Source organism: Tiliqua scincoides, chromosome 6 (genome assembly GCF_035046505.1).
Source record: "Tiliqua scincoides isolate rTilSci1 chromosome 6, rTilSci1.hap2, whole genome shotgun sequence".
Lineage (NCBI taxonomy): Eukaryota > Metazoa > Chordata > Lepidosauria > Squamata > Scincidae > Tiliqua > Tiliqua scincoides.
Genome location: NC_089826.1, coordinates 71,084,587 through 71,156,675, shown reverse-complemented (window position 1 = coordinate 71,156,675; position 72,089 = coordinate 71,084,587). Strand labels below are relative to the sequence as shown.

The 72,089-nt window shown below is 42.8% G+C and overlaps 1 protein-coding gene and 1 pseudogene across 2 annotated transcripts; both read right to left on the bottom strand.

The window, feature by feature from the left end:
- Window positions 1-27,921: 27,921 nt before the first annotated feature.
- LOC136656337 (5S ribosomal RNA) lies at window positions 27,922-28,040 on the bottom strand (annotated as a pseudogene).
- Window positions 28,041-37,866: 9,826 nt separating this feature from the next.
- Window positions 37,867-48,945, bottom strand: RBM47 (RNA binding motif protein 47). Of its 2 annotated transcripts, XM_066632086.1 has the most exons (4): window positions 47,823-48,945; window positions 44,525-44,731; window positions 42,045-42,220; window positions 37,867-38,121 (listed from the first exon to the last, which is right to left on the bottom strand). In XM_066632086.1, the coding sequence occupies exons 1-4, from the start codon at window positions 48,943-48,945 to the stop codon at window positions 37,867-37,869; spliced, it is 1,761 nt and encodes a 586-aa protein (XP_066488183.1). The 2 variants fall into 2 exon arrangements, with proteins under 2 accessions (XP_066488183.1, XP_066488184.1); XM_066632087.1 differs by lacking the exon at window positions 44,525-44,731.
- Between the last annotated feature and the right edge of the window lie 23,144 nt (window positions 48,946-72,089).

The following is a 72,089-nucleotide window of genomic DNA, read 5'->3' as shown; positions in this document are numbered from 1 at the left end:
TCCAGCTGAGCCACTTTGGGGTCCTATCTTGCACTGGATACAGCACAGGCCTCCTGGTCTGCCTGCTCAAGTGCAAGATTGGACTGTGCTGCATGAAGCCTAAGAATCAACTCTGTCAGGTAGCTATCTTGATATACAAGTTTATAAAAGCTGAGGCTTTTATACAGCTTAAACAGTATTCCCCATTCTTGCACAGACAAAGGAAGGAATGCTTTCTTTTAAAATGATGCATGTTGAACTACATGTACATCTAAAAATAGGAAGGCTTCCCCCCCAGGGCACTCACTTTGTGATGTTAATATGCAGGTGTATGTACTTCAGTCAACTAAAAGTTCTTGTATGATATGGTATAAAGAGGAAAATGGATAGTATTTCCTGAGAATATATGGGGGAGATATGGAAGATGAGCATGCAGGCTATGCTTCTAAGCGGCAGTAGGAGAAGAGAAGAAGGATTATAGTTACTTTTAGGGGAGGCCAGAAGGGCAAGAATAGGTGAAGTTTTATACTGTATACACTTCTCATAAGCCAATGCAGTTGTGCAAATCTGCAAGCTACTCTTAAACTTGTACCTCAGGAGTTCAAAGAAAATGCACATAAAACATTCCTGAAAAGCAAGAAGAGGCTCCTGTATTGAACAAGAAGCCCAACACAAGTTGTCCATATAAAGCTAAACAGAGTAGCGCATAGCCTAGCCTGGAAGCTATTGCTGAACACTGTGCAATATGAAAAACAAAAATTACTAGAATTATAAGGAATCTACCCTCCTACCCTGTTCTTCTGCACAGTGCACGCTGCTGAGAACAAACTCAATCTATTTTACCACCCTCTTTCCAATAGGGGTGGCCACATGCGACTAGGAAACCTACAAATGACATGGCATGAAGGTGAAAGCCCTTCTACTATTAGGTGGGGGAGAAAAATGCTCCTTGTTTATAAAATAATGCAAGGTGTGGAGAAAGTGGACATCTACCATACCCCTCCATTTTGTTTTCTAAACTAAAAAGCCCAAGGCACTTCAGGCTTTCCTCATTCAAAAAGTGCTCCAAAGCCTTGATCATTTGGGGTGTCCTTTTTTGGTACACTTCTTCCCCTGTTTTTTGCAATGTTAGCTATCCACCATGACCCACCCACAACTCTAGATCTCTTGCCAAGTTAGTCTCACTGGCAAATGAAACCCCTTGACTACTTTTTAATCCATTAGGAAGGAGATTCATTTTAGTGACCCACTAAACTTGCCCATTTCTACTGGAAGATCAGGTATTTCACATTTTAGTTCTGCAAGAGCTCTTGGTTGGAGTGGGCCCTCCTATTCCTTATCTACCCTCCCACCCTGTTCTTATGCACAGTGCATGCCGCTGAGAACAAAAGCATAGAGGCAAAGAAGTACAGTCCTCCTTTCTAAAATGAAGAGCTATTTGTAAGTACAGAGACAAATAAGTACAGTTGTACCTCCTTTCTAAAATGAAAAGCTATTTACAAACAGTCAGTAAGAGAGGCTGATTCATGCATATGTTGAAAGAAAGAAGAAATATTTATGTGTGGTCTTGGTGGAGGCTGGACAGGAAATACATGCTCCAGTTTCCTCTCAATTGGATGTGGGAGAGCACTTTTGTCTTTCCATCAAGTCTGCCACTGTGAGAGATGCTGCCTAACTGAAGCAAACAAGTGAATTTGTAGTGCGCCTTCATAGAGTCTCCATTTCTTACAGGGAGAAGCTTTTCAAAAGTACAATGCTATGCATGTTAACCCAGAAATCAAGTACCACCATGTCCAATGGGACTTACTTCAGGGTTAGTGTGCACAGGTTTGCATCCTAAGGCTGCAATGGCTCCAAGTAATACAGCCATTCTATATGTTTCAACTTAATACAAGTTGTAATGCACCCATTTATCCCAGCAAGAATAAAGCTGAAAGAACTTTTTAACATTAAGTTTCATTAAGTGAACTACAGAAGAACTGGGGGAAGGGAAATCAGAAGTTGATGCTTTTGAATTCCTGGTACCATTTCCACAAGTTCATGGGGCAATAATTCCTCTTCCCCCCCCCCCCCCAGATAGTGGCAGAGATAGATGGGGCAGTAGGTCAGCACAATCCTAGTGTGTCAATTCCCACTGCTTTCTTGGATCAGAAGAGCTCCCCCCCCCCATCACACTGGCTAGTTTGATTCACAAGGAACAGGAAGCAGCTATCTTGATTTTAAAAAGAGGTAGCAGAAGATTTCACTGCAGGTTTGGGGTTATCACTCAAGGGTAAGAAAGCAAAGGTTCAACAGCAGTGCAAAACTCTTATGCATTTTGCAGCCCTGCCTGGTGCTAGAGGAAGACAACTGGGGCTCCAATCCCCTCTGCACTTACCCAAGAGGAAGTCCCACTTAATTCGATGGGACTTACTTCCGAGTAGACGTGCATAGGATTGTGCTGTGTCAAGTGGTTCCAGTTCTCCCAGTTCATTGGGACTTACTCCTGGGTGAAGGTGCATGCAAGATTGCAGATTTGGGGAACCGAAACCACACAGCACACTGGTCTTCCTCCTGGGGCTGCAGGCCACCCACTTCCCTGCGAGGAAGCCCAGTGAGCACAGCGGGACCTACTCCCGAGGAGATGGGCAGGGACCGGGTCTAAGGCTGCCACCCACCCACTTCCTGCGAGGAAGCCCATCGATCACAGTGGGACCTACTCGCGAGGAAGTGGGCAGAGCGCAGCCTGCAGGCGCCGCTTCCGAAGGGCAGGCGCAACAGGCGGCTGGAGCCCCTCGAAGCAGCGGGGCGCGCATGCGCACAGGCTCCCCGAAAGGCGAACGTTCCCCGCATGCGCCCAGATCCCGCCGGACTCACCTGTGGCGCGGCTCTCCCCTCGCCCTTCGCCGCCACGTGGCGCTCCGGCGTCGCGGTCTCCTCCGGCGGCGGCCTCCGGGTATGCCTCGCCCGCTCCCGCCGGTCCTCGACGGAGACCCGGCCCGGCTCCCGGAGGGCTCGCTGCCGCCGCGCGGGACTGTCCGGAGCCGGGCCGAGCGAAGGGCACCTCCCGCAGCCAGGCAAAGGCGGGCTCGTCGGAGAGCAGCGCCAGCAGCGCCCAGAAGGGGCCGTGGGGAGCGAAGGGGCTGCTGCGGGCCATCGCGAGCGTGGCTGAAGGCAATATGGCGGCGGAGGCGGCGGCGTGGCGAATCTGGCGCCAAGAGGATAGTGGTGGCCCTTAACGGCCGAGGCCGCCTCTAAATACCCCGGCGGGGACCTGGCCGGCCAATCAGGGCCGCCCGCCCTCGCTCCCGCCTTCTTATTGGCCGCCTCAGTGGGTTTGAATGGAGCTAGCTCCTGATTGGCCCTTTCAAAGCACCCGCCCTTGGGATTGGCCAGTGGCCTCAGTTCAGAGCCCGCCCTTGGCACAGGCCCCCTGTCCTGTGACCTCCCCTCAGTGGGTGGCAGGAGCAGTGGATGCCCAGGCGGTGGGCGGAGGCCTTAGGGCCTTTTCCCACTGACTTGGCATCCATTGCTCTTTCCATCCATGGAAGGGACCATCAGTGGACAAAGGAACCAGTATGGACAAGATCTTGCATTCAGCCACCAAATGGGGTGAATAATGGAGTCAAATGAAATGGTAATTACTTGCCTAGGTACTTACTAGACACTCACCTATAGTAAGTAAAATTTTTGCCAAGTAATCAAGCTCCAATTATCACTTAGCCTTATGTCCCAGTCAATCAAAAGTTTTGTTTCTTGGGTCATTAGAAGCAATGCAGTGATTCATTTCTATAGAAACTTTCCTGGGAAATTCCAGCCAAAGTTAACCTTTTATTCTCCTCCATCCCTTTTGCAAATGCTTTTGCAGCCTGGTTCTGTTTTGCATTTAGCAGAGATCTGTTTTTTTCAATGCCAGGATAGGATCCTCCTTTCCATTGGAAGCATTGTCCCAGGCTACAATTCAGTGCACCATTACTTTAAGAATAACACCCATGGAAAGCAGTGGGTCTACTTCTGAATAAAAAGGGCTGCAAATATATCTCTCTGCTGTGAATTGAATTGCACTCTCAGTTATGTGTTATGTGTTGTATGCTGTATGTAGAGCTTCTGGCTTAACACACCAGACACCTTAAAGGTGGATTTGATTCATGGATCTCCTGCAGTGGTTCCCAACCTTTTTCACTTGCATATCCCTTGGCAGCCCATTTCCATAAATTGTACCCTTCATATTAGCAAAATGTTTGTAATTAATACATAATACAGGCCCTCATCTCCTCTATATTAAAACCCAGGCTTCATGTATTCATCACAGTGTTTTCTCTTTCTATCTGTTTGAAGAACAGAAGACTCTGCCTTTGCAGGTTTTGCACCAGAAGTGTGCTGAAAAATTCTGGGTGATTGATCACTTTCCATATTATGTTTCAGCTTTTTTTACTGTTTCAGCTTTTTTTATGTTTCAGCTTTTTTTTCAGTCACTGGTTCATAGATGAATTGATGACCAAAAAATAGCTATTGCAAAAATTTCACAGCCAACTAGCTACCTTCCTTCCTGCAAAGGGCCTTGCTGGCCCTGCAAAGCATTCTGGAGCATGACCTGCCTTTGTCTGCCATTATGCCATTCTTTTTCAAGTACAGGTTGAGCCTCATTATTTGCTTGGGTTCCATTCCAAGCACTCACCTGGATGGCAAAAGCACACTATAGCAAATCAATTTAAAAAACAAAGTTTCTTTGCTCAGGTGATTTAAAAACAGCCTTGCTGACCTTTGTGATGTAAGATAAGAGTCATTAAGAAGACAATCCATCAATCAGTCCTCCAAGAGCTTATAGAGGTGCTTCACTCAGCCCCTCCCTTCACCAATGCAAAGTGATCACCTTTCTTTCAAGTGCTCAGGGGGAAGGGAGGGGTCCACTGGAGAGAGAAGGATTGATGGATTGTCAGCCAGCTGCCCTCTCTCTCTCATTAACAAGGCTTTTGTTAAAGGACTGTTCAGTTTTTTAAACTGATTTTAAAGGGATGCATTTTTCCCCTTCTTCAGGGATTAGCACAAGCCTTCTCATTTGCAGGGCCATTCCTATTGAGTCAAATCAGTGTATAAATAGGCTGGACCTGTACCCCTAAAGGTCCTGTTGAGTGCCCCTGGGAGTATAAGAATCCCAGGTTGGGAACCACTGTTCTACTGGTATGTTGTTTACAGTGCACTGATAGTGTTTACAAAAGGTGATCAAGACAGGAATTTAAAAAGAATAAAAATGTATCTTATGATCTTTTACTGTTTTTAATAAATTAGAGACTGTACAGTTGTTAGGTAACAATTAGTGGTAAGTTATTTTTCAAGATCTGGCCTCAGGTAAAATCAGTCAAAACTATAGTCAGGCAGCCACCTAAGTTTAACCCCTGCCTTATCCAAAGGTCATAGAAAAGTCTATGATTTTTTGCTCAAAACCTTCCCTAAACTCATCTGTGAGATTGACTTATAGATGAGTATCTGCGGTATTTAACAGCAGGAAGGTGGAAAATTGGATTTTGGTGCTTTTTTCCTTGTAACAAGCTGTTTAAAGGTGGACCCCCCCCAATCAGTGGTGATGTAAATCAGTGGATACCAAATCAATGAGGTCCCAACTGTATACAGGTTTTTTTTTTCCTTTTTCTCTTTTTTCTTTTTAGTCAATAGTATTTTTTATCCTTTGCTAATAAAGGGTGAGCAAAAACAACAACAAAAATGGTTCCTAAATGGTTAACAAACACTGCAGTATGGGCCAGTGAATCTCAAGCCTTTTAACATGGGGACCCACTTTTTTAGATGACTCAGTACTGGAACCCATCTAGCTTTATGAGATTTATGAGCTTCATGAGGTTACCTTACCTTGGAGCTGCATTTGGCTGCATTGGTACTAGAAGTTGGATTTACAATATTTTTTAGTTTATCCGTGTGAAATCAATTATGAAATTATTCTTCTATAAAAATCCTTATTTTCTATATTACTCCATTGTTTACTCTGTGTCCTTTGTTCAGCTCTCTGGCTCTCTGGCTCCCTGTCCCTTAGTTTCCCTATATCCCATAAATTCTTCCAAATCTTCATCTTAGCTCTTTTTTCCAATTTTAATCCCATCCAGAACCGAATCTGCACTGCACACTATTCAGTTCCCTAAGCAGGTGACTGTTCCATGCCACCACACCTGCTCTCTATTCCAGAGCTATCCAGAGGGCTCACTGCCAGGAATGGAATAACTAAATACTGACAAATTGGCTGTTTCAGCTATGTGCAGACTGATTGTGAGCAGCCAATGGTCCCCCTTCCGAAAAACATATGTATATGGTTGATTGAGATACAAGTTATTTTTCTGCGGATAATGTCTTTATGACTGAACTGTGTGAACTTTATGTCACAAAGAAAACAGGGAAGCAGCAAAGTGTTTTCTTACTCAGCCAATGGATGTCATGCCCTTGGAAATACTTGGTTTATTTCAGTAATACATTATGAGTCGTTTAAAGATTTGTAGGATAACAGCTCTGTTCTTCAGTTTAGTACACATGTTCTAACTATGAGTGACCACTAGGGGGTGAGTGTACACCATATTCTCTGAATAACAATTAAAATGGGTACAGTACTTGACTCATTGAAATTAATATAGAAGATTGTGCGACCGCAGTACTGTACATGATAGATTATGTTATTAGTTGGGGCTGCTTTTGGAGTATCCTAATATCCCAGTATTGGAAAAATGTTGACACTGCCAATGTATGAAGTGTTCACTTTATTGTGAATTGGGAAGCCACCTTAAACCTGTTACAGATGCTCCCAGGCTTTTTGCATTTACAGATAAATGAGTTCATGTCCCCTTAACCTGCTCCAGAGTTGCAACACCTTGCCATTGGCAAAAGTTAAGCATTGGATCCTGGGTTTTTGGAATGTTCCCCTGTCTTCTGTTCATCTGGCCTTTTGCATTCTCTCTGTGGCACCTCTGAATTAGTGAATTTGATTCATTTGTTCTTGTACTATATCAGGCAGTTCTTTGATGGCCCAGTCCTGACTTCTATAGACCACTTATAGTAGCAGATCTGGCAATCTGAGTCACCTTACAGTGGAACAAATGTTGTGCTGCTGTCGCATGCTACAGAGCTGCTGGCACGTGTGCACCAGAAGCTCCTGGACGATCTGCTGGTTCAGGTAAAATGGAGGGGGCAATTTGGAGGATTATTGGGGCAGGGAATAGGCTGGACTGAGGAAGCGGATCTCAGCCACAGGATTGCACACATTAGATCCTATCCTTCTTTCCTGACTCAGACTCACCCTCTTGCTCTCCTTAAACCTGCGGTTTTCAAACTCGCAAGAGTTTGAATCCCATAGTTAGTCTTTGCAGGGGCGGGGGAGAGGCAGCGGAAAGTGCCTCAGGGAAAGGTCAGGGAAAGTGAGAGTGGGGCGATCATGCTGTGCTTCGGAGGCAGAGCGTGATCACCCCACTCTCACTTTCCCTGACCAGAGGAGCCCTGCAGGCGTTCGCGACCGTCTCTCCGCAGCTAGGGATGGCTGCTGCAGGGACTGGAGGGTGCACCCCAGTCCCTGCAGCCTGGTCAAAAGGGGAAGTGGGGCGATCACGCACAGCTTCCGGTTTAGCGGAACGGGGTGCGGTCGCTCCGCTGTCACGTTCCCTGACCCAGGAAGCCCTGTTGAAGTTCGCGCAGGGCTCCCTGCACCCCCAGGGGGGGCTGCAGGGGGCTTGGGCAAGTGCACCAAGCCCCTGCAGCCCCCCTGAGCTGTGCAATCCTGGGGATCGCGCCGCTGCCTCCTCCCTGCCTCCTGGTTGCCCCCACCCCTTAAGGGGAAAGGAACTAGGGCCCTCCGCCCGGGACGGCACGATGCCCCCATTTGAATACCACTGCCTTAAACTTACACTTTCAAAATTGTTGGTTTATGTGTGAGGAGACCTGTTGGTAACCAGGTGGCCTACCAGATGGTAAGTAAAATATATTTTTACTTACTTCTCACTGGCCATTGATTGCTGCTCCCCACCATAGCATGCAGTATGTGCTCCATTGGTGGCACTGCATGCTATGGACTAGCAAGGGATAGGATTCAGCTGTAAGTGTAGTATTTTTTGCTGTCTATGGGATTTCTGCTCCTCAGAGGTTCCAGTTAAAAGCAAGTACTCATGGGGCCCTAAAGCAAAGATTAACTTTCTGATCAGCAAGTTTTTATTTTTTTAAGGGTTAATGTCTTCTTGTCCCCCTCCCAAGAAGCAACTTGTGAACTTTGGTTCAAAAGAACAGTTACCCAAAATAGATACAATTCTTGTTCTTCTTTTAATTATTAAAGTATTTAGGGTCATTTTTTTACTTTGGGAAGTGTAATGGAAGATCAGAAGATCATCAGGTGGATGATGTGGTGTTGACAGTGATCCCATGTTTTGACAGCTGTTTGATAGCTCTGGGAAGGGCAGGGCTGGCTCAACAGCTGTAATCAATCAAGGCCAATGGAGACCTGGTTGGACACCTGAGCTTCATTTGACCTTGATGGGGCTTTGAATGAGCTAAGGAGGTAGCTCACAGCTGAGCTGCATTTGCACTTAATGGGACACAAAGAATAAAAAGCAGCTTCAGAAGGACTAAAGGAGCCAGAAGCAGGATGCTGACCCATAGGGAGAGCTGGAAGCGGGACGCTGACCCAGAGGGAAATCTGGACCCTGTCCTAGAGGGAGATGCTACCTGACCCAGAGGGAACCAGACCAAGAGAGTTACCTGACCCAGACCTACAGGAGAAGAGGACTTCTAGCACTCTGCTGGAGGACACAGAAGACTGGGAAGACTGGACTGTGCTGTGGAGACTAGATTGGACTTGAATTGGAGGTTTCAGATCTTTACCCACTGAGTTAAGTGGAGTTTTGGGGAGGGAAAGCCTCTGGACAAGAGGACTTGCAGGGTGTGTTCATAGCAATAAATTTGGGTAGTTGCTATAGATAAGGAGTTCTGTGTTCATTCCTTTGCACACCACAGTGGTTGTTCTAGAGATAAAGAGGGTGTTAATTAGCCAAAAAGCGGGCATTAGAAGGGAGTTGAGATATTTGGATGGGACAGGAGGCTGAAGTTTTCAACACTAACAGCCCAGTCCTAATCTATTCTCCAGGGCTGATGCAGCTGCAATGCAGCCCCAGGGGAGGAACAAACTTTTCCTTATATTGAAGAGGCTTATATGATCTCTTCCCCCCCCCCCCCCCCCGTAGAATGCAGCACATGCCCTTTTGGCATGGCTACATCGGCGCAGGAAAGTTGGTTAGGATTGGGCTATAAAAATATTTGATTTCAGACCAGTTCCAAAACATCCCTTTGTGGTTTCATCACTATGAAGACAGTATAACCTTGCTATTTCACATGTATCATTATGACTTGGGTCATTATCTAGGCTTGGATCCTATGCCTAGGTTTATTATGCTGCTTGCTACATCCTTACCTGAGAGTACCTCAGCCAGCTTTAAAATCTTATTTTATGTTTAATTGTCAAAATTTACTCAAGAATAAAAGACACCTAGGGAAAGGGAAAAAAGAGTGAAAGATAAGACAAAAACTCATTGTCACATACCCTAATACAGTGGTTCCAGAACTGTGGGTCAGGACCCACTGGTGGGTTGTAACCCAATTTTTGGTGGATCCTTAGCAGCCTATTCAAAAATCATATAGTTACATATAGTTTCCTTAATGGAACCTGGCTGGCCTGGGCATCCTTGGGTGGGCTCCAAACCTCAAGCTGCACCATGGTTGCCCACCTACCTCACCCTACCCCTCACTCCCTCTGGTGGACTGCAGGGCTGCCTTCCACCCAGGTGGTAAGTCCTGCTTTTAAAAAGAAAATGCTCTTGTCATGGCTCTCATCATCTGTTTTTAATGGACTAATTTTATCTTTATATTGTTCTGTCAAACCTAGGTGAAAGAAAAACCCAGCTGGGATTGGAAAGTCGGAACTCAACTGCCTAAAATCCAGTCGTTGTAATAACTGGCTTATGTATTAGTGTGTTTTAATGCCATGCAGATCAGCTGGTGCACTGGTGACTTGTGAATAAAATTTAATAGTCTGGATAAGGAGTGAAGGGGAAAAAAAACAGGAACATTATAGTGTTATTTTCTTTTCCTAGTTATACTTCTTTGCTCCTTTAAGTTAGTTTGCTGATTGCAGCTGGGAAGAAACCTTTCCTCTGGTGGGGAGAGGCAGAGCGAGTCACGAGGCCTGGCAGCCAAGAACCCACGTCAGCAGAAAGGTGAACTTGGAAACAGGTTGATTGCGGTTGTTAGAAGAATCAAGGCTGTGAAAAGCCTGCCCAGAGTCAGCCCCACACAGTAGAGGCTGCCAAAACAAACAGAGCATTGTACAACGTACAACAGGCTGCCCTTGCTCTTGGGTTGTTCCTCTCACAGAAATGTGCTTTCTTTGAACCTTCCTCATGGTGTCAGACCAGATCTTCACCCTAGAACTGTCAGAAACATATTGAGCTGAATGAGGGCCCAATGGGGGAATGTAACCTGGGGGATTCAGCTGGATGTGATTGTAACTGGTTTCTGCTTCTGTAGAATCCTTTCTTTCCTTCATTAACCTTGTAATGTAAAAAAACAAAACAGTTTTTTCTCTTGTGATGGTGCAGTTAAAAGCATAAAAAAGCACGGCGGGTCACTACGACTAATGTTTGTTTCATGAGGAAGGAAAAGCACTTACAACCCAATCCAGTGTAAATCCCAACACAGCGATATAGTTACGCTGGTGCAAGCTACGCTACATCCAGTAGGGGATTTTTGCTGGTAGACATCTTGAAGTAATGGGACATTTGTCCCCTTGCCCCTGGGTAAGCCCCAGTTGCCATAACAGGTCAACTTGGACGTGTGCCAGTGTTATTGCTGGCACAATTCCACATTGATCAATGCAGGTGAATCAGGCCTGGAAAGTGGACCTGGATATGTTGTACACTGGCACTCCCAATCCCACCCCTTCCTGGGCCTGAAGGGCCCATCTGCCCCTGTCATCACCTGGTTCTGCCTTCTGCCCTGTTCAACCCCTTCTCCAGCCTTGCAATGGACTCCTGCTCTGACGGGCGTCCTGATGACCACCAGCGCCACCAGCTCGCCTGGGACTTGCACTGTCACGAAGTGCTTTATGGTCCTTATGCAACATTAGTTCCACCAGCTCAGGCCCTTGTTAGGATTGGATCATTAGTTAATAAAGATCAATAAACTGGTGCTATTTTATGCATAGATTGTTACAGTATTGTGTCAATAAATCCCTCGGTTAATAAAAAAGAAAAATATTTCATGATACAAACCAAAACATGGAAAACTTGCTATCTTTGTTTGATCTATGCTGGGGACTGGACAGGGGAGTGTGTTTCTGTCCTATTGGACCTCTCAGCGGCTTTCAACATCATCAACTGTGGCATCCTTCTGGGCTGATTGGCTGACTTGGGAGTGGGGCGCACCATTTTGCAGGGATTCCACTCCTAATTAGCAGATACATCTCAAATGGTGGTGTGGGGGGATGCCTGTTTGACACCCTGGCTCTTGAGGTGTGGCATGCAACAGGGTTCAGTCCTGTCCCCCATGCTATTTAACATCTACATGAAACTCTTGGGAGTAGTTCTTTGGGGATTTGGAGTGGGCTGCCACCTAGCTGTATCTCTCTGCGAGATTCCAGGATGGCTGTTGAGGTCCTGGAGTGCTGCCTGGAGGTGGTCAGCATCTGGATGAGGACCAATAGGCTGAGATTAAATCCAGACAAGACAGAGGTTCTCATGGTTCGGAAATCAACGATGCAGGTGCTTGAGTATTGTCTAGCGCTGAATGGGGCTGCACTCCCCCTGAAGGAGCAGGTTCGCAGCTTGGACGTGTGCCTGGATTTGTAACTGCTTGATTTCCAGGTGGGGGGGGCTCTGCTGAGCATCAGCTGGTGTGCCAGCTGTGCCTATGCTTGGTTCGTGCAGACCTGGCCAGTGATCCATGTCATGGTGACATTGAGGCTAGACTATTGTAACAGTTTAATTGTGGCTACCCTTGAAGTTTTTAGATTTTTTTAGATTGTGAGCCCTTTGGGGACAGGGAGCCATTAGATATTTGATTTTCTCTGTAAACCGCTTTGTGAACTTTTTGTTGAATAGCGGTATATAAATACTGTTGTTGTTGTTGAAGATAGGAAACTACAATTAGTGCAGAATGTGGTGGCCTGTGTAGTCACTGGAGGCAAGTGGTTTGACTCAGATGGGCCACTTCTCTGATGGCTGCAGTGGCTTCATTTCTGGACCCAATTCAATGTGTTGGCTTTGACCTTTAATGTCCTATATAGCTCAAGGCCAGGATATCTGAGAGACCACCTACTTCCATACAGTCCAGCTCATCCCCTTGGATCATCAGAGAGGGCCCTTTTATGAGTATCGCTGCCCAGATCTGCTTTCTCCTAGGAGACTTTCTGGTGAGGGCGGAAGTCATTTCTTTTCAGACAAGCTTCTGAGTTCTTAACTTTAATAACAAGGTCAGGCTTTTACAGACTGGGTTTTTTTTTAATCAGTTGGTTGCTGCTGCTTTTATGTATTACTGTACAGTCGTCCGCCACCCTTTGGGGAGAAAGGCAGGTAGAAACAGTAAATAAATTTACTTAGAGCCATTTAGTTATTTGATTTTTCTCTGTAAACCGCTTTGTGAACATTTAGTTGAAAAGCGGTATATAAATACTGTTGTTGTTGTTATTATTAAATAAACAGGTCTTTTAGAGAATGTAAATTATGTCAAATTTCAAAGCATGTAGTTTCTCGTTCTTTTAACATGCATATTAAATAGCATAGATTTTGTTGGAGGGTTCTTGCTTCCTTGCAGTATGGCTCTGGCATATGTTTAAACTTTAAGAGAAGGGGAGGTTATATTCTGTACTAGCCTGCTTTTTTGGCAGAAGCCAAATTCCTGAGCCTTTGTTGGCCAGAAAATCAACAGATTAAACTTTCTCTATCATTGCGTTTCTTTGTTAGGAGAAATGTGACTGATTGAATTTTGACCTTTCAATTTTTGGTGGCAAGCAACTCTTAAATTGTGCCTGGTCTTTTTGGTCTTTCTTTCCCCTCAGGAATAGAGAAACCATTGTATATTGCAGAATAACAGAAGCTGCTCTCTAGGCTAGTATAATTATCTGAGGACACAGCTCCACAAATGGTGACTCTTCTTTATGTTAACCTGTGGAACTCCTTGCCATAGTATGTGGTGATGGCGCTGGGCCTAGATACCTTTAAAAGGGGATGGGACAAATTTCTGGAGGAAAAATCACAAGAACATAAGAACAGCCCCACTGGATCAGGCCATAGGCCCATCTAGTCCAGCTTCCTGTATCTCACAGCGGCCCACCAAATGCCCCAGGGAGCACACCAGATAACAAGAGACCTCATCCTGGTGCCCTCCCTTGCATCTGGCATTCTGACATAGCCCATTTCTAAAATCAGGAGGTTGTACATGCACATCATGGCTTGTAACCCATAATGGATTTTTCCTGCAAAAACTTGTCCAATTCCCTTTTAAAGGCGTCCAGGCCAGACGCCATCACCACATCCTATGGCAAGGAGTTCCACAGCCCAGCACACGCTGAGTAAAGAAATATTTTCTTTTGTCTGTTCTAACTCTCCCAACACTCAATTTTAGCGGATGTCCCCTGGTTCTGGTGTTATGTGAGAGTGTAAAGAGCATCTCTCTATCCACTCTGTCCATCCCCTGCATAATTTTGTATGTCTCAATCATGTCCCCCCTCAGGCGTCTCTTTTCTAGGCTGAAGAGGCCCAAACGCCATAGCCTTTCCTAATAAGGAAGGTGCCCCAGCCCCGTAATCATCTTAGTCGCTCTCTTTTGCACCTTTTCCATTTCCACTATGTCTTTTTTGAGATGTGGCAACCAGAACTGGACACAATACTCCAGATGTGGCCTTACCATCGATTTGTACAACGGCATTATAATATTAGCCGTTTTGTTCTCAATACCTTTTCTAATGATCCGAAGCATAGAATTGGCCTTCTTTACTGCTGCTGCACATTGAGTCGACACTTTCATCAACCTGTCCACCACCACCCCAAGATCTCTCTCCTGATCTGTCACAGACAGCTCAGAACCCATCAGCCTATATGTGAAGTTTTGATTTTTTGCCCCAATGTGCATGACCTTACACTTACTGACATTGAAGAGCATCTGCCATTTTGCTGCCCATTCTGCCAGTCTGGAGAGATTCTTCTGGAGCTCCTCACAATCACTTCTGGTTGTCACCACTTGGAAAAGTTTGGTGTTGTCTGCAAACTTTGCCACCTCACTGCTCAACCCTGTCTCTGGGTCATTTATGAAGAGGTCCCTTACGGGTTACAAGCCATGATGTGTATGTGCAACCTCCTGATTTTAGAAATGGGCTATGTGCATGGGCTATGGCAGAAAGCCAGATGCAAAGGAGGGCACCAGGATGCAGGTCTCTATCTGGTGTGCTCCCTGGGGCATTTGGTGGGCTGCTGTGAGATACAGGAAGCTGGACTAGATGGGCCTATGGCCTGATCCAGTGGGGCTGTTATGTTCTTACATCATGACAAGGAAGTCAACTATACAGTGGGACCCCGGTATCTGTGGATCCAGCATCCGTGGATTTGAGTCACCATGGATGCCAGAATAAAATTTTAAAGCTTTTTAAACACAAGAAAAGCATGTCAAAATCAGGTTTCCTACTTTTTTGTGTCCAAACCACACCATTTCCAAGCCTCTACAGCTATTTTTAGGCCTTAAAGACCCACTTCCAGGTCATACTGAGGTTCCTTGCTCCTCACAGCCTCACTCTAGAATGCATCATGATGCCTTCTGAGGTACACCAATTTATTTTGTAATTTGTACTGTATAGTTTTGCCCTCCCCCCGACCCTCCCTCTCAGGCCTGCAGGCTAAGGCAGCTTCATACAGTTACACCTATGTCTGTTGCAAAGAGTGGAATCTTTTATAAAATTAAAGCTATGATCCTACCCACACTTTCCTGGGAGTAAACCCCATTGACTATAATGGAGCTTACTTCTGAGTAGACATGCATAGGCTTGGGCTCTAAGGCTAGTTAATTCATTTTTAGAGTTAAAAATAGAATTCTGTCTCCCCATATGATTACCCACAAGTCATCACACTGTTAAGTCTGCTCACGCCCATTCAGTTCAGTGGGTTTAAGTGCTTGCCTGTGCCCATTAGAGATTAACAGAAACAGCCTTGTCAGACTGTTCTCGCCAATTTGCCCCCCAGAGCTTTTCCAGCTTTGATTAATCTACTGTTATCCTAAGCAATATCTCCTTAAGAGAAATTTTATCTACAGTGAGCAAATTACTTAATTGCATGTTATTAACGGAAAACAGTCTAGTTCTGGTACCAAGCAAAAAGTTCCAATGTTCACTGTGAAACGGGGTGAAAATCTTATCTGTGATCTGTAGGACCGTTTGACATTTGGTTTCACTCTGCAGAAAAGTTCAGCAGTAGTGTAATAAAGGACTCAAGTTTCATATTTTCAGAAGCGCAAGCAACATTCCTTCTCTTCATACAGGCTGAGACCCAGAGAACTAGATAGACAAGCTCAGCAGCAATTTTTTCTCTCTTTAGCTTCCAATGCCACCTCGCAAACTTCTTTTCAAATTTGCCCTCAAAAATAGTTTACCATGTGCACTGGGAGGTGGGGATCCAATGTTTGAGAAACAGCAGTCCAAAGCTGCCTTAGATTTAAGTTCTAAGCCCCCACAATAAATCTAAAATGGGGTGTGAAAGATAATGGCACATTACCACCACAATTAAAGTTTATCATCCACAAAGGAAGAAGGAAATAGTGTATTTTATTGCAAGTCTTGGCCTGAGTTGGTAGCAATGTTTACAGGCAATGAGACCCAGCCCAAGCCAATCCAGCATCCAAAGCAAAGACCATTTCCTCTGCACATCACCCGCACATGCAGAAGTGTAACTCACTGCCCCAGCAACATGACATCACTTCTGGGTTCTCATTTGAGGAGGAGACAGTGGTGACTTTGTGCCCCTGTTCCTTCTCCTGTGGAGGCTCCCCTTTGAAGGGGGTATCTCCACAAAAGAAGGAATGGGGGCACAAAGCCACCAGAGCCTCCTCTGTAACTAGGACAGAGTATGAGGGGCAGTTGTGTGGGCCCCCCAGAATAACTCCCAGGGCAGGTGCCCTTCAGGGTCCACCCTTGTTACACCTCTGAGCACATGTGTATACCTTCACACCATCTCCATTGCTGTGGCCGCTTCTAAAGTGGTTGGGAGGAGAAAAATTTGCGGAATACCTCAACCTTCTATTTGAAGCAGCCATCTCAACCAGCCTTATGGATGGGCTGTCCCTGCAGCCAACTGTTATTGTGGCTTTCAGAAAACTGCAGTTTACATCCAAGAAGCTAGAAGCCTCACAATTGGTCTTCCAACTGGCCCAGTGCTCCAGAGAAGTCACTAAAGCCCTCATCAGACAAAAAACCATGTGTACAAAATTCACATGTGGGGGAGGCCAAGAGCACACTGGTAAGCCCCACCCTATGCTAGTGTCTGCATGAAGACCTGCCCCCCATATGTTCAGTGTTCATCTGCAGTGACAAACACTGAATGCAGAAAGCGCTTCTCTCTGTGAACGCCACCCTGGAACACGCATGTTTACTATGTGCAATTTTGGATAACATGCATTATCTTCCTCTATTAATGTTGTATAGCTTCTAGGGGCATAGAATTTGCAGGACTGGGTTAATAACTTTATCTGCCCTGTTTAATTACCTTGCTTCTAGCCATGACCTTTGTTTGATGAGACAATAAAAGGTGAACCAAACATTACCTACCTAACCAGTTGTGTAATGAGAAGGAAGGAAAGTAATTGAAGTGCATTGTGCAGGGAAAGGAGTAGGGAGTAGCCTGAGATAAGGAAGATAATTAATTGAATGTAATGTTCCCAAAAGCTCAGTTAGATGTTTCCATCTTCAAAGCGCCTTGCAACCATTTATATAGTAAATATTTTGTGGTACGCGCTTGCTGTCATGTTATAGACCAGACAAGTGAATCAGATATGTTAATAAATTGCCTAGAGCTACATGAGGATGGTAAGCTTGTATCTAGGTTGCATTGCTTCAGATTGCAGGTAGAGACTGCCATAATTCAGTGCTGTGCCTTGTAGAATACTAGAAGAGAGAATGATTCTTGCTTAGATTTCTCCCTGATACACTACTTTTCTATATGCAAGGAATGTTGTACATGGAGGAACACCATTTCATGGGAGGCCCCACCTGCAATCTGAAGTGATCTAGCCTAGATACAGGTTTACCAACTCAGTGAGAACTGGACTAGAGTTAACATACAATAAAGAGTGCCTGGTTTACAAATTCAAAGATGTTATCTGTAACCTAGGAAAAGTTTCCACCTATGTCCTTTGACTGCAGAGTCCTGCCTTAAGGCTCTGAAAGGATCAACTTCATTCTATCTGTCCTGCAGCAAATGCTTTTGAACTGGTACTGGCATATTTCTGATGTATATGTTGTACTCTCCAATAGATCCCCCTTTCTTATTTAGGTCATTGATACAAAATCTGCTCAAAATTCCCTGAATGAGACAGGTGAAATTGAGGTACTCTGGGCAGCGCTTTCCAGTGTGAATCCAGAACATATTCCTCATTGAGACCTGCCAGTTAAATGCTTATCTATGCTTAATTTTTTTTAAAAAATACAGCTTGTAAGGTTGACTTTGTTTAGGCCATAGATAGCCAACTTGCATCTTGTTAACCAAATGTGCCCCCACCAAGTCCAGTGGCCCAGAAATTCAATGGTTCAGAGATGTGCTGAAGTCACTGCGCCAAGTCCCATGTCTCCATCCCCCTTAAGTTGGGTTGCTCCCATAACAGGTGGTTGTCGTGACTTGTCCAGAGCCATTTTTTTGAGTAATTTTGACTTGAGTCCAAGTCTTTTCAAGAAAGAAGTTGTGGAAGCAGCAGAAAAAAAGCAAGCAAGCACACACACACAAAACGGTCACAAGCACACACAAAAGCAAGTCTTGACTCTAGTCTATTTAAATCTCTTTATTTTTAGGGTAAAACCCCCCTAGTTCTGAGTCAGTGTCTGAGTTTTTGACATGCATGACTCAAGTCCATATGAATCACAAAAAACACATTTGGGTAACTCAAATCTGAGTTGTCTGTTGCAGCCTATCCCTGCAGTGGTCTAGAAAATATTAATAAAGGTACAGTAAAAGATTGCTCATAGAGTTCTTTTCCTCAAAATTAAAACTAAGTGTTTCATAGATACACTTCACTACATTACACACTACACTACAAGTAGCTTCCTCATGTATTTTCTAGAAAGGCAAAGAACCTCTGCCAATCTAGCTCTTTAAGGGGATCTTCCAAGTAACACATTGTTTTGCCAGATTCCCAGTCCAAATTTCACTTAGAGAATTTTACCACTTTAATCTAATTAGCTCCCCTTCTTACCCCAATAATGACCCTGTCTGTTCTGCACTGCTGGTCTCCACCACCAGGATAGCTTGCCTGTAGAGGTCCTCCTTCTCTCTCCTGCCAGCAGCTTCTCCAGCCACACCTTGGTCCTCAGCAAGTCTTGGGTGTGGCAGCCATACACCAATCTCCAGTGTCTCCAAAGTCCATTCACCCATCAGCAGTTTCAGTAGTCCATCAGTCATTAATCCTTCAGTTCAGTTTCCTTACTTCCTCCAGCTTTCCTCCTTCTACTATCCACCAAACTCTCCCTTCATCAGGTGCTGCTTGTAACCCTAATGACCTGGTTGCCTCTAGTGGCTGCAGCTGTGCAGTGTACCCACTGCTAGTTAGAGCCCTGGGATTAACCCTATGCTTGCCTGCCTGAGCAAGGGGTCACTGCTGACACCACACCCTATCTCCTCGAGGGATCTTGCACATTTTCATTATACACATTAATTCCTCAGAACCTTCTTAGAGTAAAAATGGGACACAACTGAATAAATAAATAAATTAATTAATTAATTAAATAAAACAATAAGTGTTCAGAAGTTATTTTCCCTTCCTTCACTTGAACATGTGAAGGGGGAAATGGGAACATATGGCTAGACATGTTCCTACCAACATGCCTGCTGGCCTGACCATGCAGATGCTCAGGAGGCATGATTTGCAGCGCATCAGTTGCTGACATTTGTCCCACTATAGATTCAGTGAACGTGGGGAGAAGGGTGGAAATATTTTCTAAACAGAATTTGGTTAGTGCAGATCTATCTTTGCTTTTAAAGCCATAGTACTGGTAAAATGAATTAATGTCCCTTTTCAGGGCTGTTTCTCATAGTGCATGGTAGCAAACCTGGTTTTCCCATTAAGCAAATCAGGGTTCCTTGATGTGTGACCATTTCTGTTAATTTTGTGTTTTTATTGAAAATAAATGTGCATCATTTCTGGTAGGTGTTTGAAAACATGTTATTGTCAGGGCCCAAGGAAGGAGGAAGTATATTTTACATTGGCCAGAGGCAGGGTGACCAGATACAATGGAGAGCTGCACCCCCCAAAATGTCCTCTTCTCAACAGTGGTTTAAGGTAAAGGTGCTCTGTCCTCCCTATTACTATAAGCTGAAAGTTGAGGCTGATTGTAGATCATGCTTGAGGATGTTTATCCACCCTTAGTTTCTGTGTCTGTCTGGGGTACCCAGATCTTATAAGATTTGCTAGAGCAAGCCAGTGGAACAAGTAGCCTTCTAAACTGCCAAGGAACAGAGAGACAGTGACCAAGGCAGAGAGGGTGCTTGTACTAGCAACTCTAGGGCTTGTAGTTTGACAGACAGGGAGAAGGATGCTCCCTTACATGACATGCTTCCTCAAGAACTACACATTCCAGAGTTCTTCTGTCTCTCCTGACATATCAGGTCCACAGGTGGGAGGAGCCAACAGGAGATGACAGCAGGAGTGAGGAACAAGCATCAAGGTAACAACAAACACTGAGACAGCTCCCAAGTGCTCTGCTGCTCTTACAGGCTGTGCATACGTGAGAAAATTAATTCAGCCTCTGATCTGGCTAGTCAGAGTGTGCACATACACACCCACCATTGGGAAAAGGGGATGGCATGCTGAATAGAAGAGCCAGATGTGCACAGTTGTGCCAGCATGCAAAGGGGGGCTGGTTTGGTAAATATTGTCCAGACTAGCCCAAGGCCTTTCTTGGAGGGTGGGGTGGGGATGACAATGGAGGAGAGATGTTACAAGTTTGTACTAGGCTCACAAAACTTATGAATGGGCACTTTAAGCTTTTAGGTATACATTTAAATCACCTTGGCAATTATCCCATACAAGGTTAAACATGCTCTGATTTAAGCATGGTTAACTCTGTGTTGGATTGAAGCCTTATATTGAATTGGACTTAAATCCTGAATTGAATGCTTACAAAACAGCAAGAGTTCTCTTTTCCCTTTCTGCCTAGCTGCACCCAGCCTTAATTATAACACCCCTCAGAGAGTCAAGCTCTCCACCCAGTTGAGCTGAGGAATCTTTAGACTTTGGACTCTTTGGGGGCAGTTTATGCTTGTTTCCTCTATTAAAGTTCTACTTTATAATTGGCCTCAGGCCTCTGATGTCTTCCAACTGGGAACACAGTCAGGTGCCTGTGGACTTCTGAACTATGCGCTCCCCACTAAAGAGCAAACCACCCCACAAAAATGCATGAGTCACACAGGCAGTGCCTATGCTGGGATAGCTGGTACACATGTGGACTGCGCCCAATGTCAGATGAATGAATAAAGCAGCGATTTTCAATATTTTTATTCTCATGGCACATTGTGATCTTCTCTGTGCTTAAATCTCTTCCATTTAAATCCATGGGACTTAAAAGTGCTTTACTTTTGCTGGATTATACCCTAAACAATGGCATCACTAGAAGGTGCAGGGATTGCTGACCGCACCAGGTGATACCCTGGGGTGGTGGTGGTGGTGGTGGTGATGACACTACTAGTGGCCAAAATTTTGAAAACCTTCTGGAAAATTTGTATGTATCAATAATACCATCATGTTAAGTATCACTGGAAAGAGAATGCCATGCTGAATGTAACGAAACATGTTGAAGTATCTGTGTTCAAGCAAACATTATGGCCAATTAATCAGAAAAAGAAAACACAACTGCCTTATGTAACAAAAAGTGGATTTTCTTAACCCTGTTTTGCCCCTTTGGGAAGAGGCCCAAAAGAAATTTGTACCCCTGATAAAATTCCTCTCAGAAGCCCTGTGCTTCAGCTTGGGCCAGGCCTGGTGCTGGACCTTCCAAATTTTCTGTTTCCAAGGTTCTCTAGGGGAATGGAAGAGCAATTACTAATGAATCAATTTTTCTGTTGTGCAGTTATAAACTTTGTTGTGATGAAAGTGTTCCCTGTTCAAAGGACTTTGGCTCCTGTATTCACCGTGTGTTATGCTCCTTGGGTTGCTAGAATGAAATAATTAGCTATACAAAGCTGCCCTTTGTTACTTTCATGTACTAAGCAATCCTCTTGCAGGTTTTTCTAGTTTCCTGTCTACATTATATTTTCCCCCCTCTTTGATTGATTTGATTTAAAGCAAACCTCTTCAATGTGATTTTTATTCTGTCTTTTGGATCCATATCTTTTTGTGTTCCTCTCTCTTGACTGCTGCTAACTCTGTATGAAGAAGGGGTTTATTTGTTTACAGGTGTGCCCTGACACCCATAGGGATTTCATTCCAGAATCCCCCCCCCCCGGTTACCTGATACTGTGGATACCCCGGACATGGCCACTCTCCAGAGGTGAGGGGAGCTGGGCCCCACAGAGGCCACGTGCCCCTCGGCACCTCAGTGGCTCCCCCAGTTGTCATAATGCCTTTTAAAGGCATGAAAATGTCACTTCTGGTTTTGCCCAAAAACCAGAAGTTGTGGGTTTTTAAAATTGAAATGGTTATTCTGAGCCCTGCAGAGGCCTTGGGCTTCCAGTTTTCATAGCCAATCTTTGCACAAACTTGCCCAGGCAGCCACTTCCACTGCCCGTTGCTCCAGAAGGCTCTGTTCCCCAATTTCCAGGGGATAGTGACTGCCTAGTGCGAGTTTGTGTAAAAATTGACTGTGAAAAGTGGAGGCTGCGGCATGAAATGGTAAGGCTTCAATACCGCTGCACCACATTTGGAAGGCTAATAACTTGTGGGTGGTCCACCGGATCCAACCCACAAGATACAACCCTCCAAACCCTGGTTTGGAGGCGCCCGATTGAGAAGATGACAACTAGTTACTTGGCTGTTCTAAACAGTGAAGAATCATTTTAGACTATGTTTATCTGCAATGGTAATGCACTGGTGCATGCTATCCAGGTTGCATTCATACTGCTAGCAAGTCAATTGTAGCAAAATTTTCTTACCAGTTAATCCACAGTAAGAGACTGAATAAGGGTGAACAAGTTGAACTAAAACTGTTGAAATGTGAGGTTCTTTTGGTGAAGAAATGTGTGATCCAGGTTCTGGATTATCAGCCATGTCCATGTACTTCCTTTGAAAGAGCAAGTTCACAGCTTGGGAGTACGCTGGCTCCAGCCTTAGTCTTGGATGCCCAGGTGTTGGCCATGGCCTGGGTTGCGTTTACTCAGCTTTGGTTTGTGCACTAGCAGTGTCTCTGGGCAAATAAGATCTACTATGGTTGTCCACCACAGGTTGCTTCTCATTTAGACTGCTGTAATGGCTTTTTTGCACACATGCCCCACACCCTTTGCTACACACTATTGCTGGTCTGCTTCCTCTGATATTGCCTTGTCCAGACACTGCCTCTTCAAAATACAGTAGCTGGGCAGATCAATGCAGGTGCATCTGTGGCAGGTTGGAGGGAGGCTGTCATGGCAAGCAGAATCAGGGTGAAGCTCACCACAGACACCCTCTGCGCCGTCCCCCTCCGCAATCTGTTACTGATGCAATCACCTTGCCTAATGGAAGGGCAACGCTTGTGGTTCAGTTGTTTCTTGACTGTAGTGTAATCATTCTGGTTATTCCCAAACATTTTGCTGAGATTCCCTTGCCATGAGTATATCTACACAGTAAATGACTGCATTTTCCACCACTCTAAATCTGGAATTGGTACCTTCCTCCTTCTCCTTTTAATTCATGGTAAACTAGTTGAACATACTAATTCTGCTGTGGCACTATAAATATGGGAATGGATCCACACCTAGCCAAAGGTCACTCCCAGTTTGAGCAAAATCTCATCTTGGACACCTCCCTTTAAATTCCTCAGCATACAAAAAAAGATTGTTCTTTTGTAGAAAATTCCCTCCCAAGATTAGTTGGAAATCCACAGGAGAATACAACTGAGATGGGAGAGGTATGTTTGACAGGCTGCTTTTGAACAATTTGTCAAATAATAATTATGTGAATATAATTTCCTCCTTTGGTCTAGGACACCCAGGTCTAGCAGCAGGTTTAGAAAGAATGTTGCACAAGAGGGGAGAGAGAGAGAGAGAGAGAGAGAGAGAGAGAGAGAAGCGGTTGGCCCTCTCGATGGTGAGGGAGGGAAAGGGGAGATAAAAGGAGACTTAGAGATGGCAGAGAAATTAAATGAGTTCTTTGCATCTGTCTTCACTGCAGAAGACCTCGGGCAGATACCGCTGCCCGAACGGCCCCACCTGACTGAGGAGTTAAGTCAGATAGAGGTTAAAAGAGAAAATGTTTCAGACCTCATTGATAAATTAAAGATCAATAAGTCACCGGGCCCTGATGGCATCCACCCAAGAGTTATTAAGGAATTGAAGAATGAAGTTGCAGACCTCTTGACTAAGGTATGCAACTTGTCCCTCAAAACGGCCATGGTGCCAGAAGATTGGAGGATAGCAAATGTCACGCCTATTTTTAAAAAGGGAAAGAGGGGGGACCTGGGAAACTATAGGCCGGTCAGCCTAACATCCATACCGGGTAAGATGGTGGAATGCCTCATCAAAGAGAGGATCTCAAAACACATAGACGAACAGGCCTTGCTGAGGGAGAGTCAGCATGGCTTCTGTAAGGGTAAGTCTTGCCTCACAAACCTTATAGAATTCTTTGAAAAGGTCAACAGGCATGTGGATGCAGGAGAACCCGTGGACATTATATATCTGGACTTTCAGAAGGCGTTTGACACGGTCCCTCACCAAAGGCTACTGAAAAAACTCCACAGTCAGGGAATTAGAGGACAGGTCCTCTCGTGGATTGAGAACTGGTTGGAGGCCAGGAAGCAGAGAGTGGGTGTCAATGGGCAATTTTCACAATGGAGAGAGGTGAAAAGCGGTGTGCCCCAAGGATCTGTCCTGGGACCGGTGCTTTTCAACCTCTTCATAAATGACCTGGAGACAGGGTTGAGCAGTGAAGTGGCTAAGTTTGCAGACGACACCAAACTTTTCCAAGTGGTGAAGACCAGAAGTGATTGTGAGGAGCTCCAGAAGGATCTCTCCAGACTGGCAGAATGGGCAGCAAAATGGCAGATGCGCTTCAATGTCAGTAAGTGTAAAGTCATGCACACTGGGGCAAAAAATCAAAACTTTAGATATAGGCTGATGGGTTCTGAGCTGTCTGTGACAGATCAGGAGAGAGATCTTGGGGTGGTGGTGGACAGGTCGATGAAAGTGTCGACCCAATATGCGGCGGCAGTGAAGAAGGCCAATTTTATGCTTGGGATCATTAGGAAGGGTATTGAGAACAAAACGGCTAGTATTATAATGCCGTTGTACAAATCTATGGTAAGGCCACACCTGGAGTATTGTGTCCAGTTCTGGTCGCCACATCTCAAAAAAGACATAGTGGAAATGGAAAAGGTGCAAAAGAGAGCGACTAAGATGATTACTGGGCTGGGGCACCTTCCTTATTAGGAAAGGCTATGGCGTTTGGGCCTCTTCAGCCTAGAAAAGAGACGCCTGAGGGGGGACATGATTGAGACATACAAAATTATGCAGGGGATGGACAGAGTGGATAGGGAGATGCTCTTTACACTCTCACATAATACCAGAACCAGGGGACATCCACTAAAATTGAGTGTTGGGCGGGTTAGGACAGACAAAAGAAAATATTTATTTACTTAGCGTGTGGTCGGTCTGTGGAACTCCTTGCCATAGGATGTGGTGATGGCGTCTAGCCTAGACGCCTTTAAAAGGGGATTGGACAAGTTTCTGGAGGAAAAATCCATTATGGGGTACAAGCCATGATGTGTATGTGCAACCTCCTGATTTTAGAAATGGGTTATGTCAGAATGCCAGATGCAAGGGAGGGCACCAGAATGAGATCTCTTGTTATCTGGTGTGCTCCCTGGGGCATTTGGTGGGCCGCTGTGAGATACAGGAAGCTGGACTAGATGGGTCTATGGCCTGATCCAGTGGGGCTCTTCTTATGTTCTTATGAGAGAGAGAGAGAAGTGAGGAGGCATGATTAACAAAGGCTGCAATCCTATCCACACTTTCCTGAGAGTAAGCCCCATTGAACAAAATAGGACTGAGTAGACCTGGTTAGGATTGTGCCCAAAAGCACATAAGAACAGCCCAGCTGGATCAGGCCAAAGGCCCATCTAGTCCTGCTTCCTGTATCTCACAGGGGACCACCAAATGCCTCAGGGAGCACACAAGACAAGAGACCTGCATCCTGGTGCCATCACTTTCATCTGGCATTCTGAGGTAATCTAAAATCAGGAGGTTGCACATACACAGCATGGCTTGTAACCTGTGATGGACTTTTCCTCCAGAAATTTGTCCAATCCCCTTTTAAAGGCATCTAGGCCCGATGCCATCTCCATGTCTTGTGGCAAGGAGTTCCACAGACTAACTACATGCTGAGTAAAGTATTTCTTTTGTCTATCCTAACTCTTCCAACACTCAATTTTAGTGGATGTCCCCTGGTTCTGGTGTTATGTGAGAGGGAGAAGAGCATCTCTCTATCCACTCTATCCATTCCCTTATTGAAGCCCCAAAAGACTAGGGGGGAAGAGGAAATAGTTGTATGGCTTCTTGTACTCCCATAATTTTTGAAGGAGCACCACTTCGCTCTGGTAACTGAGATGATGAGACACCATTATATGTCCCTGGCGTAGAGGCATCAACTTAGGAATGGATCCAGGGCTCTGCAGTGACTGGATCCAACCCTATCTCAACACCAAGTAAGCAGCAAAATATCATTGGTATTTTTGATCAAATGTCCCATTTCATTCAACAAAGGCCATGTGTGTCTGCATGCATGCACATGCAGGAATATGAGCTAAGCATTTCTATTCTTGGCTGTTGTGCAATTATGCAAATTTCAGAAGGGACCAAAGGAGGAAATGAATTAAAGTAACCAAATCTCAGAAAATACATGTGCAGTTCTTGAGCTGTAGACTAGAGTTTCCCTTTTGATCATGTACCATAAAGTTTAGAGAGCAAGGCAGGATTACAATGTATTGGGGAGGCAGTAGAGTGGAACTACATGACTGGAGTTTTCTATCTGTGACCCATATGCATGAGGTCTCTATCTGTATTGATTGACTTTTGACAAATCCGTGGACCCCCCCTATTTAGAGTCGCTGGGAATTTTAAAGGCTAAACATAAGTAAACAACCACAAATTGATGTTGTAGCAACTGCCTCATATGTGATATCTTCTGTAGCTTAGCACAAATTTTATTTGCTATGGTTATGAGTCCTTAACCTAAAAAAAGCTCACTCACATTAAAATAAAAACAACCATTAAAAAACCAGAACAATCATACAGAGAATAAAAGAATTAAAATCACACAACAAAACAATACATCTACACACTAGAGCTGCGGTTTTCAAACTCCCAGGGAGTTTGAAACTCCCCCCAATTGTGAGCCCTTTGTGAACAGGGAGTGATTAATATTAGCTATGCAAACTGCTTTATGAGCTACCTTTTGTTGAAAAAACAGTACAGAAATATTCTTATAATGCCTCAGGATTAGGTCCAAATGGAACCAAGAGGATAATTTCCAGTACATGAAGTTGGACATCAAATAAGGTTGAAGCTTCCACATAAAGTGAAATCAAAGTACAGCAATAAGGAAGATGTAACCATAAACATCAACAAGTCCAACATATTTCAAGCTCCATTCAGCCCTTCACTGAGGGAAATATGAATGAATAAAGTTTTTCAGGAGATATTGTTGCAACAAAGTAACTGACTAAAAAAGTACAGTGAATACTGAAAAGTAGTAAGAAAAAGGTGGTAAATACCAAAATAGAGCAATTCATTAGCTCCAGAAGCACAAGGACCAACTTTTGGCATAGATTTATATAATTTTGTATACAACTTTTATAGAAAATATTCTGTAATCTGCTCTGATGAGGAGACTGAGAGCCTAATCCTAGCCATACTTCCTGGGAGTAAGACCCATTTACCATAAAGGGATTTACTTCTGAGTAGACATGCATAGAATTGGGCTGTGAGTGCAGTCTCAAATACTTTGACCAGGGTTGTTGCTTGTGTCTGGCTACAAACTGAGGGCATATACTGGCCCATGGTCTGACTTTTTCAATGAAAGTAACTCTGTCCTTGAATGGCTGGATGATCTGGACTGACATTTCATCCAGTCTAACTGATATATACGTCCATGTATTATATGCCATATGCTAAATAAATAAATAAATCCTCTAAACCTTTCTACTCCATTACACTTCTTTCATTTTGCTCATTTTCATCACCACGGTAACAATTTACAAAACTATGATGTATTTAGAGATTAATTGAATCAAAAGTTGAGGGCATAAACTGCTGGAAAACCCCTAATATTGCTTAAGGAAAATCCCCTTTCCCACTCTCTCTGAAGACATTCTCATTTTTCTTCATTTTTCATGTAGGGTTACAATAGAGTGTCTATACTAGTGGTTTTATGTGAAACAGAGTACATATCCATGAAAATAGAAGTTGAGTTGGCATAAAAACCTATTTACCTTGTTATAGCTTACTTGTATTATTATGGTTGGTTGGTTGGCTGGTAACTTCCGTCTCGAAAGACTATGGTATAAGCCTACAGCACCCGGTATTCCCAGGCGGTCTCCCTTCCAAGTACTAACCAGGCCTGACCCTGCTTAGCTTCCGAGATCAGATGAGATCAGGCATGTGCAGGGTAATGAATCTTCAGGATTTAATAAACTGCATTCTACTGAAGCTGCTTGATGCCTTTCTGGAAGATGTGTTTGGAAAGCATGTGCACATGTGATGTGAAAACACTGCTATCTGATTTCTAGGCAGCATCAAGCCCCACTTCTAATGGGATTTCTCTTTGGGATATATGTGAGAGATTGATATTTCTCACATTACATTTTGTACAGATCTTAAATATATGTGTAACATATACATGTGACATGGAAGAGCCTTGAAAAAATAATAATCCAGGCAGCAGCACTAATAGCATTTTTTTCAAGGGTTCAAAGTACTTCACATGTACAGTATTAGCTTGATGTTGTCCTTATAACAACCCTGCAAGTTGAGTATCATCATCCCCATATTGCAGCTGGGGAGCTGAGGCTGAGGCCTAAGACCAAATGAGTTTGTGGCAGAAGTTAAACTTGCACTGGTTAAGTCCTGATGTGCAGCAAAACACCAGCATATTGTGTTGAGTTGCAACATGGTATAGTAAATCCTTGATAACTGCGCACTGGTGCCTCCAATTCATTTATCTATGGCAGAGGTGCCCAAACCTCGGCCCTGGGGCCACTTGCAGCCCTTGAGGCCTCTCAGTGTGGCCCTCAGGGAGTCCCCAGTCTCAGGCCCTCTGGAATTTGTTGGAGCCCACACTGGCCCGATGCAACTGCTCTCAGCGTGAGGGCAACTGTTTGACCTCTCGCGTGAGCTGTGGGATGAGGGCTCCCTCCACTGCTTGTTGTTTCATGTCTGTGATGCAGTAGCGGCAGCAAAGGAAAGGCCAGCCTTGCTTTGTGCAAGGCCTTTTATAGGCCTTGAGCTATTGCAAGATCTTCATTCATTCATATAAGTTCATCTTTAATATATTAATTTATGTAAATCTATGTAAATTTATTCAAATTTTAAATGTAAATTAATTCTTTTTTCCCTGGCCCCCAACACAGTGTCAGAGAGATGATGTGGCCCTCATGCCAAAAACTTTGGACACCCCCTATGGGAACCGAAGTTTTACTTACCTTGTGCCATTTGCTGACTGTTCTCAGCTATCCACTGCCATTCTGAAGCTATCTGTGGTGGTCATCCTGAAGGTATATGGCCAGGTTAGCGACCCCTTCCCCTGTACAGGATCAGACTTTCTGAGGTTGGAGTCATCATTACAAAAAAGGGGTGACAATTTGATTTTCCCTTGCCCCATTTTGCCATGGGGCAGTGTTTCTCAAACTGTGGGTCAGGACCCACTAGGTGGGTCGTGAGCCAATATCAGGTGGGTCCCCATTCATTTCACTATTTTATTTTTATATATTAGACTTGATGCTATTATGATCTGTGACTGCATTTGGGGAAGTGTTACAGACCTGTGCTTTTAACAGGCTAATATGTATAATATTTTAACAATGATAGTCAATGGCCCCTACTCCTGGGTAAGTGTGGATAGGATTGCAGCCTAGGATTGTTGAAAATTTTCCTGCTTGATGATGTCACTTCTGGTCATGACATCACTTCCGGTGGGTCCTGACAGAGTCTCATTCTAAAAAGTGGGTCCAAGTGCTAAAGGTGTGAGAACCACTGCCATAGGGTAAATGATTCAGTATCTGCTGAGTCGGCATCCACTGGGTATTCCAGGAACCTAACCCCGGGGCTAATGTGAATTGACTGTACTTTGCTTCTTGTCAAGTTAGAACTTCAGGATGGTGAAGTGGAAGAGTTATGATTAGTGCATGACATTGTTTCAGAAGATTAAGCCATTTCTGCCTAACATTGCATATATGCAACAGGGACCAAATGTGTACACCTTTGGGCTTGCCAAAAATGGATTAACATACTGTGGTACAATCATATTCTTTGCATGTAGCAGGCAGAATGCGGAAGCAAATAGAGTCTTTCTGCTTCTCCATTGAGTCTTGGAGTATTGCAGGTCCTGCACACGTCTCTGTGATGGGGCTTCCAGGAGTAGCAATAACCACTATAGTTAGCAAACCTTGCAAAATTTGTTCGCCTTGTGAAGACTATGCAAAGAGCTGGACATGCACAGAGCTAGAGGGGCAAAGCAGGGCATTTTACAGTAGCCTTGCCCCTTCCTACTTCTCTGGCCTTCCTCTCAGGGTGGGAGATCATCATCACTAAGTGGCATGGAATAGAGAGAAAGCAAAACAGTCACCTCAGCACCTTCCTCCCTGCCACGTATGTGTGTATCATTTGCAGTGCTGGAATTTTAAACGTCAACGCAAAATTGAAATAATAGTTTCCCAGTAAACAGTTGTGGGAAACGGTGGTTGTGGGGGCAGTGGTTGAAAACATTATTACAAAGAGGCTTCAACTTTTTTTTTTTGTTCAAACCACCAAATTTAATAGCCACAATTATTTTTTTTAAAAACACACCTTCCTTTGTTGAAAAAGAGATTATAAGTCTCAGTTTCTTTTCCCACAAAACATGTGACCAGAGCTAATGGCAAAATGTTGACGAACTAGATTAAGACCAACTAAGTGCCAACCACTGCACATTTCCTTGTTCTCCCTGGCCTGTGTACTAGCTACAAGGAGACAGCAGAATAACACGGAAGTTTGCTTTCTTCAGGAGGTGGATTTAATTGAAAAAGTTAAATGCAGCATCAATTCCTGTTAAATGAAACCCTTTCAATGAAAGCCTCTCATTTTGTTTTCAGTTCCAACCGCAAAAGGAACAGCATGAGAACAAAATGGGCTCCACAAAGCTGAAAACAGAGAGGCTACACAAGAAAGGCGAGTGTGCACTCCATTAAAATGGCTATCAAATGATTTAATTTGAAAAACAGAACAAAAATCTACTACACAATGCGGAATAAATTGTAGTCACTGGTATCCCAGCATAAATGTGTAGTGTAGCAAATCCTAGCAGGAGCCACAGAGCTAGGAAGCTTGTTCTTTTATTAGACAGAAGGTAGCCATAGTCTACCATGCTGCTGCCTGATCCTTTGGAACCTTGTGTGATTCCACAGGTCTGATGCAGCACAGCATGCAGAGCACCTCCACTGATGCAACTCTATGCTATCACATGGTGGGGGATAGGATCAGGTGGCTAGTTACATTGTGTTGAGATTACTGTAAGTACTCTGTATGGCCAGGGAGATACAATTCACTCCCGAATTGGCCTTTTCAGCCACACTAGACGCTGTTCCAAAACCACCTTTCAGAGCGCGATACCATAGTCTCTCGAGACTGAAGGTTGCCAACAACTCTGTATGGGGCTACCCTTTCAAATGGTCTGGAAACTTCAACTGGTTCAGTATAAAGCAACCTGGATCCTTTCTGGAGCCCAACTGACCTCACTACTCTATGCTTATGTGTTACCATCTGTGCTAGTTTCTAGCTCAAGGTGCTGGCAATTACTTTTAGAGCTAAACGACTTAGGGCAGACTGCCTCTTCCCACTGATATCTACAGGTATAGTCCCTTCTGCATCTGATGCCTTGCTTTCGGTCCCACTGTTGGTGAGCACTATTAGTGGGACTAAGGGGCAGTACTCTTTCCATAGCCGTGCCTAAGTTGTGGTATTCCATCCCTCAGTAGGCCTGAATGGTCCAGATGCTTGATATTGTAAAATGCCTGATTAAGACCCATCTGTTGCAACTGGCCTGCTTAATGCCTCTGCCTGCTTTTATCATGTCTTAATTTGGTAATTGCTATCATCATCATCATTCAATTATTTGTATTTTCATACAGAGGTTTTAAGATTTTGGTCTATTGATATGACACATTGTTCTTACAATTGTTGTAAGCAGGTTTGTGGGTGTGGAAGGGTGAGATATGAAATTTTAAATAAAATTCATATACGGAAGAAGAAAATAAATTAGTCTAAAAATTAACACGTCCTAAATCTTGCAGCTTCGTAATATGTGAATTTTCAAAGTAAAGGTTTTGGTTTTTTAAACTTGGATTGACACATAAGAGTTTAATAGTGTATTTCATGTATGCTTCACACCATGTTGAGAGTTCGAAGAAATCTATTGTATATAATTTGGTACCCTAAAGATCAGGTACAGTGTAAGATCCAGGACATAAATCTGAGGTCAGACTGATGCATGTGCTGGTGATGTAGTCAAGGGTCAGTCTTTCCCCCCTTTTTATATTATAGTATCTATTACAGTTTCTGTTCTCTGACATGCATAATATTGCCCATGTTCCTAATTGCTGGCTGTTGCAGGCAATGGTGTAGAGTGGAGGATAAAGAAACACACAATGTGAGGACATGGATTAATTGTGCAAGACATTATGGAGCTGAAATGAGACATGTATGCGCAACCTCCTGATTTTAGGAATGGGTTAAGTCAGTATGCCAGATGTAGGGGAGGGCACCAGGATGAGGTCTCTTGTTATCTGGTGTGCTCCCCGGGGCATTTGGTGGGCCGCTGTGAGATACAGGAAGCTGGACTAGATGGGCCTATGGCCTGATCCAGCAGGGCTGTTCTTATGGAGTTGCAAAGAATATATCAGGGGTCCAGTGTGAAAGATTGCCTGAAGAATCAACAGAATGAAAAGACCCAAGCTTTTTAGTACTCCCGAAGCCAGTAAAATACATTTCTAAAAAGGCTGACAAGGATTTGTTTTTAAGCAATGTTTTATTTACTACCTTCTAGCAAAGTTCTTTTTAGTGGAACAGTAACTACAAAAAACACAAAGAACTGAAATACAGCAAAATACCTAAAATAGCACATTTTGAAAATAAAGCAAACATATATATCTTTTTATACTTTGTTCTTAACCTAAAAAAAGTTCACATTTCAAGTCATAAACTTGCCTCAGTAGTGTATCAATGAAATGGTTTAGATAGAAGAGTTATAAGGTCAGACCACCGATTGGTGGTTCACTGATGCCCAAAAGGCTGTGATGACCCTGCTACCAGACATTCCAGTTAGTACCTTTGCACCTGTCCCGCATTCCTATGGCCAAGTGCATTTTGAGAACATTGCCCAGTATGCATATAGGATCCATTTCTTCTGCAGACACTATATGTGTATATAGATAGAATACAGCAAGAGCTTCACTTTTTGGTGAAAAAAATGTGCTGATATTTATTGATGCAAGACCTCTTATCCTTAAAAAAGATTTTAAAATGTAGGCTGCAGTCCCAATCATTTTCTTGATGGAGATTAGATATAAACCACTGTATAAAGGAGATAGTGATGTTTAGGCTTTGGTATTTTGTCTTCTGCCATTAGTATCAATTTGGGCTGGTTTGGCACAGGATTGTGGAATGAGAGGATATCCGGGAGAGGATGGAGGGCAAACCAAAAATGGGTTTTGGGAATTGGTTGACCCTTCAACTGAGAATTTTTGCTGAGTTTTCTCTAAAGCTGTAGCTATAACCGGGCATAGATTTTTCTCCCATGGTGAGACTATGCTGAAAGGGGGCTTGGTTTTCATTATGGGGGTAAACCTATGTATGAACTGTGCCACTTCACAAAAAATAGCCATCTGCATAAGAGCCCTAGATGTCAAAGAGAAGTTTTCTAACCTTGTTTTCTCCCAGCATACTAGCTTTCTAACAGCCCAATCCAAACCAACTTTCCAGTGCCAACGCAAGTGCAATGCAGCCCCAAGATAAGGGAACAAACATCCACTTCTCTTCAAATAACCTCCATGACTGTGCCCCCTCCTAGAATGCAGTGCACACCCCATTGGCATGGCTACATTGGTGCTAGAAAGTTGGTTAGGATTGGGGCTTGGCAATTTTTTGTTTGAAACAGTAACCTCAGTGCCTGACCCCATAATCTGGTGACACATCCAAGATATCTTAAAATGCTTGGAGCTTGTACCCCAAAGTCTTTTTGGCTTGCCAGCTTCTAGCGATCTAGCTCAATAGAAATATTTCAGTAGTAATTGTGGCCCTTTGAGGTAGGGTGTAGCAGTAATTTTAGAAATATAGTGGATATTTTTTAAGGACCTGCAGAAGAATCATTACTGCTACTTGGCTCTATAGCACTTTTCAGTGTACAAAATACGTTACCATTCTCTTTTATCATGAAAAATACTCTTGAAAATATTTATATATTTAAATTTAGAAAAAAATTGAGTTAGGACTATTTTCTAAAAATAACAATACATGTAAAACAGTTCATCTCAAGGTTATCTAAACTTATGATCTCAACTTTGAGGCTCCATTTATATTAAATGCACACATTGGGAAGCATGCACATAGATGCTGCTGCACATGTGTCAAAGCATTTCTGCTTAACCATTTCTGCCCAATGTTGTGTATACGCAACAGGGATCAAATGTGTATTCCTGTGGACTGGGAAGAAATTGGTTAATCACTAGTGTTCCTGCAGTTATCTTCCAACTCCTTAAGCTGCAGCAGTGGGTTTCCAGACTTATGGGACCATAATGTTTGGGGTCATTGGAAGACTCCCCCCCCCCCGAAGCTCTCATGTATACACAGAAGCTCCTACACAGCAGTTTGAATCCCACCCATCATCTATTGCACACCTTGCTTTAAAAAATAAAAACCTTTTGGTGCTCCTGCGGCATATCACATAAAGGAGAAGAATCACACTCAATGCAAAGTTTACTGTATTTTACATTTACTGCACTACTGAAAGCCTTTAAACAGGCCACAAAACACTGCAATAATATTACTTAATATAATAAGCTTCTTTATAATAACATTGAAATAAAACATTGGCTTTGTGGCAAGCCACACAGCCATATAAAATAGCAAAACAAAATGACTTTCAAAATGTGTGTGTGAGAGAGAAGGTACTTACATCTCTTTTTGTTGGTTTTAATTTATAGAGGTCTAATTTCTTCATTCCTCAATGTGCATGCATACATTTCCATTAATAGTAATGGGAAATGTGTATGGAAAGAGGATAAATTTCATGTAAGTACTGTATTACAGACCCCCTTACCTCAGACTTTTTGCATGAAATTTGATAGAGCAATTTTTAAAAAAGTAGTCTTTTCTGCCAGCAAGAGCATATTTGGTCCTGGACTATACTAGCATACATTCTCTGTCTCTACATGATATACTTTAAAAGAATAAAATAAACTAGCATTTGAGGCTATGCTTTTTTACGTGACCAACACAGAGTTGGTCACGTAATGAAATGAATAGGAATTATTCACATATAAGCACAAAGCAGAGGATGAGAAAACCCACAGGTTGAAAAGGGCCTATGACTTATGGGCCATAAGAGCCTATGGCCTATAATTATAGGCTATTTATAGCCTGTATTATCTCTGCACATGCAAGTGCCTGGAGCATATGCTCTCCAACTGCAGATTTATCTTAATTATTGGGGATATATATCTATCTACATCCCCCACAGTTCCAGAGAAATGCAGAAGAGCTTTGCAATGCAGCATTAGCTAAGGGTCAAATTTGATGATATGCCTTTTGCAGCTTTCAATCACACATTCATGTTTTTCAAAAAGCAAATAGAACCTGTGCAGGGCCCCAGACCAGATCACAAACAGGGTCCTGATCTGGATTGAGCCTACGCCTCAATATCTGTTTGCTCTGGAAGGAAAGCTCCCATCAGAGTCTTAAAGTTGAGTTTTACAGCATTCACTTCTTAGTCCTTATGGTTGGGGGGGGGGGAAGCTTGAAAGAGTGTGGGCAATGCCTGAAACTCTCAGAAACCAGAGGGTTTGCTGAATAACATGTCCAGTGGTAAGGTCCAGGGCTTTAGTAGTCTCCACAGTTCCTTGCTCTACCCAGAACTATAATATTTATACAGGTTAGGAGAAGTCAGTATGGAGTTTGTGTTCTCCTTTCAGGGAATCTTAATTTTTTCTTTAGTGTCATATGTACATAGTCCTGCTTATAATTGAAAGCTGCTTCTCTTGCCCTCCTTGCCACCAAAGATTCTTTAGTGCACATGCATGCCCTATGACTGCTCTAGTGTGCAAATAGTTTGGCCAGATTTTATTTTTTTTCTGGCTTTCCACCCACCATTTTTGACAGTTAGCCAAGGGCATTATATTCTAGTTGGACCTTTCAATTCTTGTTGTTTGGCAACCCTAACAGGGTCAAGCTGGATAGTATCTGGAAGAGAGAAAAATTTACAACAGTCATTACTGCACATACCGCAAAATTCTATTTAGGTTCCCTCAGAAGTAAGTCCCATTGTATCCAATGACACTTGTTCCCAGGAAAGTATGTTTAGGATTGCAGCAATTGTCTAGGCCTATCATCACTTTTTGGATAGCAATAATTTTCCCCCTCATATTTGTTATCTTGCCCTGCTTCCACAATGGAGTTGAGGGCAGCGTATGTCAGTTTCTAAGGTAGGTACTCATTCAGACACTGAGCAGTAGACCTGCTTAGTTTCAGCAAGGTAGTAGAATCATTTGCACTCAGACCATTGTCTGGGACGTTACAAGATCAGAAGCAGAAAATTTTGTCTACATAGGCATTGAAGACCACCATGAACACACCTCATTGTTATGTTATTCCTGCTCAGAGCCTATTGCCAAGATGAATGGATTTGAACGAGGTGAACTTGGGTAGAAAAATTAGGAACTGTGACCAATTTGACCAAAGGGCTTCTTTGCACATTCAGTTATCCCAAGAAAACTAATTTAAAGGTTAATGAATTTTGATTTTGGTTTAACCACTTTAAATAGAGTTAAATACTCAAAATAGAGTATATAGCAAAGGGACTCATCTTGGGATAGGAGACCACATACCATAATCGAGTCTCAGGAATCAGCAGGTGGAAGGAGCTCACAATTAATTGCACACATGTTTGACCAAAATACTCTGAAACCATATGGCTAATATATTCCATGATTCCAGGCTTGTATAAATAAGGCCCCAAAACAGCTGTTTCAGGATAATATGGCTTTTGAAACACCTACATTCTATCAAAGGATATATTCTGAAATATAAATCTGCAGATTAGGGTTTTTTTTAGCAATACTCACTCTTGGTATTTACATGGGCAATGATGGCACAGGGATGTACAAACCCATGGTTTTCTCATTCTAAGGTCACTGCTTTTATAACAAACAAACAAGACTTAGGAATAATCATTTTATGAAGTAAAAATGACTCACTACTGCTTATTCTAAAAGTCTGAAAATAAAAGAATGTTGATAAATAAAAAAGATGGCTGTATAGAAAATCCAGAAAGTTCTCCTTAACATTAAGCATAGCTTAATGTTAAGCATAGCTTAATGTGAGCCAATTTGTGAAAAATTCTTTATAACAATAGATGGTTATTTGTGTCTCTAGATACCAAAGAAACCATTCAAATGCCAGGACACAATGCAGAGGTCTCAGTCACTTTCAAATTGCACTTTCCAGTATAACTTTTTAAATAAGACACACGTTTGTATATATTTTTTTAAAAAAATCTATTGCATGTATTCTTTAAATATTGACTATATTCTTCAAAATATATTGTTTAAAAACTTTTCCCTAGCTGCTCAGGTGCACTTTTTAATATTTAGTTGATATATTAAAGGCACTACAAAATAGAAATCTCTGGAGTGCAGAACTTACTAAAAATAACCTTCATACCACAAATATATTGAAAATAATTGCTACAAACCCAGCACTATATATAAACCTGTAGAGAGGAATTGGGCCTTTGAAAAATAAGCCATTTTAGAAATGTAAGAATACAGTCGTATTAAATTTCAAAACAGCCTAAAAAGTTAGTAAAAACTTCATATGTATAAAAGATTTCAAACATGATGATATAAACTTCAATTCCAGGTTTTGTTTACTGATATCCAAATGTTTTCTTCTGCAGTAGGTTCTTCATAAATAGCGGAATGTTCCTTCGGCATTATCCCCACCCCCCCATCCTATCCTATCCCATCCCCAATAATGGATAGCAGTCTCAATAGGTTTGGTAGACATCATGTATTGGAACCTGGATAGTTGCAGCTGGAAATGCCTGAGGGATATATCCAGCATATCCTCCATAAGCAGCGGCTGCGGCAGCGGCTGCGGCTGCATTCTTCTGTAGTGTGGCTATTGTTGCTGTCGCTGCGGCTGGTGCAGCAAATGGGACGTAACTTGCGCCGTAAATCCCTGCCGCAGGAATTCTTTGTACATTCGGAGCCATGGTGTACACAGGAGTTATAGGGCGGCCCTGAAAATGGCAACGGCAAAAAAATCAAAACTTGTCGATGTTTTAGGAATCCGTATCTAACTATTGTGCACAACACCACACGTATTGGTTAGAAGCAATGTCAGATAATTTCTCTTAAGTGCTTGGCATAGTAAGATCACACACACACACACACACACACACACACACCCACACACACACACACACACACCCTTTCCCAGCTTCACCACAATGCCTCCAAAACCCCTCCTCGCTTACATGCTTGCTCCTGGTGATGGGAGAAAGGAAAACCTGGTTCCAAATATAGGTACTCTGGGTGAAAGCCAGATGCTAGGAGTAGCAGAAAACATAGTTTCCCCAGCACCACTGCCATGTCTCAGTCATGCAGGGCAGCTAGATTTCCCAGAGCTTCTGGCTTGCAACCATAGCAGCATAGCGTGTGCTGGAGTGGATGGGGAAAAGACCACCCCAATTTCCCACCAATTCACCTGTTTGCTGCTGGGGGGGGGGGGGCTCACTGACTTATTTGACTGTTATTAATCCAGGTTGGAGCGCAAGAACTCTCAGAGCCTTAATTTATTCTGAGACTTGTTTTTCTGAGTCAGAAATTATGAAGCTTGTCATGAATTATGAAACTTACTACTCACTAAAGTTCTGCTTTAAAGGTTAAAAGCCGACACTGACAATAATATATACTAGAGAGATATAGCCAATAAATGTATATCCTGACTCTCTTTTAGACTGCAAGAGACACAGGCCAATCGTATGTATATTCTCTCTGAACTAAACCCTACTGAATTAAACCATTTCTGCCCAATGTTGCATATATGCAACAGGGATCAAATGTGTACACCTGTGTGATGGGCAAAAATGAGTTAAATGGCACTTGTTGCTGATTACAGGATTTCCTTGTTTACCTTTACAACTTTGCACTCTGTCAAGGATGGAAAAGTAGCAGCTTTCAGTGCTCTCTCTCCCTATGCTCTGCTGTTGTGGCTATCTTTGCCAAAGAAACCTTTTGTTGCTTGTTTCCACATAAGACTAAAACTGTTGCTGCTGGAACAAGACCAATGACTTTTTTGCAAAGGTACCCCCAATGGCCGAGGACTGATCAGAAGAGGAAAGATAGGTACACTTGTAGTTTCTCCTTTGCCTGCCATATTCATTTCAGAAGGAAAAAAAAGGGATCTTATGCACAAAAATACAGGAAAATGGTCCATTGAACTCAATGGGACTACTGAATACACACACACATAGGATCAAGCTTTAACCAAGACGGAGTCAGTCTGTTGTCCTTGGGTCACCCATCTCCAGCTTCCTCTTGCCAGGCTGACATATAAAATATCTGTAGCGAGGCTTCACCACCACAAACAATGCAGTGCAAGACAATGTTTGTGCTGCTTGGTTTAGTTTTTGGAGTCTGAAAAATGTTGTCAGATTTGCTGCCTAGAAACACCTGAGAGAGGCAACAAAGCAGGCAACCATTGAAAATATGAAGCTGCAAACATTGGTTCATCTAGCTGAGTAAAACATCTTTTGAATGACAGTGACTCACTATGTTCTTAGACAGAAATCTTTCACAACCTTACAAATTAAGATCCATACATTGGAGATGCCAGTGATTGAACCAGGGACCCAAAACATACAAACCTGTGTTTTATGCCTCAGCTATGGACCAATACGAACATATGGCTATGCCTACATACCATGCATCAGCCATTATTCCTATGATAGGCACAAAAGGAAAGGACTCCCGAAGCTACAAATAAGTGGTATTTTAACACAGTCAAGGAATCAGTTATAAACACAACATATATGGAGAAGACCCTATATGGAGAAGTACAATACTTCTCCATTCCCCCCAGTGTCCATTACTTTTGTTTAGCTTCTTATCCTGCCACCAAGCGTCTGTGTCTTCCTTTTACTGAACGCTAAAACATGAAATGCAGGCAGGCAGCCAGCACACTAGACAAACTGTCCTGCTTCATATTAATATTCTGACTGTGTCCCCCTAGTGTGCAGGTTGCCTCTTCCTGACTGCCTTTCGCATTCCTGTTTAAGTGTTCACATACTTGCTTGGCGCCAGGGTAAAGAAACTAAACAAAGGTAATGAACGCGGTGGGGGGGCACATGAATTGGATACGAGGATATGGAGGATACTTGTACATGTGAAGGCAAAAGTTAGTGATACAACAGCTGGATATAAACAAGCAGACTGAGGTCTATAAATCTGCAGAGAGCTTGTTCTTATGAAGAGGCCTGCCAGAGAACACCAAAGTGACAAACACCAATTATATTGTCCAGAACAGAATCCAGAGGATACTGAATAGATGGAAAATTGGTCTTTTCTAGGGGCGGTTTGATGGCATTTCTTCAACAACTTTGTATTATGTTTTTGCAAGGAAAAAAATACATTTACATCTTTGTAGATTGTGAGCCCTTTTGGACAAAGGACCGTTTAGTTATCCAAGTCTCTCTGCAAACTATTTTGTGAACTTACCGAGGTGGGACCTCTGTATCCACAAGGGATCCATTCTTGGACACCCCCCCCCCCCCGTGGATATCAAAAACCATGGATAAACAAAATCATGGTTTTCAGCTCTTTAAAACCTCCAAAGGTGACCGGAGCTGTGCTTCAGACACCTCTGGATGGCTTTCTGAAACCCACAGAGGCTGTGCGCGTCTGCGGCCTCAGAATGCCTTAAAAGGCATAAAATATAACTTCTGGTTTCCTGAGGGAAACTGGAAGTAGCGGGTTTGTTGTTGTTGTTGTTTTGCCTTAAGGACCATTCTGAAGTTCACAGAGTTTGCGGGTGGATACCTTTGGAGGGTTCAGGTTGGGCCAAGTCTGGCTCAACATAGGTCCGGGGCCAAATTCACAGAAGCAAAATCTGCAGATAAACAGGCTCAACCTGTATAAACATTCTTCTTATTGTTGTTGTTTTATTGTAAGCTGCCTCAGATGCTCCACTATGGCGGGGGGTGGGAAGCAGAGTAGAAATTATTTTAATTAAATAAAAATGTAGGAAATGGATGATGATTTTTGGACTCAAGTTCCAGCCAAGATGTTGCAGCAGAATAAATAAACTGCTGGCAACCATGCTTAGAACAGCACACCCAGCTGTACTGTTCAAATATTATTCTGTAGAAGATGAAATTTCAAGTGCAAATCTTAAAAATTGACAAAAACAAAAATGGCCAAGTCAAACACACACCATAGCGTCCTAGAGAAGATAACAAAATACTATTCCATCAAATGCCAAAGTTATAAATAGCGATGAGTAAGGGATTCATTTCCAGTATAATGTCTTGGCTATTTCAGAAACTCTAGGTGGAATTTGAATTTCAAGGCAAATCTTATTTTGTTCTAAACAGAAAAAAAGTCGAATACACCCTCCCTTTGCACACAAGCTTGAGGGTCAAGAAGAATATCATACAAAACTAGGATTAAACAATGGTTCTTCATGACGTTTGAACTGAGCTGTTGTGAGATTGGATGACAGGATCTATAAACTAGCCAAGTCTTATGTTGACACACAAGAAATCTATAGGAGCACCCAAGTCTGGACTAGAACTCTGTTTCCTGGGTTTTGTTTTCTAATTTATACATACACCACACACAATAAGTTAACTGAAATGAGGGGAGGGAACCTAGAACATACCAGGGAGATAGTGTATCCTTAAGACTTGCTCTCAGAAATTAGATGATCCTAAGCATGTGGTCATAAGTTCAACAGAAAAGTGGTTGCAGGCAGTCATGCTCCCACTGAAACTCAGCACATTAGCTACATAAGAAATAAATTTCACAGCCTGGAGACACCCATTAACATAGGTTGTCTTATTATTTTAGCAGAAATAGTAGCCTTTCAACAGCAATTTGGAAAGGAACCATGCTTTCTGGATATCAGGAAGAGTCTGCTGGGAATGCCATGACAAACACATACCTGAAAAGGAGGAGGAGTTGAAACTGCTGGTATTACCGCTGCTGTAGCTGGATCCTGCTGGACTGCAATAGGACTAATTATATGCTCAACTGCATGGATTTTTCCATCTTCGATCATCTTGGCTGTTGGAGCGGCTTGAAACATGGAATACTGCGTACCAATAGTTGGGATTGCCACTAGAATAAACCAGGCCAAAATATTCTTAGGAGAGAAAAGAAGCAGCAGCAACAGTGCTATTTATCCAAGCTCTCTAGTTGATTTCTTATATCTAACCAGCCTATACATGAGCATGAGAAGAATGGTCTCTGACCAAATCCAATTCAAGGAGTGGTACATTTCCTCTGCCTCTTGACTCGCTTGTAAGGGAGTATTGTGTTCAACATTTTTGAAAAAAGATATTCCACAGATGAATACAGAGGGCATTCGGTAACTGCAGGGAATCCATCCCAGGACACCCCACAGATTCCAAAGTCCACCAATACATTGGAGGGGGAACAGCACCACATTAATTTCCCCGGGGGGGGCTGCACCTGGCTCTCCAGAGGTCACACGCAGCCTGCCTGTGCCTCAGAACACCTCCTGGACACAACTGGAAGCTACTTCCAGTCATGTCCGGGAGAATCTCTGAGACCTTCTAGCCATGGGTTGCTCAAATATGCAGATGCAGAGCCAGTGGATTAGGAGGGCCCACTGCATTATACATTTGTTAGTGTTGTATGCAAGGCTCCAACTACCAGCTTCATTATAGACTGTATGTATTATAGGCTATAATAGACTTTTATTATGGAGAAAGGCTACCCATGCCTGTCATATTGTGTGGCATTATAAGGTTCTGGCCTGGGCCACTGTCCTGAGAATATTATTGGGAGCAACTTAAAAGAAGTAGACCATCCTTGGCATAGACCAGGGGTGTCAAAAGTTTTTGGCAGGAGGGCCACATCATCTCTCTGACACTGTTTAGGGGGACGGGGGAAAAACGAATTAATTTACATTTAAAATTTGAATAAATTTACATAAGTTTACATAAATGAATGTATTAAAGATGAACTTATATGAATGAATAAAGGACTTGCAATAGCTCAAGGCCTATAAAAGGCCTTGCACAAAGCAAGGCTGGCCTTTCCTTTGCTGCCACTACCGCATCACAGATGTGAAACAGCAAACAGTGGAGGAAGCCCTCATGCCACAGCTCACACAAGAGGTCAAACAGTTGTCCTCACACTGAGAGCAGTTGTGTCGGGCCAGTGAGGGCTCTAGCAAGTGTCTGGAGGGCCAGAGGCTCATTGGCGACTAGGGGCTCCCTGAGGACCACATTAAGAGTCCTTGAGGGCCGCAAGTGGCCCCAGGGCTGGGGTTTGGGCACCCCTGGCATAGACATATGAGTTCAGTGAGCCACACTCGTGCCTGAGAAGGCATAATTTCTAGAGCCATTTCTAATGAATCTTATCAAGCAGACACCTTCACTGATAGGGATACACATGTAAGCTGGTTCTCCTATTGCAATTTTCTCACATTAGTGCAACTCTGAGTGTACCCATGACTTTCAAGGTGCTTCCAGATGACAGCTTTCCTCAGCCGACAGAGAATTGTGTGGGAAACCAACACAGAGACATGTTACATGCTATAAATCAGGACCTTCCAAACTCCGGCCTGGGGGCAGGACCCAGGGTTTGGAGTAACTTTCCGCTTCGTGACTGCAGCTTACCATTCTGCCAGGTTGCTGCATGACCTACTGCAATCAGGGGGACAGGGACACTCTGGACAGTTGCATCTGCTCAGACATCCTGTTGCACAGTCTCCTGGGATGCCGGGCAGCAGATACTACTGCCCAGAATGTCCCTGTCCCTGGATTGCAGTAGAAGTTTCGCAGCGACCAGGAGGAATGGTAAGCTGCGATTCAAAAAGGGACCACTTTTTCTTTACACAGAGGTCACAAATTTGGTGACAGCTGCTATGAACTCATAAACTTGGTGGAAACATAGAAAGCTGTCTTGTACCAAGTCAGCCCACTGGTTTATCTAGCTCAGCCTGGTCTATGCTGCCTGGTAGTGACCCTCTGAGGTTTCACGCAGAAGGTCTTTCCTATCCCCACCTGGAAACACTTCAGATCTTGAAATTTAGACCTTCTGCGTGCATGTGCTCTACCAATGATCCCTGTGCTGTAGCCCGAAACATAACAAGATCAGCACAGTGGGGGGAAAAAACACCATCAAACCACTTTAGTTTACCCAAGAAGCAAAAGGTTCCCTACTTTCAGTAAGCTAAAGATTTAAAGGGAGTAAAGGTTTATAAACAAATAAATTAAAGCTTGAGACTGTATTCTAATCCTTATGATAATAGGCACCTTCCTTATAAAATACTGTCCACTTAACTTCTGAGCTTGCAGCTGCTTTATTGGTCAAACTAATGTCTAGAAGTGCTCTGAAAACAAGATTTCTCCCTTGCCAGCATTTTTCCCCCATTCCAGCTGTTATACTAACCTGTGCCAGGTTTAATGGCAACTGGGTTGACAGTAGACAATTCCAGATTGGGTACAAGCTCGTATCCTTTATCTTGCTGTTTTCCTTTCCCTTCGTGATATCTGCTATATATGCCACGGCCTGCAGAGTATCCCCCCAGGTATGAACCTCTTGGGCCAGGGGCTCGGTTGCCCGCTGCACCTCGTCCTCTGCCTCTAACGCTGCCTGCTTGTAAATAAAAACACGGTATTTATGAAAGTGCACACAGCAGCAACAATAGTATGCACTAGTTTTGACTTTCTAAAGTATACTTGCAAGGAAGGAGAGAAGCTTATAGAGGCTGGGCAAGTCGTTTGCATTACAGTACTGGTAATGTACTTTATAATGTACATTATAAACTTTATAATGTACAGTACTTTATAATGTACTGTATGTATACATACATACAGTAATTTCTATAGCATACAGTACTTTCTTTTCTGTATTTTCTGTATTTTCTTTCTTTTCTGTATTTCTATAGCATACAGTACTTTATAATGTACTTTATAATATAATGCACTTTATAATGTACAGTAAAGTTTTGACTTTGCAAGGAAGGAGAGAAGCTTATAGAGGCTGGGCAAGTCGTTTGCATTACTAGTAAAATTGATACTAGTACTAGTAAAATTGATAATAAAATCCAGTAATTACTTGTTATGTGCTTTCCTGTTAAATTTTGGGCAGGTTTTTTTTTTGGTAGAAAGTATATTTTAGTATTTAGGAACATTTTTTGTACCACTGACCCTTAGCATATCAGATGAGCTTCACGTCTAGCCTAGTATGAAAGAAGATAGAATTTTTTCTTCTCCCTGTCCCATCCCATATACACTATCGCAAACTCCAGCTGGAGTTGTTAGGTGGCAAAGAGGTAGGTTATTTGCTTGCAGGAGTCTTAATATTCAACAACAGGTCTTGTATTAAGGTGGCATTAAGGGTGAGCCGGGTCAGGCAGTGGCTGTGGGCCCAGCCAGGCTGACTTCCAAGTTCTCAGTACTTGTGGCAGTGTAGAACTTAATGCATCATAAGGGGGCAAAGATGACATGGGGTGGTGCCTGGTTTCCCCCCAGAGCCCCTAGTTACCTTGTGATACTAGCCTCTTCTAGGTACTCATGCTAGTACTAATCTCTAGCGAACAAGTGTTAGGTGTCCGAATGTTTCTATTAGGTCTGTCTGAATGTATCCATATATCTATCCTGCAAGTACTTGATAATCTCCCCTCCTGCTCTGTTTTTTTCTTCTAGTTCTACTCAGCTATCAAAAATAGTTAATTTAATAAGTCATTGTTTGGCCGCCAAACATGGCTGGTTGGCCACACTTGGCTTTGCTAATCACAAATTGTTGTACTGGTCTGATTTCTATCACTATGAAATGCTATATAAAAGACACTGCTCAGTAAATCTGGGATTGTTCTAGAGACAAAGTCAACAGTAAGCTGCTTTGAGTGCCTGCTAGGGAGATGAAGCGGGGTATAAATTTGTAAATAAATAAAATCCTTGATGCCCCTATGTTGAGCAGTGTTTCATGCACTCATCTACAATTTCTTGTTATAGTAATAGAAATGTGAAATGAGTAAACTAATTTCTCATTTAAATTAATGCAAATGTCTTCTAAAGTGAAAGGTCCATCAGGAAGACTGATGTGTTTACACTCTGCATAGATGTCAATGGGAGTCCTTCAATTCTATGCAAGAATGTAAAGTAGATATAACTTTTAAAAACTTGGTAACTATATACATATTGACTCGATGCCATGAATGTTCAAGCATCACTTTGTTCAAAGAAATTGGTTGAATGGTTTCAAAGTCTTCTCATGATCTGTCCATTTGTCACCACCAAACAACAACTGCTGTTTACATAAATGACTAGTAAGTTGTTATGAATGGACAGGGTCAGTGTGCAAGGAGACCTTATATAAACCAAATACCCTTGGAGGGCACAGTTTATCACTATACTTGAGGCACTTCTTACAGAATTCCAGGAAGTATAGGGACTCATAGTCCAATCCAGCATAGTCCAATCCCAGGGCTGCAGTGGCACCAAAAATGGTGATGGCTGCATCCTGCATGCTCCACAGGCAGCGCTGGCGGCTCCTTGGGAGAAGGGAACTTTTGTCCCCTTCCCCCGGGTAAGCCGAGGAGCCCCGCAATGGGTCTACTCAATTCTAAGTTTTCCCGAGGGTTGGTGTAGAATTTTGAGCCTCCGTGTTGGGCCAACGGCCTGAAAAGGAGGCTCAGGATCCGGTAGAGCAAAGCTCCACTGGTCCTGCTTCCCTCCCGCCCCACTCCCTCCCCCAGCACATTTGCAACAGTGTGTGTCAGCCGTGAGCCGGTCCTCAGGATTGGGCCATCAGACAGCATAGAGTCCAAAGGAATGTTGGAGACTTAAATAGTTATAGAGAAATGGAGGATCTGAGGGACAAAATGTTGCCATGTATCCTCAGTGCCAATAGGGAGTGCTCCACTTCAGTTTTGTACAGGAATTATGTAGTGCTGCTGCAGGGGGCAGCAGGAGGGTTTCAGGAGGAGGAGGAACAGGAAAAGAGGTCACCTTTTTTCTTTCCCATTGATCAGAAGACATCCCAATATCTATCACTAAAGAGCTCAAGTTCAAAACACTTTATATAACTGGGAATGGGGAGGGGTGTCTCTGAACAGTGGGAAAGCTGTCAATTTCCCTCTCTGCCCTTCATGATATATAGAGAAGCAAGTTTGTTACCATCATGACACACATTCTTTTCTGACCCCATTCTTCCTTCCAGATTACTATAAAGCTATCAGGGCTGAAACAGGGCCTTTCCTTCTGCCAGTGCTCTACACCACACCTGACACCTTCAGAATTCCATGGCTCAAATGACCTCAGTCTTCCATGGTTCCTGGAAGTCACTGAGCCCAGGTCTTTGTTTTGTAAAAATTATTTCTCTTTTACATTTATAAAGGAATACATTTGTGCATACCTGGGTAGTCTCTCAAGTATTCTTATACTAGCAACATATTTTTGGTTGACCCTGTCTTGCTTCCAGACTGATAGTCATGAGACTACCCGAGTTCTCTGTTAGAGGTAAGAATGACAAACTTGCTAGAATTGTCATTTTTAATTTGTGTCGAGCGTCTTGGAAAATTGCGGCCAAGAGGCAGGATATAAATATTTTCAGACAAAGAAATTGCTCTGTAGAAAGCAAGTTAAAAGAGAAGCAGTTTCACCAAGACAAGTAGGCACCCAGTTCTAGAGAAAACATAGCTAAAATAATTCCTCTTAAAATAGGTCCAACACCATATACTAACCTTTCACAAAATATTCTCGATTTGGACCAATCAGAGCATTGTATGGATATCCGTAATATGCTAGGGTATATGGATCACAAGAATAAACGTAGTTAGGTTGCTGAGTAACTTCAGTTGTTCCTCCACCTTTTGCAGCCTTCTGGTATCGAGTGTACTGCTCTTTGTCTACAGGCTTGGCTAAGGTAACTTCCAGGCATGACCCTTCAAGCTCCGTGCCGTTGAGGTTGTTCATGGCATGCACCGCATCTTCCCGGCTTATGAAGTGTACAAAGGCATAATCTCGTATCTTTTTAACCCGTTCTACGCAGCCAGGGTTAAACTGACCAAAAACTTTTTTAATTGTATCCTCTGTGGTTTCAATCATTAAATTCCTCACATACAGGATTTTGACGGTCTCCATAACATCTTCATCAACATCGATTTCTGGTTCTGCCCAGTCAACTGCAATCTGGTGGCCCCAAAGCTGGATTCTTCCAGGCATCAGTTTCCTCCTTGCCATAGCGGCTGCTCTATGGCTTTCATACTCTACAAAGGCAAATCCTCTGTTTTTCATCTTATCTGCTGCACTGGCATATACAATGACATCAAGCACACCATCTGTCACCTTGGAGATCTCTTCTAGAATTTCTTCTCTTTTTTTCATCTTGGGGATTCCTCCAATGAACAGCCGGCAATTATCTACACTGCAACACACACCTAACAGCCTACCAGGACGGATTTCATAGTTATTCAGTTCTTTGACGGCACGTTTCGCTTCATATTTTTGAGTGTACATTACAAAGGCATAGCCACGGTTTTTCCCATCGAAGTCCATCATCAGACGCATTTCATAGATCCGCCCTGCGGATTCAAATACAGGGACTAGCTCGTCTTCATAGACATCACGGGGAATTTTACCAACAAAGACTTCACACCCACGAGGAGGATGAAGCCCTTCCCAACCTGGAGGTGGTCCACCATACTTGCGTTGCCCATTCTCTTGGACCATGGTATACCCAGTGCGCTCTATAAGTTGCAGTAGCGCTGCCTCATTAGGTGCACCGGCTACACCTTCGGGGACTTTATTTGTCTGCATATTGGAAGAATCGTTACTCATTCTAGCAGCAGAATCTTCAGCTGTCATTATGTCCAAATCATTCAAAGTGTGGGGATACCTAAATAAAGAGGTTAAGGATTACAACCATTAGATGCTATTAAGAGTACAGTTATCTTTATAGAAAGACAGACCTGCTAGAACATCTCTGGATAGTAACTACCTGTCTAGAGACAGCCATGCAAAGAGTCGCTTCATGAATTTAAGATCTAGCTAAACCCCTCTGTCCTCATAGCATAAAATCAGACATTCTGTTGTTCTTGAACAGGATTGAAAAAAGTTGGCTGCAATTTATAGAACACGGGGAGCATTGTTGGTTAGGAAAGAATAATGCAAGTTAGAAAACTGTCCACTACCCATCTGGCTTGCATATCAACTCCCATAAAGCATATTTTCATATTGCTTAGCACTTCTACCCACCCAGATGTGGAGTTGCTACCTCAATAAAGGGACGTTGAGCTAGCAGAGTGCAGGTTGCAGGAATGGTTTTGTCCTAGATCAGTGTTCTTCAGTCTCTTTTGGGCCATGACCCCAATAAATAAGTTATGAAACTGGAAACCCACTGTTGATCCTGTTCCCCCTTCCACCAACTCACCACCCCTGTCATGGATGTGGATAATCATGTAAAATTAGTGATAGTGAAGCCTGAGCCATTTTTGTTTCTGTAAGAGGTAGACTTACAGGACTTTAGACAGTGATTCTCACACATTTAGCACCAAGACCTACTTTTTAGAATGAGAATCTGTCAGGACCCGCCAGAAGTGATGTCATGACCAGAAGAGACATCATCAAGCAGGAACGTTTTTAACAATCCCAGGCTGCAATCCTACCCACACTTACCCAGGAGTAAGTCCCATTTACTATCATTGTTAAAAGAATATACAGAGCAGCTTGTTAAAAGTACAAGTCTGTAATTTCCCCAATGTAGTCACATACCATGGTAGCATCAAGTCTAATATATTAAAAATAAAATATTGAAACGAATGGGGACCCACCTGAAATTGGCTCATGACCCACCTAGTGGGTCCCGACCCATAGTTTGAAAAACACTGCTGTAAGAGATTGCTGCGACCCCCCCATATGAGGCTTCATGACTCTCTTAGTGTTATGACCCACAGGTTGAACACTGTTCTAGATCTTTACTCATACTGAGCAAGGGTTTCACACTGTGTTGTTCGAAGTTGTGCTTCAGATAAGAAGCAGGGTCGCCAGAGCAAGTCAGAAGTACTTGTACGTATTTGAAAACACATGATGATCAACAAGTATTTTGCTTTAGAATTCTCTCAATGGAAGAAAATGGGAATGTGCAAAGTAACCTGCTGCTTAGCTTTACAAAGCACTGTTCAAGCTTTCTATATACTCTATCTGCCCAGTTTTCCCACATATTTTTTGCTGACGTACAAAAACTGGTGATTCAGTTATAAATTTACATTGACATCATCACATTGCTGCCATTGGGACCACACCAGATTAACAGAACAAAGACACAGGACAAAACCACAGTTCATCCTGTCTATCTCTCTTCTGAAAGGGAGGGCCAGTCACCCATAAACCCTACACAGCAAATCAACATGTATAAAGCAGTGTGCCACAAAGCATGGTGCTAGTGCACTGTGGACAGCCATCTAAGAAAACAAGTATAGGTGGAACCTCACTATCCATTGATTTGGTATCCACTGATTTGACTCACCATCGATACCAAGATTCACTTTTAAATGCCTCGTAACAAGGAAAAAAGCACCAAAATCCTATTTTCCAGCTTTGTGCTGTTAAATAATTGTAATTTCTTTTCACTATATTCCACTATTCACTCCGTCTAGTGGCTGAATGAGGCATAGTGTTTATGTCGATGCATTCTGGGGCGACAACGGAGGAGCAAGAAACCTGGAAGTGGATCTTTAAAGCTATTTTTCTACTGATTTGGTAACCACTGATTTTTTTTAATCTACTGGGAGTTCTGGAACAGAATCCCAGTGGATAATGAGGCATGACCTGTAGATCCACATGTACCTTTCTATAGCATACATATTATGTAACAAAATATAAATGCCACTGTAAAATCTCCACATAAGAAAGCAGGCCTTTCTTATGCCTTTTTCCCATCACAGTTTAATTGGAGGCCTTGACAACTAGTACTTCACAAAGCCAGATCATAGAGAGTGAAATTCTTAAATGAAAATATATGTTGAAAAATAAAAAAAATTATGGAGTACATGATTTGGGAATGTGGGATTAAAAGAAAGATATTAAATGTCGAATACATCAACACAAAAATATTACTATGCCCCAGAACAAGTCTTATTAGTCTGTCATTTTCCCAAGGTCATCTTGCTCAGAGTAGTTTTGATATTAAAACCTGAAACTTATTTCATATGCTAGATGAAATCACATACAGTCACTTAACATTCTTGAGTCTCTTTGCTAGAGCATCTGTGCACAAACCTTGTTCAAAATCTTCAGACTCTACCACTTCAGATCTTGGGAGCAATTTAGCCCTCTGCCTCAGTGCTCCCATATAACCAGAGTGCCAGTAAAAAGGAGTTGACAAAAGAAGCTATGTAATATTGACACAGTAGAGCATTGATGTATGACCTTCCCATTTTATTTAGTTAAGATTACTTCTGTACAGTAGTGGTGACATCAAAGATCAGGTGACCCATTAAGGAGTAAAACTGCAGTTGCTTTTGGGAAGGAGAGAAATCAGAGAGTATTCTAAAAGGTGTCCTATGAACAAAGAACAGCTGTGTTTAAATACATATAGTAATCACGCCTTACTACTGTCACTGGACAGAAGTTTAGAAAATTTCAAATATGATATTCTTTGGGTCAGTTCAGATGATAGCTTATTTACCAGTCTCTCTTCATGTCAGGAACATGCCATGAATACATACACCTCTCCCTTCTTGGTACACTGGACCTCTTATGCTTACTCACATGGGAAGGAATTTGTTTGAGTTGCCCTTCTACACACTGAACTAATCTTACTTTCCAGGTTGAATTATTATTGCATGGAGGGGGAAGTTCAAACCAACCACCCCCTGATGCAACTAAGCTAAAGAGCTCAAGCATTCCAGAAAGTGGGCGAAACTTCTTCATTCATGGTACTAATGCATGAAGAAAAGCCAGTGTAAGAGCTATTATCTGAATTATATAGTAATCATACCTTACTTAATGCAGGTATTCTCAAATTTATTCTGGTCACGGCTCCCTTTTCTTTCAGTGCCCTGTCATAGCATCACAACACTGCACAGTGGAAGGACAAGATGGCCACCAACACTCTGTGCAATCATGTGTGATCTTGGTCCGTTCAAAATGGCTGCACTTGGGAGAGTCGGTGCCCCTGTGAGTTTGCTGCAGTAACCTGGAGCACTATGGTGCACAGTTTGAAAACCACTGCATTAGGGTAACTTACTCCTCTGGAAAAGAATTGTCAGATTCCTCCTGCCCCATCAACCAGACCCCCCCCCCCATGTAAATTTGAAACCACATGGCTGGGTCATATAAAATAATTTGTATCTAGTTGCTCTACAAACTACAGCATTGATACAACATTTTGATAAATATGAAAATGATGTTGAGATGGCATTTGTTGACATCTATTCTTCACAGTATACCTGAAACCCGACAAGCTTGTTGTAAGCCATTTTCACATATTTCAACAACAACAACAACAGTATTTATATACTGCTTTTCAACAAAAAGTTCACAAAGCGGTTTACAGAGAAAATCAAATAACTAATGGCTCCCTGTCCCAAAAGGGCTCACAATCTAAAAAGATGCAAAGGAATACCAGCAGACAGCCACTAGAACAGACAGTGCTGGGGTGAGATGGGCCAGTTACTCTCCCCCTGCTAAAAAAAAGGAGCACCTGCTTGAAAAAGTGCCTCTTACCCAGTTAGCAGGGGTCTTTCACAACAACAAGTTAGGTTTTACTGCCAAGTTTATGCTTGACAGGAAGCTACAGACAATCCTGGCTGTAAGACAAATGGATCTGTTTGATGCATGCTTTTTCAAATGCCAGTCAAATCTACACTTTATATTTTTAGGTGTACATTTAACTGTAATGCACAAAGAGGCCATGTTACTGATGTTTTGACAGTGGAAACAATATCTTTATGGAGTAGGATTTTGTTGCCTACTCAGGAAGAGAGTGCTTTTGACATTAGAATAGATGAAGGAACCATTCAGACAATGATATTCTTCCTCCCTCCCTCAACAATATGTATGTCATATGAAAAGGAAATTAAGTTGTCTGAAAATACAGTTTGCGCCACATCCAACTTTTAGTTAACGAACTATGAAATTCAGGTTTATCCTATGACCATTGGCTACTGCATAGTGCATTTTATATCTTCAAACAGCCTATTTCCATGTGATGACTGCAAAAGCCAAGATCTATTTGACAGAAATCTGTCTAATACTGTAGTATGACAATATTACAACTGAAGATGCTGGCAGAGCAGAATGAGAAAAGATTGCTAAGCAGAATACATGTGAATATACCTATATAAATACATAGTGAAGATTCTGATGATGCTGAGGAGCCTGGGTGGACATCCAATCTTGGGGAGAATCTTGAAGAGGCCGTCTCTGCTGACCAGGTCGAAAGCCTTTGTGAGATCTATGAAGGCTATAAAGAGTGGCTGTCATTGTTCCCTGCATTTCTCCTGCAGTTGTCTAAGGGAGAATACCATATCAGTGGTGGACCTGTTGGCTCGGAATCCACACTGCGATTCTGGATAGACGCTCTCTGCAAGTACCTGGAGCCTCTTTAGTACAACTCGGGCAAACAGCTTTCCTACAACGCTAAGGAGAGAGATGCCGCGGTAGTTGTTGCAGTCACCCCTGTCACCTTTGTTCTTGTACAGCGTGATGATGTTTGCATCCCTCATGTCTTGAGGTACTCCACCTTCTCTCCAGCAGAGACAGAGGATTTCATGCAGCTCAGTGACGATGATCTCTTTGCAGCATTTTAGGACTTCAGCAGGGATGCTGTCTTTTCCAGGTGCCTTGCCAAAGGCAAGGGAGTCCAGGGCCACGTGAAGTTCTTCTAGGGTTGGTTCACTGTCAAGCTCTTCCAGCACAGGCAGGCACTCAATGTTGTTCAGTGCTTCTTCGGTGACTACATTTTCTCTGGAATATAGCTCAGAGTAGTGCTGCACCCAGCGTTCCATCTGCTGCGCCCGATCCTGGATGACCTCGCCTGTGGCAGACTTCAGAGGGGCAATTTTCTTCTGTGTTGGACCTAGGGCCTGCTTGATACCATCATACATCCCCTTGATGTTGCCCAGCATCATCAGATCTTTCCACAAGGACATGAAGGGCACTGTTGTCTTCGATGGCTCCACATCAGACCCTTTTGACATCCGAAGCGGAGTGAAGCAGGGCTGTGTTCTTGCACCAACCTTGTTTGGGATTTTCTTCGCTGTCCTGCTGAAGCAGGCCTTTGGAACTGCAACAGAAGGCATCTATCTCCGGACCAGATCAGACGGAAAGCTCTTCAACCTCTCCAGACTGAGAGCAAAATCCAAAGTCCAGCTGAAATGTGTGCGTGACTTCCTCTTTGCCGACGATGCAGCTGTCACTACCCACTCTGCCAAAGATCTCCAGCAGCTCATGGATCGTTTTAGCAAGGCCTGCCAAGATTTTGGACTGACAATCAGCCTGAAGAAAACACAGGTCATGGTTCAGGATGTGGACTCACCTCCCTGCATTACAATCTCTGAGCATGAACTGGAGGTTGTCCATGACTTTGTGTACCTTGGCTCAACGATCTCCGACACTCATTCTCTCGATACCGAGCTAAACAAGTGCATCGGTAAAGCAGCTACCACGTTTTCCAGACTCACAAAGAGAGTCTGGTCCAACAAGAAGCTGACGGAACATACCAAGATCCAGGTCTACAGAGCTTGCGTCCTGAGTACACTTCTGTACTGCAGCGAGTCATGGACTCTTCGCTCACAACAGGAGAGGAAACTGAGCGCTTTCCACATGCGCTGCCTCCGACGCATCCTCGGCATCACCTGGCAGGACAAAGTTCCAAACAACACAGTCCTGGAACGTGCTGGAATCCCTAGCATGTATTCACTGCTGAAACAGAGACGCCTGCGTTGGCTTGGTCATGTTGTGAGAATGGATGATGGCCGGATCCCAAAGGATCTCCTCTATGGAGAACTCGTGCAAGGAAAGCGCCCTACAGGTAGACCACAGCTGCGATACAAGGACATCTGCAAGAGGGATCTGAAGGCCTTAGGGATGGACCTCAACAAGTGGGAAACCCTGGCCTCTGAGCGGCCCGCTTGGAGGCAGGCTGTGCAGCATGGCCTTTCCCAGTTTGAAGAGACACTTTGCCAACAGTCTGAGGCTAAGAGGCAAAGAAGGAAGGCCCATAGCCAGGGAGACAGACCAGGGACAGACTGCACTTGCTCCCGGTGTGGAAGGGATTGTCACTCCCGAATTGGCCTTTTCAGCCACACTAGACGCTGTGCCAGAACCACCTTTCAGAGCGCGATACCATAGTCTTTCGAGACTGAAGGTTGCCAATACATAGTGAAGATTATTCAAAACTTGGATAAAGGTGTTTTTTTTAATTAACCCATTTCTGCCCAGCCCACAGGTGTACACATTTGTAACGTAAATGCAATGTTGGCCAGAAATGTCAGTTTATTGCCTCTCCTCTTTCTATAGGTGTCCCAACTTTTTAATTGGGTGTCAAAATCTAGCCTGCTTTAAAAAGTTAAAATCATATTCTTGCCCAGTTGATATAAAAACTATCTGGCATTAATGGCCCATAAGAGATGATAGGTTCCAGCCTTATGTCCACATTAACTAGAATAGGAAACAGCAGCGTTGGGGTAACAGCATACTCTATACCTGCTTCTTGAGTATGGTGTATTTAAAGTAGCTGAACAGCATGTATTTATCAAGCAGGGAGTTAGTGTGTAGCTTTGGGCAAAATAATCACAGCAGAGATATGTGGCCTGAGATGTTTTTGAAACTGAAGTGCTAACTCAGTGACAACCTACCACCCTCCTCCACTCTCAGCTGCCACTCACTTTTTCCTTAACCAATGAAAATTGGAGATCGGAAAGTGGCATCCCCTTTGAAATCTTCTGTCAAAGTGGTTATCTTGCTTGTAAAGCCATCACTGTAAATGTGATGCATTTAAAATTGCACGCACGCACGCACACACGCGCACACACACATATGATACTGTTTTTCAGACATCTGCAATGAGAGCAAGTTGACTCACACTAGAAGCTGACAAACTCAAAGAGGGCAATCCACCTGCAGTTTGGCATTCACTCGGAAGAGTGCAATGCCTGCTTCCTTCACAACGAAGTGAAAAGTTAACACTGGATAGAATTGGTTTTCCGCAACCTGGTTATAGGCTATGATGGAGAAGTATATTTATATATATCTATACATATGTGGATGGCTTTACCTTTTGCATGCAGAAGGTCTCAGGCTCAATTCTTGACATTTCTAGATTACAAGACAACAGCTAGGGTCTCACACTTACTGCGAGGGAAGGGCTCTTGCCAGAGGAGAAAATACTGAACTAGATAAAATCAATGGTCTGAATCTGTAGAATGAAGTCTCAAGTGTCTGGGGAAAAAATCCATGCTGGATTTCCAAAATTGCCATTGTAGCCTTATGAGAATCCTCAAAATGCTTGCAAGCATTGTTTTAACTATGTAGCAAGCACACGCTATGTTTATTCTTGTCCAATTCATTTCAAAATAATTCTCGAAGTCTTGCACAATCATGTTAATATTTGAGAAGGGATAGGAAACAAAGCAAACCTATAAACCTAAGTTCAGCTTAATTTAATTTGTCTGGATGAGAGTTTTAACACAGCACAACATCTTTTGTTGTGGAGAGGACTTAAAACAACAGAAAATGCTGAATTGCCAGCACCAATTTGAAATTAAAACATATGGTTGCTTTGCACTTTGGTCTTAATCTATTTGCTGTATTTTCACTTATTTCAGTGGAACGGTCTTCCAAGTGTAGCCAAGACTGAAACGTTTGCATTTGAATGCAAGTCTCTCTCTCTCTCTCACACACACACACAAATCCCCCATGCACCATTTGGCCTCTTTCATAATATCCCCCTTGCACCCATGAAACCTTATGCACCATCTAGTTACTCATTAAACTCAGGTGCCAATGGCCAACTTGCACACATCACACTTTTAACTGCCTGACATTGCCTGTGTGCAGAAGGGGAGGGTGGGTAGTGAGGGAAAACAACACAGCTGTGAAATGTATCATATCTGTAGAACTGAGCTGCAAAGTGCAGCAAGTTGTGCCCTGATCTCTGAAGTCTGTACAAACCTTTGAACCCCTAGCTGAAATGGAGAAATGCAGTTACTATCCCTACAAAGCAAGTGCCAGATTCGTTACCTCTGCCCAGTGAAAAAGAGATTTTTATGTTTAACTTGGGGCTTTGAAGAGTGTTCTTGTAAGACTCTATGTGTAAGTTCATTTTCAGCTGAAAATCCATATTTTTGAGGTCAGCACTCTGCGAAGGAGTGAAATGACAAACTCTGAGCATTCTCCTCTGGCTAGGCTTTGCAATATCCAAACCTTCAAGGCGCTGAATTAGAATGTGGGAAGAACTAGACCAACCTTAGATGTCTGGCAAATCCATAGATTTTTATCTGTGCCTTGCCTGTTTTTACAGAACAGTGAGCACATATTATATCATAAGTTATATTGCTTCAAAAGTATTTCTTGTGATTTTCTCTCCAATAAAACTTAAATTGATCATTTCATATGCTTTAAACGATATATTTTTAAAAATCTCACCTATTATACATATAGTGTCGTATTAAGACAACAACAAAAAAAGTAAAGCAACCATTTTGCAGATATAGTTTGTATCAATGCTCACTCTGTCAGTGGTGGAACTAAGCGGTCTCTTTTGTGCACCTGAAACATCTTTCAATAACAGGTCAAGCTTGTACCCAGAAAGAATGAAGACCTACAGTTTTCTGTTATACTTATTGCAATGTATACCTACTAGAGTTACAATCCTATGCACACTTACCTGGGAGTAAAGCTCACTCTACTTAATGGCACTTACTTCTGAGTAGAGATGCATAAGATTATTCATAAAGACTTCATAAAAATTAAACATTTCCCACTGATTTGAATAAAAATCTTTCTTTGAACAGAGGAATAATAGGAAACCGTCAAACGTAAAGCTCTCATCGTTCCCAATCCCAGTGCTGAATTCATCGTGATCTACCCAAGAACAAACTACTCCACAAGGCTGGCAGAAGCAGGTCCAAGAAAAATACAAAAAGGTAAATTAATCTTGTTTTGCTTGGTTGATTTAAAATAATGGCAAGTCAGTTTTGCATGCTTGATTTTCAAATCTTAAAAGTAGAACACAGTTTTAATGGCAAGTTTAATTAATGTGCTTAAATATGTCAAGTTATATTACAAACTATGAAATCCATATGAAATTCTTGAAAGGAAATTTCTTTAAGACATTCCTAATTTGTGGCTTAAGTTCCTATTTAGAATTATTTTTCCTATGCTTGACATTGGCATTCTAGAGAAGAATAAGGAGCAGCAGGTCTACTTCTAACGTTAATTATTTAACATAAATCAAATCTGAAATCCTACTCCCCAAAATGAAGTTTTCTCCTTACCTTCCTACTAGTCCTGCAATTGCAACAGGTTACTTCAACTTGCACCTTTGCTTGAATAACCTTTCCTCCTAATCACGAGGTCTGGTGTAACTCTTGTTATACAGTACACATCATTTTATTGGCCAGCAGGCTTTGGCTATTTAAATTCCAAGGCAGTAATTTGCTAAGGGCACCTCAAAGGAGTCCAAGTGGGTGGGACGGAGAGAAAAGGAGATGTCATGCCTGCCCCAATGCAGAAAGTTCACCCCAGCAGTTTAGGAAAAAAAAAAAAAGATTAATAAAAAAACTCATCTGTAACGAATGGATTTTTTTTAAAGCCAGGTTGAAGCTCAAGACTGGGAGACTCACACTTTGACATTTCCCACAAACAGTAGGAATTTAAAGAGAAAAGACTGAATCGAGAAGCCAAAATTGGCAAAAAAGGGAGGGAGTCATGTACAAACAACTTCCCAGCACAAGGTGCTTGGCAAATAGTTTGTGTGACTCAGAAGAGATAAGATAAGGTAAAGGGTAAATTTTGTGCTTGACAGTGGGTTTTTTTGTTTTGCTTTGAGCATATTTTGATACCAATACACCATCGTTTTAGACTACTTGACAGCAGCATTTCAGCTGAAGGGGTCTCCCTTAAAAAAAAAAAGAATAAAGACCCCAAGAAGCAAGGTATATTATTCCCAGCCACCAGGTGTGTGTTGTTCCACTTGCAAACAAATCAATTAGAACAGGAAAATATTGATACCGTAGTAAAAAAAAAATGAAAAAGGAGTGGGGTGAGGGCAGTGAAACATGATTCATGACACAAATATGGTCTGTACATAACACTAGGCCCCAAAGGCACTTAGACAAAGTAAACACCACGCCTTTTCAAGCAGTTAAGAGAGAGAACCAAACCAAAAGGTTCTTTGGTGGTTAAAATGTGTCCTTTCAGCAAGCTGAAAGGAGCAAATGCCTGTTCCAGGATGTGAAGTTATCAGAGATTCTCTGTCCTCCTACACAAGGTTAAAAGCAAACACAGTAGCATGACAATCCCCCTCCCTCAAGCAAAAGCACATAACAATTCTTCTTAGGAAGTGATCCATCATTTTTGGTTTCACTTTACCACAATAATTTTTCAGTAGGTCAGCTTGAAACATATTCAATAATGTTGCTACAAGCACTAGAGCAAATTCATTTTTTTAGACCTAGTGGCAAAGACTGTGTAGTAGCAAGCTCTGGGTTCAAATCTCACCTCCACAATAAACACACAAGATGAGCCAATATATTCTCCACCTTAGTCTACAAAGTGAGGATGATAATAGTGGCTTCTCCTACGGGTGTAATGATTACAGAGATAGTGTACGTGAAAGACTTAGTACATTTGAAGTGCACTATTTAAAAATGTTAGGTATAGTGTAAATAATCTTAGAGGAAGTTTATAAAATAGGATCATAACAAAGGTAAATGAGATATAAAAAGAGATAAAAATATGTCCTCCAGGTCTTTAGTGTCATTTCATACTTTTTGCTGTAAATGTCAGAGTACATGCAGCAAGTGTTCAAGCACCATAAAAACTGAAGGAAAAATGCAAGCCTTCAAAAATCACTGAGATGTGCCAGATTGCTGTATGGATTCAAAGTTCACAAGTGCCTGGATATGTAGGGAGATATACTTTCATGGTGCCAACCAAGGCCTCTGAGAGGAATTTTATCAGGGGGTACAAAGTTTATTTGGGGCACCTTTGCAAAGGGGGAGGAGTGAAAGAGCGGGGGAGGGTGGTGATGGGCAAGCAGAATGGGGACAGGGAGGGGCAAAACAGGATGGGAGGGAAGGGTGGAGACAGCTGGAAAAGTCTTCTGAGCCCTGGTCTACCCACCCGTGTGGCATCGGCAGATAGATACAGTAATATGGAAAACCAAACACACTCCTAAGCCTATATGGCTTGCCAGTAGCTGCAGCTGCATGCTTGTGGTAGTGTCCCCAGCATCCAATGCAGGCAACGGCTGAATAGATAGGAAAACGTAAGATCCCAGGAAATTTCTGGGCCCCCTCCTTCAGCTCCTGGGCCCCCTTTTTGATCCTAGGCCCGGGTACAAATTACCCCCTTTACCCCCTCTCTTAGGCCCTGGTGCCAACATACTTCCCGCATACTTTGTGGTACTTTAAACAGGAAATGAAGACAAAATCATTTCCTAGCTATTTGTCTTTTAAGTTTTAAAAAGTATGGAACTGTGTGCCACAACCATACCAGTTTGAATCCATGCAGCAGAAGCCTAGATGTTTAAAACACAAATCTTTTCCAGCATAAAAGCAGGATGGCTCAAGAAAACCTGCAAACCTATGGAGGTGAGAAGACAACTTCAGTGGGGCAGATAGTACACTCAAGCGGACTTCTTTGCTGCCTGCAGTGGGATCCTAAGCTTACCCCCCTCCCACACCTCATGTACTTTTTAATTTGCTTACAGTGTGACACTGCCATGTACAAATAAATGAGGGCCTCCATCATCCACTGGGGCATCCACCAACCCTACATGGAAGGGAGAATGTTATTGTGACAAAAATAAATGGTGATGTATTTGGCAAGTACACAGTGACAGTGGACTTTTAAGAGACCCAAGCCAAATTTACCAGGAGATACTGGACTTACTCTCCACACATAGCACCAACTTTTTGTAGCCATCATATCCCATGCATTTATATTCACTTTGATCCTAAACAATCAAGTACAATAAAACCCATGTCAAACCCATGTGAAGTTTGCCAAAACTTCAGTAATGGTTTACAGCATTATAAGAAAGTACAAGGCTACTGCAGCCTCTCTCAATAATGCAAATTGTTGAAAATAAGCAATAAGCAAAAATGTGCATGATCTGCATAATTTAGGGCCCAATACTATCCAACTTTCCAGTACTGATGCAGCTGCAATGAAGGCCCGAAGTAAAAGAACAAATGTACCCTTACTTTGAGGAGGCCTCCATGACTACACCCTCACTACAGGATGCAGCACACACCCTCTGGCACAACTTCATCAGTGCTAGAAAGCTGGATATGATTGGGCCCTTAGTTTGCACATCACAGAGAGAGGGGCAAGGACCTATTGCAGGACACCAGAACCCACTCCCAACTACTAAAAATTCCTCTGGCTTTTGAGATTTCACCAGGTATTGGCCATATTTTTCCAAACTATTTTCACATCAATAAGGAGTAGAAATTTTTTTTGATGAAACAAAAACAGAGATGCCAGGAAGCTGAATTATGTGCTCAATGCAACATTCAGTACTAATTCAGTGAGAATCTTGATAATTTCCTACCATCAATTCTTTTAGGTTTTGTAGAAGAAACTTGTCCACATCATCATAATCACTTTTCCTCTTAACTCCTTGATAGTGAAAGTGTATGCCAAAGAACTCTCTCATATACATGTGTTCATCTGTATGTGAATAGGTTTTCTGGAATACATTTTTCACTATCAAAAGTGTATGTCTTAAAAATGCATTCAAAATGATTCTAGTCTAAGACTAATCTGTGCCCCAAAATTTAAAGGAATGAGGTTTGAATACAAACACTGCTATCAAGAGAGAGGTTAACATTGCACCTGAACATGCTCACCCACTGGCATAGCTAGAGGAGGGGCGGCGCACTAAGTTTTGTAGGGAGCCTCACAGCAGCATGCAAGTGGCTCCTCCCCTCCCCTTTGGAGACATGCGGGGGGGGGGAGGAAACGGAGGTGAATGGCTCCCAAGGGGAGCCATTTAGTTATTTGATTTTTCTCTGTAAATCGCTTTGTGAACTTTTAGTTGAAAAGCGGTATATAAATACTGTTAATAATAATAATAATAATAACTTAGTGTGCTGCCCCCTCTCTAGCTATGCCAGTGTGCTCACCCACCACCTAGTGGAAACAGCATGGAAATGAGAAGGGGAAAGTCACCAGCTATCCATTGTCCCCTCAGATGGGAGGAGACACTTCCTGTCTTGTCTAATATCTCATAAGAACATAAGAACATAAGAACAGCCCCACTGGATCAGGCCATAGGCCCATCTAGTCCAGCTTCCTGTATCTCACAGCGGCCCACCAAATGCCCCAGGGAGCACACCAGATAACAAGAGACCTCATCCTGGTGCTCTCCCCTACATCTGGCATTCTGACTTAACCCATTCCTAAAATCAGGAGGTTGCGCATACACATCATGGCTTGTACCCCATAATGGATTTTTCCTCCAGAAACTCATCCAATCCCCTTTTAAAGGCGTCTAGGCTAGACGCCAGCACCACATCCTGTGGCAAGGAATTCCACAGACCGACCACGCGCTGAGTAAAGAAATATTTTCTTTTGTCTGTCCTAACCCGCCCAACACTCAATTTTAGTGGATGTCTCCATTACCAGTAGCATGACTGAGATTTTTGCTCTTCCCCCAAGAGAAGTAAGGTTCCTTTATCTCAATACAGACAGGTATTTAATCATTAGGTGACACAGGAACAATAGCTATAAACGAAAATTACAGACATTTGTAACATATGTGGCATTACTGCTTCAACATGTTTACATTCTTAAGTAGGGGTGCTCATATGTTTTCACAAGATTATTAACAACTATAGTTTTCCAAGATTGGTCTTGCAGAAATTCAATTGAATAAGCAAACTTGTTTTAAAAATATAGCAAATATCACAGAATCAGAGGTGTAACTTAGGAACAAAAACACGGTCAAACAGTGAGCCACCACCATATCATGGCACTTCTGAGATAAAGAGTCTGTCTTCAAGAATATATCATCAGAATGTGGTGTGTGCTGTATTTGTACAACATATGGCTTTAAAAGTCTGGTGTTATAGTCTTTTTTAATATGTGAATTTAGCAAGAAAGATTTGTTTTTACCAATATTAGTCCTATTGATCAGACTTCTCTAACAGAACTTCTGGCTCGGCTATTAAACTGAAAAAACAAAAAAAGAATTATCAGTTCCAATGATGCAAATCTAGGAGACCTGAGTGGCAAGAGGGAGTTTTGTGTGTTGGATTCAAACAATTTACTTCTGAATAGTTCTTTAGAGGTTTCTAAAATGCAACCCTGGATTGAAGTGTTTGAGGATCAGATCCTTTGGTTTTCATGGGATTCATTGCTTCTTCATTTTTCAAGAATCATTAGCAAAGGCCCAGAGTAGATGAGTGAGAACTGGAAATGTTTCTAAGCTGTTAATAATTCACTTTTGGATAAACTCTTAGATGGCTAGTCAAAAAAAAGCAACCAAATTGAGAGGGAAAAACTGGCCTTGTGGGACACCACCTGCTCCTTGACTGTTCCCTTGGAAATCAAATGAGGCTTGTCATCTTCAGAACTACTTAAGGGATCAGCGAACCATCCTGAGAGTTCAAAAGGCAAAGCAAGCAGGAGTCACTTTTGAGATGCCAAATGGACATGAGAGAGTGTAAAGAAACATTGCATGGAATCAGGGACAGGATGCAACACTTATTTTGCAGGAGGTCAGCTTAACACAAAAGGCATGGCTTTGTTTTATTACATAAAATAATTATTAATAAAAGTCAAGGCCCTGAATTCTGCTGTGGTCTGAGGTGGGACTTTGCACTGCATAAATACCTAGTTAAGAGCTGGAGGGGCTGGAGTTCCCAGGACTTTCCCTGGGGGAGCAGTGTTTACTATCCCTAAGGTAAACTGGTAAGTGCTTCTTTTAGTAATATGCAATCACATTGGATTAAGATGTAAGCACCACCCCCTTTGGCAGGCAAGCCATCACCTGCATTTTATGGGTTTGTAGTTTGCACCTTGTCTGCTACTTTCCTATTCTTGTGCATCCAGCAGGCCCAGTTTTCTGTTCCTCTAGCACTCTACATCCCATCTAATGGGCTTAGAGTTGCTCATGAACCATTTCTTTCTCTGATGTTTTGCATATCCTTGGGCAGGACTTAGCTGTCTAAAGAAGTTGTAGGCTGCTTTTTTTGACCAAGGTACGTAAAATATTGACCTTGGAAAGAAAGAGTTCTGTTCCACAAAGGGCTCTGCCATTCTCACTGCAATATGTACAGAAGGTGGGCAAGCAGGCATGTTTGCTTGCCAAATCATCAATATACAATTTGCAGGCCTGGATTTTGCCTGACTGAATGTGGATTACAAATTACAAAAACCCATCTTGCAGGTAGAAGACAATAAGCACAAAAGGTTAAATTTATCACACATCTATAAAATGCATATTATCATAAATTCTACAGTCAACACAACTTCATTACCCATTATGTCCCTTGGGATGTTACTAATAAGTACCATCGTTCCACATGCAGGTTGGTTGGTGGTGCTTTTTGTCATGTCTGAATATATTTCAAGTCACTTTTCTCGTTGCCCACTGACAAATCATGCTTCTAGAGGAGCATGCTCGCAGTTATAGTTCCAGAAGGCCAGTGAAGTGCAGAACTCTGGGATTTTGTTCAATAAGTATGTCTCTCTCTATGAACTAGCCCTGTGTACTGTTAGTAAAATAAGACAAGCGTGATTCATAAGAGGACATGGGAAATCTAAAAGGTCGCCCAATACTTGGCCGTTGATGGCTGACACAAAATGTTATCAGATATAAGGTGCCAATACAATATCCTATGTTTAAGTGACCATGTGCCTGGGATACTTATATCTGTATGTCTAGCACTGTTTACTTAGAAGCAATTTCCCCATAAGCATAAACACAGTTTGTGTCCTAGGAAATGCGCAAGATGAAAGGGCCTTCGACCGATTAAAACCAAAGTGAAATATTAGATATTTATAGAGGTTCTCATTTAAGCAGGAAATAGCTGCTTGTCAGCTGACTGATCAGCTGACAAATCACTCACTAAGCATCAGGAACGCTGGTCTTTGGGGGAAAACACTCTTGTTAATCTTCTCAGGACCTTAAGGTCATCTCTTGCTTACATTTTAGCCTACATTTTGGATAACAGATTGAAGAAGATTGTAAAACAGCTGTGATTTGTAGAGGGTTCCACCTTTTCTACCAGGGCTCCTTTACCTTTTGGGAACTGCATCACAGGCAGAATTTAAGCAAGTGCAGATTTTCCTGACACATAGGATGCAGAGATGGGGAAAGCTCTGCTGGTTGAATTCCTATGGTTAATAATGGAAAAAAAAAAAACATGCCACAGTATTGCTAAGAGTGTCTGTCTGGCATGGACAGAAAGCTTTGAGCAGTAATAATAACATAGACCTCTCTGCTTCCCACAGTTAGTCTATGCTTTGGCCAGTTAAATATATAAAGGCTCTGTATCAGGTCCCTGTAATAAAGTCTTTAAAAAAAACAACCAAAACACAGATGTATGGGATAGCACACTGCTAGGCTAGTATGATAGCACTATCATACTCTTAGAAGAAGGGTGTCTTCAAGCTTATTTTCAGTCTCCTGCAGACAGAAACACAGAAAATGGAAACTGTGAAATCACTGCATTATTTTTATCCTCAGAATGAAGCATAAAATTCTTAATTGTTTTAGAATTTTTTCCGCCATTTTATAGGCACAACAGAAATGACATTTTTCACAATAGAAATGACGCTGATTTAGTGAAATATGTTGCAGTAGCCCTTGGCACCATTCATTGTGGGTGCTATGACCATTGCAGAAATAAAATGTTTTTAACATCGGCAGTCAGGGAGAACCCTGCTGGATTCCACAGGGGAAATCTTGAAAGGTGAATAGACAGATTGTGCTGATCCATGTTAGAGTGCAAGAATTATTCAAAAGATATAGCTGCCAAATCCATAATTATGTCACTACAACTCCATAACCAACAGAAGCAAAAGTTGTAGGCAAAAATCTAATACAATCAATTAGAATACAGTTTGTTTGCCGATACTGAGTTGAAGGGAATTGGTTTAAGGGCACTGTAGTTTATGTGCCCTGTCCAAGCTGAAAAGAGACTGGCAGGAGTTCAAGAAATTAATAGGAAGACAACCCACCCCCATCCCACAGCACCTGGAGCTGCTTGCTAAGCAACCAGAAGGAAGGACTGAAGCAGGGTGATTGCTGGCTCACTGGGAAATCAACATTAAAGTTTGGTTTCTAGGGTAACAGCAGATCTATGATAGCCTGTCACTCTATCCTGGATCCTGGGCAACTTTTCCTGACTGGTTCAATACAGCTTCACTTCACCACTGACTGTGCTACAGCTCCAGGGATGTTTTGTGTATTGAAGGCAGAAAGCAGAAGCAGCCTATCCCTCAGGGCAACTGAAGAGGTCACCTCAGACAGAAGATTGGTTGGGGGGGGCTATCCATCTCCATATGCCTGCTCGCCTCCACTTTCATTCCCAGACTGAGGAGAGGACAGAAGAGGGGGACAGAGAGGAAGAGGAAATGGGAAGGGGAGGAGAGGACTGAGTGAGAACATTGAGAGGGAGAGAAACAGCAGTCAGCACTTCCTCAGATAAGGATGGTGCTGTCTCAGATGTCAGGAGAGGAGGCTTGGGTCAGCCTTGGCAGACAGAAAAGGATCCCAATAAGTTCAGAGCCATAATGCACTGCCCTGGTACTTGGGGCAATGATGTCACTACGTCACTTCTGGATTCTCCCCAGAGGACGAAGCAGTCACTAAGGTGGCTTCGTATGCCACATTCCTTCTCCTGTGGAGATTCCCAGTCTCCACAGGAATAGAAATGGGGTGCACGAAGTCGCCAGTGTCTCCTCCGTAACTAGGGTTGAGCCTGGAGGCAGTCAACTACCCTTGCTTGGCATAGTGCCTGGGGCAGGTGCCCATAAGAACAGCCCCGCTGAATCAGGCCATACGCTGATCAGCTTCCTGTATCTCACAGCGGCCCACCAAATGCCCCAGGGAGCACACAAGACAACAAGAGTCCTGCATCCTGGTGCCCTCCAATGCATCTGGCATTCAGATATAGCCCATTTCTAAAATGAGGAGGTTGCACATACACATCATGGCTTGTAACCCATAATGGATTTTTCCTCCAGAAATTTGTCCAATCCCCCTTTAAAGGCATCTAGGCCAGATGCCATTACCACATGCTGTGGCAAGGAGTTCCACAGACCAACTACAGGCTCCACAGACCCCTCAGGCTCTGCCCTAGTTACAGCTCTGAATAAGGTACAAGTCTGAGCTTCCCACATCAGTCCCAAGTGAAGCCAAAATAAGAGCAGTTCTATCTGTGTGTCAAGTTTATCATAGGTCAGGTATTTTAGACCTTTTTCATTTCAGTGTCTTGCACACTGACAAGACACTAAATTGCCAAGGCACACCATGTTGCTAGTGGTTTTTGACAAGGTACACCATGCTGCCAGTGGAGAGCTCACATCCCCCGCTGGCCCTACTAATAAATGACCTTCCCCCCAAATCCTGTGGTACACCTGTGGACTAACCATGGCACACCAATGTGTCACAGCACAGTGGTTGAAAATGGTTGCCACAGGTGATAGCAACTCAGCCTGCAGGCACACTTAACCTGGATTCACCAGGATTCTCCTCACCAGCAACAGCTGTGTCAAGGCTAAACTAGACTGGATCTAGAGCAGGATCACCCCACCCCTCCTTTATAAAGTGTTAATAGCAGAGTCAGAAGCAGAAATTTAGATGGAGACCACAGTACCAGGGGAAGACAGGGAGTTGACTTTTCTGCCCACACAGATCCCAGTGATGCCAGTGCACCTGCTCCATGGAGTGCTTTATAACAGTCATTCCTAAAACAATATTCATCCAGCACAGTGAAGAAACAAATCGACGGGACCCAACTGGTACAGAAAAATGACAGAGCACCATAGTTTGTCACATATAGCTCTCAACTACAACCACTCTGATATATAATGCATGACCTAATCCAACTTGGACAATACTTGGACAATTCTGACAAGCCTGGGTAGTAGGCCTGTCCTTGCTTACAGACAACCCCACAATCTTAAGACTACTTACTAGCAGTGACTCTGTAATAGACACACAGATAAAGGGATCAGATGCTGTTGCAAACCTCATTGCCAAGTCTCGCCACATATCCACTTAGGCAACACCATTATAGAGCCCAATTATGTCAGCTACACTCTTAGAGGCTCATTCCCTTGCTCATCCTCTGATATCATCTTCTGCCAACAGTGCCCTTCTACATATGACAAACAAGGCAGTCTCTATAAAAAAGAACACAAATTTAACACCAGAAATGTCATCACTTTGATATCAGATATCATTTGGGGAACATTTCAGGCTCCAAAATTATTCTGCTGCATATTTCAAAATGATGGTCCTCCAACAGAAAGAACTTTAAAAGGGAGATTAGGCAGAGAAAAAGCTGAATTAGGGGAAGATTCAGCACCATCGCAAGAAAGAGTTTAAATTGTGACTGGGGCCATCACATTACAGAGTTAACCCATTTCTGCCCAGCCCACAGGTGTACATATTTGATCCCTGGTGTATATATGCAACGTTGGGCAAAAATGATTAAATTGACTTGGCATTGCTATGGAGTTATCACCAAATGTAAATCATCACAGTGCTTATCTTGCATAATTTTAAGCTTGTAACAGATCAAAAACTTGCTTAATTTTTTCCTGCTTACTCACTCCGCAGTTTTAGAATTTGTTTCTACCTGTCTGCTAGGGATTTCACTTCATGGATCTGATGATTACACAAAAGAGTAGCCCGCAAAAGCTTGTACCGAAATAAATTTGTTAGTTTTTAAAAGGCTCTCAGATAGTAAAACTGGGAACGCCCCGGCCTAAATTTTAGGAGAGCCACTGCCAATCAAAGGACTGACAGTTGAACCATAGCAGCTGAATTCATTCAGTGTGAGGCTCTGTTTGTACATCTTTGCATGCAGAAGGTTCCAAATCCAGCACTTCGCATCTCTAAGTAGGGCTGGGAAGGACTCCTGAGCATGAAATCCTGCAGCTTTGCTGCTAGTCAGTGTACGTAATATGGAAGAGCATGGACTAAGGGTCTGAATGCAGTATGTAAGAGACTATACACACAGAATAGTCACCTACAATTTATTTGATTACTGGCCCAAAGTTAATAAAATCTTATTAATCTTCCCTCAGGCTGACCTCATATTATTGTTACTAAGAATATTTGTATATTGCTTTTCAAATTAAGAAGGTTCTGAAAGTAGTTACGCAAAAGAATTAAGATAGTTCAGTGACTCAAAGAGACTTGCAATCTAAAAATAAACACAAAAAACAGCCACTGGGAGGGAAACTATGCAGGGATGAAGAGACAGTCCATTGTTCTCTTCCCTCCTAAATACAGAAGATGTGGTCTCTGACCAGTTAGCAGATTGCCTTGCCATCAGAGTCACCATTCCTATCCAAACTACCTTGCCATTCTTCCCTTGCCTCTGGAAACCCACCCTCAGCCTCCTCCACTTAGCCCAAAAGGTTACATGACACAGGGAGGGAGAGAGAGCTGGCTTGTTTGCATTACTGACATGGAGAAAGAAATGGGATTCTGTCTTTAACTGGGTGTGGGGGTAGTAAATCAATTACAGGGTTAAAATCTGGGAAACTGAATTGGTTTTTCTTCTATTAAAGGCTGGAACAGCAAAATATGTGGTTAAAATACTGGCTTGGCATTTGGGGGCTCAGACCCCAGCTATAGCACATATTCAACTTGTGGCCTTGGGCAAGTCCCCTATCTCTGTTCCATCCAGAACTCTGCAACAGCCGCCAGCTAAAAGGCTCTCAGAAATGTACAAACAAGGTATGAGAGCAACAAGATTCCTGTGTTTACTGTCTGTACACAGGATAGTGGAACCAAAGAGCACCGTATATAATCACCTTATGTAATTAACCTGTGCCATGTCTATCTCTAAAATGCATAAATGCTTTATGGGGGAAGGAGTTTTTTTTTTTTTAATGCTTACTTCTTTGATCGTATATGCATACCATGCGAGATCAGCTCTGTAGTCTACAGCTTAAATTATGGTACTTAGTTGGAGGTATATCCTACTTGCCAATTGCAGCATAGTTGATTATAGAGTGTACAAATAAATATATGACAACCTAATATCATGGAAGGATGGTATTGCTTGGTGGCAGGTCCTTATAAGCATATGCAGAATTTTGCTGTGTAAACATTATGCACATTTTTGATAAAGCATATTCTGTGCGAGTCTTGATCTGTTTTTTAGAACCTTGCTTTCTGAAAACACTAGCTTTCACTAATTTTGTGGAGCTTTGCATTACTTGGGTCTACGAGTTCACTTGAATATCTAGAATGATTCAGCATTTCTTCCAACAGTACATTTAAGGTTATTGCCCTCTTTGATAACGACCTTCTGCCCCAATGAAACAAAGGGATGTCTTCTACTACTTCCTGCCTGTCCTCAGAATCCCAGACTACTCCAATCCTAGTTATCCTGGCTAATACGCAGGGAAGTGGAAGCAAAACTGTGTTTCTCTCCCTTACAAATCCTGATAGAACTCCCAGTCTACCTATGGAAAATCTATCCCTTGGTTCTGAAAACGTCACTCGCTTAATAAACTCTCACTCGTACCCATTATCTTGGTGCCTACCTCTACACTGGGAAGTGCAATTTAGAATAGCATAATAAACGGCATTTCTCTAAATTGTATTGGTGTCAGCTTGAAAGGCCTGGGAACAGCACATTTGTTCTCTTGCACTTCTCCAATCTATCTCTGGCTTGACCCATATAAAACCTGAAAAACAAGGAAGTGATGGAGTTTTGCAAAATACATTTAAATCTTTCACTAAGGCTTACATTTTACAATCCTACCCAGAATTGTGCTGTAGCAGAGATTTTCTATAAGTCTCCATGGTTTGGGGTATCTGCGGGGCTTCTGAGAACAGATTCCTCCGTGGTACCGAGGCCCCATGTGTAACTAAATGGCTCCCTGTCCCAAAAGGGCTCACAAGCTTAAAAAATGCAGAACACCACCAGCAAACAGCCACTAAAAAAGACGCTGTGCTGATGTGAAAAGGGACAGTTATTCTTCCCTTGCTAAAATATAAGATGGGCATCACCTGAAAAAGTGCCTCTTTGCCCATATACTGTTGTATTTCTGAATTTCTTCAGTGGTTATGTGCAGTGAGGCTTTCTTGTTTGTGGCTGGCAATGGACAGGGACATGCAGGTGGTTTGCTTATGTTTCAACAATCAAAACACCCAATGTGGTCCTATTAGTGAGGTAGCAATCCATTGCAATGATTGTTATGACTCATTTGGTCAAGGGTTGAGGAGGGTGCAGCTGGAGGGTCTCCAACCAACAGCCTGTTTGAAAGCCCAAGTACTTGTGTGTGCATCTGATAAAGCTCTGAAGCAGACATAGCTCCACTCTACTGTAGGTCGGTTTCACACTCAGCTCCTGCAAAGGCAATCTGTAGCCAGCAACAACAGGACTCCAGGTTTCTTTGGCAAGTGAGCAAACCTGAACAGAGCTATTAATAGGGAGGAGATGTGCTCAGGCTGCTATGCAGCTTCCTTGGTTGGGCTGGTCTCCCTGCAGTTTCCTCTTCTGACCAGGATTGGGTGGTAGTGTGCAAGCTGAATCCTGCTGCAGATTCCATTCATAAGTCAGCTTATATCTTGATCA

Coding starts and splice junctions, on each gene's coding strand:
- RBM47 (XM_066632086.1), bottom strand. CDS start 48,945: ATGACAGCTGAAGATTCTGCTGCTAGAATGAGTAACGATTCTTCCAAT. Junction 42,221..44,524: donor TGCCATTAAACCTGGCACAG/GTTAGTATAACA, acceptor GGTTTATTCTAG/TGGCAATCCCAACTATTGGT. Junction 38,122..42,044: donor CAACTCCTCCTCCTTTTCAG/GTATGTGTTTGT, acceptor TGCCATTTTCAG/GGCCGCCCTATAACTCCTGT.